Source organism: Ptychodera flava, chromosome 7, assembly GCF_041260155.1.
Source record: "Ptychodera flava strain L36383 chromosome 7, AS_Pfla_20210202, whole genome shotgun sequence".
In the NCBI taxonomy this organism is placed as follows: Eukaryota; Metazoa; Hemichordata; class Enteropneusta; family Ptychoderidae; genus Ptychodera; species Ptychodera flava.
In genome coordinates, this window is record NC_091934.1 from 17,960,415 (window position 1) to 18,032,503 (window position 72,089).

The 72,089-nt window shown below is 37.2% G+C and overlaps 1 protein-coding gene and 1 long non-coding RNA gene across 2 annotated transcripts; one reads left to right on the forward strand and one right to left on the reverse strand.

Annotated features, from left to right (window-relative positions):
• The first annotated feature begins 5,630 nt into the window (after positions 1–5,630).
• Positions 5,631–38,591, forward strand: LOC139136925 (uncharacterized). The gene is made up of 11 exons (XM_070704784.1): positions 5,631–5,853; positions 19,264–19,820; positions 21,180–21,473; positions 25,957–26,245; positions 28,018–28,099; positions 29,212–30,410; positions 32,149–32,277; positions 32,749–32,988; positions 34,484–34,693; positions 35,915–36,076; positions 36,995–38,591. Exons 2-11 carry the CDS (start codon positions 19,311–19,313, stop codon positions 37,195–37,197), a joined length of 3,318 nt encoding a protein of 1,105 aa, XP_070560885.1. The 5' UTR covers positions 5,631–5,853; positions 19,264–19,310; the 3' UTR covers positions 37,198–38,591.
• Positions 38,592–63,975: 25,384 nt separating this feature from the next.
• Positions 63,976–65,465, reverse strand: LOC139136139 (uncharacterized). Its single transcript, XR_011553120.1, has 3 exons — positions 65,177–65,465; positions 64,282–64,381; positions 63,976–64,025 (listed from the first exon to the last, which is right to left on the reverse strand). It is a non-coding gene; the product is annotated as an uncharacterized lncRNA (long non-coding RNA).
• Between the last annotated feature and the right edge of the window lie 6,624 nt (positions 65,466–72,089).

The window sequence follows — 72,089 nt, forward strand, 5'->3', positions numbered from 1 at the left end:
TATTATAGTAGTTAAAATGTGTAATCACGAAATGTCAAAGACTTGACCCTTAGTGTATATCAGAAGAGCTGCACATTTATCAATGCTGACAAATCTACGCCAGCCTGTTAAACAAACACTCTGAGCTGGTTTCAAAATGTCGCCACCAAAACAAATATTATTTATCAAATTTTAACACCACAGAATGGTACGTCCCAATCATATATAATGAGAGTATAGAGCTAAGAATCCTTTCTCTTCTCCACTTCTGTCTGAAGATTGCAGGATGCATAAAACTGAAGTAAAAGATATTATTACTTTTTACTTGAAGTAATTTGTATTATTAACGCTATAGTATGCTTTCCGCACCGTTCACTGTAATTTCAAACGAGGACATCTGTATATTTGTGTACATATATATATATATATATATATATATATATATATATATATATATATATATATATATATATATATATATATATATATATATATATATATATATATATATATATATATATATATATATATATATATATATACATTGTATTTATTTTTACACCTTTTGTTTTACGTTTGTCACCATGTTTTCGAAAGTTGGAATAGGGGTCACCATGTTTTCGAAAGTCGAAATGGGGCGGGGTTCACTCACGTTTTGATGTCACTCTGCAAAAGGTATCCACACCCAGACCGAAGGAACTGATTTGTCCCTAACTGTACATAAATAAAGAAAACTTGGAGAAGATATTATTACAAGCGAATAGCAATCCTACATATAATGAACATAAACTGACGGACGCAATTACATGTTAAAAATGAACAAATCGCCGTAATATTCGAAGTAGAATGGGCCTCAGGGACAGTTTTTCGAAGACTCGATTCTTTTACAGTACTTGCTGATCTTCGTACGATTGACATATGACAGCCTGCCGGAAAAAGAAGTTTGCATCATCTTATCAGGGTGTTAACGTTTGTGAAATAAGAGATTTAAACGTATACTGTCACCTGTTCTAAGTTTGTCACAGTTACCATGGAAAGAGAAAATCTAACCAATCACAGATTTTAAGCGGTGGCCACTTTTAAAACAGCGCCCTCACGTGGGCATTTTGAATACCAAGGAACGCCCCTTTGACCATATATGGGCATATTTAGATTACAGGTGACTGTATACCTCAAACGTCCCAAAGTGAACACACAGTAGGGCATATGTTGGGGCTATTTTGAATTTAATCATTAAGTAATCTACATCTAGTCCCGAATCTAGCATGTCGACTTTTAGCGTGCCAAATTATGGGGAAACAAGAAAACATTTTAGTTTAGTGAACACTAAATGAAATGAAAATAATGGCAATAATACAACTACTATTTGCCTGTAGAACTGTATGAAGCACTCAAGGTGCATTTTCAGCATTCAGTCTAGCTAGGCTAAAAAATCCAGCATTAAATCAACTTTTTTATTTATACAGTACAAAACATTCACTCAACAAAAAATGATTTAAGCAGTAGTCACGTCTGACGGTAACTTTGAACTTCATTGAGTCAGTAGTTGTTGTAGCGCCCTCTGGGAAGAATCTCCTGGCCTGGCTTTGAATTGCTGTTGTTTCAATGCTTCATGTGGACTCAGGGTTACGGCCGGATCCGTAGCCCTACGTATACCTCTCCCCTACCTGTATCGTGTTGGATAGTACGCTACCCAGCTGATATCCAGCTTCGATCCCTCAACCGAAGGATGGATGGAATAAAGTACCTGAGTCGAAGTACAACCGTGACCCCTGGGGAAGCACTACCATGAGAAGGATTTACACTATGTATCGCAGTCCCCCCCTCTCGCATTAGATTTTTGATAGTCGAAAAGTTCATCATGACTCTTTTCCCATTTTTTACAACTTTTGAATCAAGATATACTTCTTTTTAGATTTTTTCCAAAAAGTTTGGCAAACGTGTTAACTTCACTTGTGACCACCCACTTTTAACGACAATTACTTTATGTGAAATCGGTACAATAATTCGTTGAGCATGTCTATATCTATTTTTACAGATGAGCTGGCTTTACAGACTTTCCGAATGCAACCAAATTTGCAAAATTACGAAGCACAGGCTCGTCAAATTAAAGGTCCTCATACGGACCCATACGACCACTGTAAACACTGTATTCAAGGTACGATGGCGATTGATGACAGTGAAATCTTGTCTGTCATATAATCTACATCGTATAATTTAAATGTTGCAGCTATGATGATGTGGTGCATCTAGATATCGTGCACGAAATACATTGTTTGTCAACAAGAAACATATACAGACGCAGTTCTCACGACTACGGTTTCCCTATTAAAGAAAAGTATCGTATGAAGAAAGAATGTATGGGGGTATAAGTCGGTTTATCTGACATACTTATTGCCACTTAAGGTAGATGTACGCGCGTGTTTGTTTCTCGTGCACGTGGATCATGAATGATGTCACTGTGAGGAAGAATTCTCTTGTCATGGGAAACTTACCTGTACATTGGAATTAGTTCCTTCAACACGAACTGTAACCTCTACAGAAAGGGTATGGATAAGCCATCCCTCATCTCCTTCAGTTGCAAGTGTAACGAAATATTACTAACACCGTTTAATTTTTACTCATGTGCATTCTCTCAGGTCTGATACCTCTGGGGTGGGTATACTTCCTCTTCGGAGAGTATCTTAGGGATCAATCACTGTGTCGGAGGGGTCGGAGTAACTGGAGCTGGTAACTTGAAATATCATTGGGTTGAAAGGGGAGTGGATTATGTATAGGATAAAGCCCGAGTACGAGGGCTCTTCTGGTATATAAACCCAACGATAAAATGTCGAGGCCGCAGGCCGAGACATTTTATCGTAGGGTTCGACTTATATACCAGAAGAGTCCGAGTACGAGGGTTTTATCCGACTTAAAAACTATCGCCCCTAACTGATACATTTTCGTTTTCAATGTGTTTACGTCAACCGTCCCCTTTGTCAATGTAACATGTTTAGGATATGAATTAAAACTTTTATTTGTGAAATAGCCTTCCAATGTAATGGAACATCCTATAAATGCCCTATAGGGCACATTATGTAAATGCCCTAGGGCACATTAGTTTATGTTTGTACCACAGCAGATTTTGTGTTGCAGCGGGTTTCCGCTGTGTTACCGAATTCGAATATTAAAACGTACCAGCTATCTACAGATTATGACATGTATACTTTTGATTGACAGTACTTTACTATGGCGCTGTCATTCGTTTCTGGAATTTGTGACCAAGGCTTTACGAGTAGATAAACACCCTGAATTGAGCACTCTGATTGGTCAATCAACAGTAGATAGTTTTTATGCACAATCATGCGTCGGGCCAAACTTTGGTGCACAAATACCCTTTATTTTCAATTAATCCACAGCATCTCTTATATCTGTGTTCGAGGATCTGCTATGAATTTTTTTACACTATGAATTCATTTTCATTCTTGTTTGGAACCGACAGTATGTACATTGTAATCCTGCACAAGGTCACGAGATATATCCATATACTAACACCCGTCTGCGTCTCAACTAGCCATTTATATGATCCCTTCAAGATGGGCAATTTTACAGTAGTCTGATCTGTTTTGCATGGGTTTCCATGACTGGAAAATAAGCAAAAACCAATGAAAATCATATCGATGCCACATTGCCGTCTGCAAAATGATTAAATTGAAGATTATTCCAAGAATGCCAGTATAATCAGAAACTTATATAGTTCACCAAGCATGCAGTGGTGAAGCTGGACCATATCGAGTATCTCCTCATCAATTTGAACCGATTTCTACTGTTTCTAGACTTGCCGCCCGATTTTAAGGCGAATCCTGAAAACACCAGGCCATAAAATGTCGACAGTTCCCTCTTATATTTTTGTAACATATTATGAAACTCAGCCTTCCGGACTACAGTTGTGTGTGGTTCAATACACGGCGGCCGCTGTGGGGTATATGCATAAGTATACATCCTAAGGGAGCCTTGAGTAATCCTACAGGGGGATGGACCGGGGGAATTCCGTGTGAATCTGTACTGTTAATGTGACCCTCTCCAATCCTTGTATCTAAACTGTGACCCTCCCCCTTGACGGTATACTAAAACTTGACACCCCCCGCCCTAAATCACTGCTGATTATTCTCTCCAGGAATAACTGAAACAGTATCAGCGAATTTACATAACAATTAGTTTAATTGTTATGTAAGTCAAGGACAGAATTTACATGCGGGAGGGCTTGCGGCGTTTTGGGAGGGCTCGGGTCGTAATTTATCACGCAAGCATTTTTAAAGGGTCATGCATTTGCGGGAAGGTCACCATATTTAGTGCAACTCTAAGGTAGCAAGATGTGGCTGATATAGTGCTTCACCAAAAATATCAATTTATAATACATGGGAGTCTATCAGGCAAACTATTGACAATTTTCCTCCACACAACAAACTATGTCTGTACATTTATATATGTTTGATAATATATTATATGTAAATGTACTTTGCTTGCAGTGGGAAGTCATGTGTGTACAAGAAAATGGAATTTTTTGATTTCATTGCAAATGTTGATTTACTATACATGGTCGTCTATGAAGAAACTATGAATGATTTTTTGCCAATACAAAAATAGGTAAAGCTGTGTATTCATGTATGCTTGATTATTGATATCATCGGACTAGGGTGGTTACAAGTGGATATGTGTGCAAGAAATTGGATTTTGGAATTTCACCGAATTGTGATTCACTATACAATTAGATGGTAGAACTATGATCAATTTTTGCCAATATAAAACATAAAACTAACAATATCTGATAGACATTTGATATATAATTGATAAACACTTTCCCATCTGTCCCATGTTTTTGTCTCTTGTCTTTCATCAGGTTTAACTGTTCAAGGTGTTTAATGTAGGATACCACTACATCTTCTTTGCTTATGAAGCTTGTCGATAAATTGTATTTAAAAGAACTTATTTCGTCGGCAAAGTATTCAGGAAATACCAAATGGACATTCAAAAGTTTGGCCGTAAGATCATCTTCAATTTCTGTTAAAAGTTACCCTCCCCCAAGATAGGTAAATAAAAAGTGATCCTCCCCTCTTGACAGTTTTCTAAAAAGTGACCCTCCCCTCAATTCCCCCGGCCTGCAATTACTGAAGGCTCCCTAATGCATGCAGCCGCCGTGTATCGAACCACACGTACCGTGGATAAATTGTTGTCTGCATAAAATATAACGAACAATATATTGAGTAGCTGTAGTAGGTCCATAGCTGTGGTGTTTCACGACTTTTAGGGGCGTAGAAGTCGTAAAACTAAAAATCAGTCCGTAAAAGGCAGGAATCCCGTCTGTAAACACTACAGCCAAGGCCCCACAGCTATATAACAGGATTAGCCCTGCGTTCCGCGCTTGTGTCTTCCCGGCGTTATACGGCCTCCCCGGCACCAAACATGACACAACACGCTATCCAGTGCAGGGCTACATACAGGATATATTGAGAACTGTATCGTTACCCCACGACAAGCCTTGTTTTCTCACTTCTGTTACTTCCTTAGGGTCTCTGTTACCAACAAAACAAAACTACGAAGAACTGAAGAAGCGAAATGTCCCAATTTGACCTTCGTCTGACCCGGGAACTTTGTTCCTTTGCGACTCTGCTAGGTGGTCAGCATTACTTTAATCGTAGGGAGTTAGAGGGCTTACTTCCGGGAAAGTTCCGCCTTGCTTGGGAGCGAACAGTCATGATCACGGACTTCACGTAGCAATGATCGCCTCACATTTCAGCAGCTAGCTCTGTTGATTCATCAGATCACGGGTACTGGAAAGTTGTAGACTGATTTGCCAGTGTTGCCATCTCGCTACTCTATGACAGCAGTGCACAGGTAAGCGGTCATTGCATGTCTTCGACAAGGTCTCGCAGAAGCAGCAAAGAAAGTGATTTCAGGCCGTGACGACGCGACGAGACGCGCTTCATAAATTGTCCCAAGTGGTCCATGGCCCCTGGAAGGACCATGCCCAGAAAAATCCAAAAGTGTCATCGTGTTCTTGTCTGCCAGTTGTAAAAATAACACCATAATTCACAATGCCTGCGTCTGATTTAATTTTGACTCACGGAATACAATTGACGACATTACTCCGCCGCATTGAACTTCCTGCTCACGAAGTGCCCGACAAGCTGCACAGGAGTGTAAGACAGGGCTCTTTCGTCTTACTACCTGTATCGCAATTTATTTGTACGCAAGTTGCCGCTTCCATTGCTATGGAAAGCCCCGGGGGAAAGCCGTACGTTGCTGTCCAAAATGTAGACCTGTATGGTGTAATGGTGTACATTTGTTATATATTGTGATGGGCATGTTGCATTGGATGTGTGCTCATAATGGAACTAGGGAAGGCAGGTTGACTTAAAGTGTGTTATATGCATACGAACTTCAGCCAGAATTGACAGGTTACGGACACGCCATAGAGGTAGAAGTACTGTACGTCCATTCACAGACGCAACGACGTTTATATGCATGAAAACAATATAACACAAATATATTTGCATAAGTGTGTACAACGAACGCTTTGGTTTTTGATTCGCGTTCACATCACGTTCCGGCATCACGTCCAAAACGTCAACTTCAAGTGAAACTGACCTGTGCCAGGTAAATACTGAAACTGATAGGGCAAGTTATATATCAGGTCCAGTTGACTTTTGTTCGGGGTCGAGTTGTCTTGGGTTCGGGGTCGAGTTGTCTTGGGTACGGGGTCGAGTTGACCGGGGTCGAGTTGACGCGGGGTCGAGTTGACCTGTTACCCTCATAATTAAAGTGATTGGCATTCGGGTCATCAAAAGGTCAACCCCGCATGTCCGTGGCGGCCCGGGCTAGGTTGACCTTTTGTTGATGACCCGCATATACTCAGCCGACTCCCACTACAGACAGCTTGGTAGGGGGTCGCGCAAACCGCACTAAAGAAGCTCAAGCCGCACGGCCCAGCCCAGCGAGGCTACAATTATTGCAGCTATCCCTATTCCGTGATGTGCAATTGCGATGGCGATTGGCATTTACTATATATTTGATGGTCATGTGCATTGTTCAGAGTATAATACAAGTCTCTTTTAAGCCAACATCATGTTTTGACTAATTTAGCTATTAAGTGTTTAAATTCAATTGAAAATTAAATTTAAGATGAAACTACCGGGGCGCTGCACCCAACACAGCGTATTTTGCTCAAAAGTCACTTTTTTGCACATATTCAGTTTTCATTAATTTGTTGATCCAAGATTAAAATATTGGTTGGGTCCACCTTTTAGCTTTTCAAGCAGTCCTAAGTTGTGTGATCAAGAATTTAATTTATGCAAATGTGTGCTAATTTCCCCATTTCCTGGCTTCTTTTTCTTTCAAATTTTTAAAGAATTTAACTCAACTCTGGTAGGGTCAAGTTTTCTGAAATTTACACATTATGCTCTTTAAATGCTATATAACAAAACAACTGTTTTATTTGGCAATAAAGTTCTTACATTTTGAAGGAGGCATTTTAATTTTACTAATCATGATTTTAATCACTTTTTTGAGTGTAAGTCATCAACCCTTGCCATTTTTGAATGAGGATAGATAATGCAAAATAATATAGTCCTTTTTTTCTACATATACTATTCTTTCAGGTGAAATATTACATTTCAGAAAATAGCATCAAGAATTTTTATCATTAATATTATTAAAAATTTAGGTTTTTTTCACCCCAACATACACCCCTTCATCCTTCAAGTAAACTATTGCTACCACAATAAACTTTAGATTCTCTGCTCTTTGAAAATATAGAGTATGAGGGGGTTTCCTTGTCATCTTAGTTGAGAAATATTGCTTTGAAAAAAACTGTTGGCAACATGCAGCTCCACTTTAAACTTTCCCCATATTGGTACCATGATCACGATGTCTAAATTTAAAATATGCTAATTGCAATGAAAATCAAAAAAACGTTTAAAAGGCATGCAGCTGATTCAAAATGTTTTACAATATATAAAAAATTAGATTGGCATAACTTATGTAAGAAATACATATTGCCATATAACAAATGTGCATGACAATACATGTATTAGAAATGCCCATTGCAATATGAGGATTTGCCATCACAATAGAACGATGCCCATCACCATATTACGAATGTGCATTAATTTAAAATCATCATTTTACTCCACTTCAGACAGCTACGGCTTTCCATGCATGACAATGTACATGTATAATGTAGTAGCAAAGTAGGAGGGTACTCACGGTTACAAAGTCCCCAGGTTGCAGCGTCAACTTAAAACCACCAATCAGACAACCAGGAAGCTGTAGCACTGGAAAGGACACATATTGCGTGTTGGCACTTGTGTGTTCACATACATATGTAGCTTTGCACATGGCTGGTTGTAGTAACTTTTGTCATATTCCTGAAACATCCTTATACCTCTATCTCTCTATCTAGTTTGTTCCTGGTTTAACCCTTTCACCACCATGGTTTATCCCAAATCCATTGTTTTCTATGATAAAGTTGGACCTGTATACAGGGAACTGGGGGTGAAAGGGTTAAAAGCAATGCTCTGAGGAAATAAATAAAACCTCAGTCATGGTTGAAAACAAAAAACAAAGGTCAAAGCCAAAGTGACCATTGTTAGGTTGCCTTATTGCATTCACAAGGCCAGTGTCTGCAGAAAAGAAAGATGTTAAAACAATGAAAAACATCTTTTCAAATCAGCTCTGCCATCAAACAGTTACTGTGCTGTATACCTCAATGTCAAATCTAATGAAAAATAATGATTAATTTGTAGGATCAGCATCAATTTCAAGTGTGTGAATTATTAGCTCACATTGGTTTTACCAATGTGAGTTTATCGTATAGGCTGAAGTCGATGGCGTCTGTCTGTATGTCTGTATGTCTGTATGTATGTATGTATGTATGTATGTATGTATGTATGTATGTATGTATGTATGTATGTATGTATGTATGTATGTACGTACAGTATGTCCGTCAACATCAAAAACACGCAAACCGCTGCACGTTTCAGCTTGGTATTTGGTGTGTGGATGCATCCTGGGCTATAGATGGGATTTTCTTCAAATGAAGTCTGCATTGCCCAAATTATGCAAATGAGCTTACAAAATGTGAAAATGGTTAAGAATTAATAACTCAAGAACCGCTTTTTTGATTGCTTTGAAAATTTGTGTGCAAGTGCCTTAGGTGAACCTTATACAGTGTTATGAATATTGTGAAGATATCCTTATTTTGTATTTTTGCTCAATTTTTTTGTGATTTTTCTCATTTTCAGTAAAAATTCTTCTTCTCTGAAACCGCCAGCCCAATCGCTCTCAAATTTGGGTTGTATCGTTGCAAGGGTGTTACTCTTCTAATTTGTTGAAATTATGACAAAATTGGGAAAATTACTATTTTTGTGCAATTTTGTCATTTTTGGTCAAAAAATCTTAGACAGTATTTCCTTTTTAAAACCCTGGACAGACAGCTATCATATTTCGTACACAGAGGTACAGAGATGACAATAGTTAGATATGTGGAAATTGTCCTGAAATATAAAAAATTGTATTTTTAAGACATATTGTCATTTTGGTCAAGAAAACTTTATCTCAACATTACTTGTTTGATAGCTTTGTAATTTGGTTTAAAGTCCCTTGTTTGATAGCTTTGTAATTTGGTGTAAAGTCCCGAAATATGTTATTAGATAAATTTTCTGCTCAAAGTGTTGGGAAACCCCAAAATTTGTACATTTTAGGTACTTTTCTCAGTTTGTGACCTTAAATGACCTACACCAACCCAGGATATGGTGTGAGACAATTTTGAAGGCTGTGAACATAATTTTGTCATATTTGGTACCAATTGGTAGGAAAATTTGATCCAGAAAACAAAGCTGAGGTGATTTTTTTTCATTTTGGACCAATTTTTGCAACTTTTCTATGTAAGACATACAAGAACTGATGAGAAATTTGGATCCAGGATAATTCCAGATGTTGTAATCACCGCCTAACTTAAGTGCTGTTTACATTAGAATGATAACACTCATGGCATTAATTAAAAATCTCCAAGGTTGTAAATGTACTTCCTGTCATTTGGTCTTATGTAATACCAAGGGGTGGAACATTTGATATTCAGGATGGGGTAGGGTCCAGAAGATCAATGATGCAGCATTACTTTTTTACCAGATCCCTTGTGCATTTTTTGCCCACTCCCACCTTTTCTTTTTATCAAGCCTTCTCTGTTTTTTTGTTGTTGACATTTGCTTATGTATTTAGGATCTGCTTCTCCCAATGCTATAGAAGTTGATATGCATGTTCCTAAAGATGACATCCAGTACCTAAGTTGGAGACCTTATTTGCTTTTGTCATTCTTGTTTTTCCTGGTTTAATATTTCTCGAATGGACCAATTCAAACCGAATGTGAGCACATAGTGTCCTTGACGGTATTTTTGTAAAATATAGACCCAGGTACATGTATCATAAAACTACAATGATGTAGCGTTACTCATGTGGGACCTGTAAAACGCTGCTTTGTGGACTTTTGCAGCCAAAGATCTCTGTACAGCTTTCACCCAGTGTTCCCGGTATAAGATACAATGTAAGGGCAAAGTGAAAAACCCAGGCCTAGTCTGGCCTAGTCGGGCCCTCTAGGTTGATGATCTAAAATTTAAAGTGAATTCAAACACGCTGGAAATTCCCGCAGAGACTGAGTTTCGCAAAGCTACGTTGTGCCTCAGCTGGCCTGTCACGACGTCAGGGATCGCTGCCAAATCAAGCATTTTGCGTACCCTCGATTGATGATTACTTTTTTGCCACCGAACACAGAATATAGTTTGTGCAGGTTCGATTTTGCTTTTTGCTATTATTTGTTTTATTGAAATTCATGCGGCGAAATAGCCCCTTGCAATTTGCATCGATCACACACAGGCCTTCTGTTGACTGGGTAGTTTGTAAAAGTGTAGTTTATGCTACGTCCCGACGTTCTGTTCTGTTCTGTTCTGTATCCTCATCACCACGGTGTGAAACAGATAAGGCTACAGAAGAGAAAGTCGGAACGTAGCAGTCAACAGAAGGCCTGTGCGATCGCATCCTGCCATGCATCTGCGAGCGCGGGGTTGATTAATTCTCTTCCGGGTACAAGCAGACTTTGCATTGCAACGATTTGCGTGTGCTCGACATGCTCTACTGTATGTCCCGCGACCGTTTTCTGGAACGTACGTTGCGTGGGGCCATTCTTGGTGCGCAGGGTCGTTTTCACTTGTTACTGTCTTCATATCGTGTTGTGTGCTGAACATGGAAGTATTTATGCATACAAACTAGTTCTTTGTCAAATAAAATAGATATTTCTGAGAATGAACCGCACATGTTGGGGTTAATGTCTTTCCCTGCCGTTCTCCACCCATTTTTAGACAGTACAACTGTAAACTATGACATGCCTAAAAGCATACATGTATGGGATACGTTCAGAAAGGCGTCTTGATATGTTCACATGTGTAACCGTGTAGCTGGGTGATCTACTTGCGAGGGCGCACATATTGTACGTGAATTTGCTTTAAATTTTAGATCGCCAACCTAGAGGGCCCGACTAGGCCCGACTAGGCCTGAGTTTTTCACTTTGCCCAATGTTAGTGCAGCAAACAGTAGGACTCCCCTCAGACTGCACCAAAATTTTGTGATGAAAAGGGTTAAACCATAGACAGTACAGGGAGAAGACGTCTGTCTTCCCCCCTCTACCGTCTATGGTTAAAACAGGACCTTGGGCACACACTGGGGGGATTGCTGATGACACAGCCATTTTCATGCTCTGGGAGGGAGTTTTTGAATTCTTGTAGGATCGCTTTAACGGTCTGATAAATTTGAATAATCCTTATGGGCACTTTTGTGACATACATGTATGCAAAGAGGGGTCAAATAATCATACAGGGAAAACATTTTGAAATGTGTGCATTCTCTGACAAAAATTGGAACATTTTTTTAGGTTTTTTTCGACTCAACTTTAGTTGCTATATTCACAGACGTCATATGCAAGATTCAATGACAATGAACGCCTGAAACACGGCAAAATTATGGGACTCTTGGACCAAACACACCAGGTTCGATAAGTAGCGTGGCTTTTTTACATTTGCAAAAATTTACGATAATCCCGCTTTTATAGGGGAAATTCCTGTTTAAACGATACAGCTGTACATGTACTGCACACTCAGTCCTGTTACAAGTACCCCATCATAAATGCAAGGGGTACATACATAAATCATTCTAAAAGTCAGACAATTTGGCTGTCAATTAAATGTTTAAAAACTGCCCACAATTTCTAAACTTAGCCATATACAACATTAACTTTAAAGCCCCACTAGCTGTAACTCTTGAAATTTGTAGACCTAGAAAAGGCTTCCTATTTTCTCTGGCGTTCTTTAAATTCTGCCCATTTATGTTTGGGCACACATTTATTATTTATCTTATTCGAAATTGCACATGCACTCCCAGTGGGCAGTTTATTATACTTGTATAAACACCCCTCAATGAGTATATTCCCACAAACTTGTTTTAGTTTGGAAGTAAAATCTCAAAAATAATGCTAAAAGATACAGCAAGTGGGGCTTTAACCCTTTTCCTGCCGAGCGCCCTTGTCCGTTATTCTCCCAAGTCAGTAGAAAACCGCCCCATAATATGTGCCTGCAAAAGATTGGCTCTCCTGCATGTTATCCTGCCAGGCATTTTGGCAGAAATCGCCCATTTTCAGGGTAGTTTTAGCCGTACTTATACGTGTTAGACTTCGATATTTCTACATGCCCGTAGACAGGGGAAGGAGCTCAAGGGTTGCTGCAGAAAAAATTGAGGTCACCGGCTTTGTTTGCCCCTGGGAGTGCGTCATTTTATTGCCGTTTCATGTTTATTTTTTCGGAAATAAACTCCTTCAGTATTACGTACGTCCGCTAGGCACAAACATCACCTCACTCGTCTGTTAGTCAGAGACCCTGAGGGTCGTGCTAGGGGTGCAGCAGCACCGTCAAACCTGTCCTGTTTCCCCAGGGTAGGGTCAATTGAATACGTACCTCCAACGACTTGGCAGTGTAGCACAAAAACTACGTTTTTGCCGTTGTATTAACGACATGGCTGAGCCATTGAAGCACAGCTTTACGTAGTTTTGCCAGCTCAGTTGGGAGTTGGCTTACGAGTGTTACCGTTCATTACTGACTTAATTGAGTGGTCCTCAGTCAGGTATGGGTTTGTACCGACATGGCTTGGGCTGCAGCTAACCAGTGATAACCAGTCACTACCCCCAAGTCTTCAGTTCACTTTTGCGATGCACGGGTGCAACGCAATATGCTTCCATTGTTCTAGCCATCGACGTGTCCACATGCATGGCAGCCATATTGTACTGCTAGCTGGTTTGCATAACAAAAGCAGTCCCTGCTAACTGCAGACGGTATCCCCGTAGCATATTGACCTTATGTCACCTTTTGAATTCTCTGTACGCAAACAGCGTACGTAGTTACTAATGCGTTGGCAAGAGGATACGTTTGCCTGCAAACCAGAGCCAATACTTCGGACGATGGAATAAATAAAAAATCCAAAGCTACGTCCATTGAATGGCACGGCCAAGGCGGTGAAGGACGTTGCCTGGCTTGAACTTGCAGAGCTGAAGCCCAGCTTAGTACGTCGGACACCAGTTTGTAATGGTATTTCCGAGTCGTTCATATCCGTTCCATCGGAGGAACAAATCGAGCCGTCCCGTCAAAAATACGTTCTCATTTTCAGTCACGCACAACTGAATAAGTGACTTTCGTCTCACACCATCGGCATATCTACCAAGTCGTTTGCAAGAGGTAGCCTTCTAGATTAGCATTGCCGAGTTGGTCAAGTTCGGCAGCAATCTCTATAGTGCCAGGCAGCCAAGTACGTCCAACTCCGCCAGAAAACGTCACCATGCTATCCTGCCAAGTCCGCTAAAAAGCGGTTAAAAAAACCAGCCCCCCTCGGGTGTGGGGGACTGGCGGACAGGTTTCTGCACCTTTCCCTGTCTATCGACTCCCTGCGAACCCATTTCGAGGGGAAAAGGCGTTCCTTGTCAGAAAACCTGTCCTTGGATGACCCCTAAACGCACAGGGGATAGCAAAACGTAGTGCCGTCGACTTGGCAGGAAAGGGGGTACCCAAAAAGGGCCCGATTTCCACCGGGTTGGGAGAACAACGGTCACCAGTGCTTAGATTCTGGCTACACCGAATTTCAAGCGGATTTTCACCGACTTGGCAGGAAAGGGTTAATGTAATAAACACCCGGATTTTCATTGTTGAATCTGATAAATTGATTCACTCCCATCAAATCTGCATCGATGAAAACATCATCCTTGGCATAGTGACTGCAGAACCTAGCGTTTCAAGTTTCAATCAATGCAGTATGACAGGTGACCAAATTTTTATCAGAAATGATTTTCTTGGTCACATCTTCACCTAAATTTTATCATAACCAATTTATCTGAACGACAGCTAAAAATTTACAGTAATTTTTTTTCACAACTTGAAAATGTGAGTGTTAATGACCCAAGCCGACCAGTCATGTCACATTTTAACTATCACAGACATATAATGTATAATGTAATAACTTTATTAACAAGCTTCACAAAATGTGTTATTTGTATGTCCACATTAATAAACCTCAGAGTTTAAAATTGTAACTTAGATTGCATTTAAAGTGGCATGGTTGTCACATCACATTGAGTGCTGTAATTTTTCCATCCTAAATTTTAGAGCAACATTTTACCAATTTTTGTGAATTTCTCTGTGACTGGACCAAAGGGACGTAAATTTTCATTGGCTACAGTTTTTATCAAAATTTTGGGAAAACCTAAAAATAATTGTCTGGATCTGAAAAAATGTTTTATTTTATAATGGCAACAGCTATTGACTTTGGCCCCCAGTTGGCTAAAATGGCATGGTTGTCATCTTTTGCACAATGTTTTGTGACATTAACATTTACTTCTTCAGTTCACACAACCTGTTTTAACAGTTTACCAGTTCACCTGTAAACAGGTCTACATTTCCTGTTGATATCAGTGAGTTTGGGGCAAATGATAGCAGTTAAAAGCTGTAATAGAAAATGCTTTATGTACACAATATTTGTAACTGTGTGTGAAAAAATAAATATTTCACTCATTGTCTGTCATTTATAACAGTACCACGATAAACATGTTTGAAAAAGTTTGAAGGAGTAGTGAAGCCATGAAACTTTGTTTCACATGAAGAAAGACTTAAAGCTCCATAAGCTGTATCTTTTGGCTATTTTTTCAGAACTTTTGTTTTGTGGTTTCCCTACACTTTCTGCATGGAATCCTTAAACTGTAATTTAATGCCAAGTATTTAGCATATCAACACAACCTATACGAGTATAATCTACACTGTTATTGTTGAAAATTGTATTCAAGTCCGGACTAGAATTCATTTGTAAACAATAAACAATAATCACTACACACACACATACAAGCTGTGTTGACAAAAAGAAAAAGAACACTCGAAATTTCAGCATGACAAACGGATTAAGGTCAGACAGGGTAGTTGATATACAGAAGCAGAATACTGAAAAACTTACAAACGGAATAGGGCCAGACATGGTACATGTAGTTGATATACAGAAGCAGAATACTGAAAAACTTGCCACAAGTTACAGCATATGCCCCTTTAAAAGATAATTTTGAAAAACACATGATGAGAAAAAAAATGACATCATTACTGTACAGTTGTACAGATATACCATAGATATAGGCTGTACAGTTGGATCCTAATGAAAGCTAGATAACCTTTAAATTTACCTCTGGGAATGATAATATTAAAGGAATTGACATTTTGGCCAGAGGGTTTCCGTTTATTTTTTTGCTCATTCTCTGCCAACCGCCATCTAGCAGTAATCCCTTAACCTGGCAGCAGTCTGTATTACTTGATGCAAAAAAGGAAATGTCCTTGCCATGGTGATGATCATGAAGATCATTAGAAATCATTTGGCTTTCTAAATCGGCTTCCGTTTTTTGCGATGGTAATCAAGTGATCATTAGAAAGAAATGCACGGTGACAGGAGATGGTTTAGGAGGTATTTTGTCAAAGTCTGCCCAAAAGTCTACATAGTATTTCTGTCTGACAGTCCCCTTACCAGGATTCACAGCGTGGGGATATCATGGTTTCTATGTTATCGCTGACACAGTATGAAGCAACACTTAGTACTCAGTGAAATGATTATGGCAAAAGTATAATTTTATCTAATGTTGTCATCAGAATTTGATGTATTTACAATGTAACATCAATACTAAGAATGATGCAGTGTCATTTGCATGTAAAATTCTCTTTGATGTATTTATCAGATCAAGGTTTCATTACTTTTATGAAATTGAATGTACCGAAAATACACATACATGTACCAAACGCAAGATGTAGTACCGACATGTATAGAATGTGAATTTTGAATTTGCAAAATGAGGCAAATAATATTAAGGGTAAATATATATATATATATATATATATATATATATATATATATTATATAATATATATATATATATATATATATATATATATATATATATATATATATATATATATATATATATATATATATATATATATATATATATATATACACATATATATATATATATATATTATATATATATATTATATATATATATATATATATATTATACTGGTATATACAGTATATATATATATATATATATATATATATATATATATATATATATATATATATATATATATATATATATGTATGTGGTGTGTGTGTGTGTGTGTGTGTCAGTCGTGACTGCATGTCAAATGAAAAATTTAGCATAGATTATTTTCTCCTTTAGCACAAATTGTTTGAAATTTGAGTTGTATAGATTAATTTTGTACTCAAAGTAATATATTAACTTTCTAATCATTTCAGTCTACCTACCAGCCTAATGTATCTATCCTATACCTGCACATACATGTAGACATTCAAATAACGAGTCGAGTTACTTCAGGTACAAAGATAGATCCGTTACTTGGGTTTCATGCATCCTGCAATCTGACTGTCTGTATAGCATTGTGCACTGCTATTTCCCACGAGGACATCTGTATACACTCTGATTGATATATTTATATATATATATATATATATATATATATATATATATATATATATATATATATATATATATGTATATACATGTATATCTAATTTTATTCCACACAAATCCATAGTAATCTTCATATATATATATATATATATATATATATATATATATATATATATATATATATATATATATATATATATATATATATATATATATATATATATATATATTTGTGTCCGTCTATCTGTGTGTGTCTATGTATTACTCTCCGTTGCATTGTGTGTTCTCAGTCGGTCTCATTATTTCAATAAGAACAGCAGCTCTTCTTATAGGATTATAGTTTTGTAATGCTATTGCCCAGACTGCCCACAGTCATAATTACAACTGCACTGGGTGAAACGTCATACTGCTGTCCACAGGAAGATTACTACATGTACATAGTATGGATTTGTCAGAATTAAACGGGATAAGTCCACGGATGTGGTACTGCTTAAGGGAATAGATACTCAGCCTCAAGGGAATATCATTCATTCAAAACTTCAAAATCACTGCTGACTGTACCAACATACATGTTTGTATTTCCATGATACATTTCAAGGATAATTTAATGCTGGAGCAGTGAGAAAAAGGATATTTCCATATTTTTTTTATCATTTTGTGTAGTATATATGTATTAATTTGCATCATGTGTATTTCCTTATTCAATATTTTTCTGAAAAAACGCTCTCTGCTGGGTATATCGCGATCATGATCATGATTCACCTAGACTGCTGTAACCAGTGGAGATGAATTTTTACAGTACCCTTTCGTATATTTTGTACAATATGCATGCAAATATGTATGGATAACGGAGCCCCATACTGACACAAATGTAGAAGTTTTGGCAGTTGCTTGAATTTAGCATTTATCTCAAATGTGAATATACATCAAAAGTTGCGGCAATCATTAAATGGAGTTTAAGAAAAACTTATTTACTGAGTGCACTTAAAGTGAAAAGTGTGTTTTAGCATAAATTTTCAATAGAACAAAGTTATACTACTATCAGATGCTGATGCGAAATGAGCAAAGGCAAAATGGAGTTATGAAAACTGATAATAGTAGTTTGTTTATATGTGTGCGTGAACATGTGCATCTTCGGTTTTCAGTCTCATGCAAATTATTGTGTGACGATTTTTACTTTCAGTAACACACAAATAATGTTCATTTCTTTGTAGTTGCACTTATGACAGGATGCCAATTTCCTCTTAAGTATGAATATTTTTTGCCAAAAATTGCCTGGTTTTCATATTCAAGAAAAATTGTGTACACATGTGGTAAAGCATGTGCAGCAAATACAATCACATGAGCCATGGACTAATTCTCTGATCTCAAGGTGTCAATGCTCCATGAGTTGTCTACAGCTTATACAATATGCCAAGATCAGAACAATAGGCCTCACAAGTCATGACTGTATTTGTGAATCACCCATTATTATAATATTCACTTGTTTCTTTTGAGTTCAACTACATGTATGTTGATAAGGGATTAGGCACCATGATGCAGAGAATTTATTTATCACAATATTTGAAAGGCAATTCAGTTTACATTCAGGGAAAATTGAAAACACCAGTTTTCCAAAAATATCTCTGTGTCACAGTCATTGAAAGTGTTCAGAACAATTCATACTCAAAGGGTACTACTTGAGACAACTTAAAAGTATATCCAGCTGTTTGGATAGCAACACGGTCACATGAATTATCATTTCCTAGAATGCTGAAAGGATTGAAGTGGATCTTACAAGTGTTTGAATATGTAGTAATGTACCTACATGTACATGTACAGTGTAGAGTTACATCTTAGAGTCATATGATGGGAGAATGAGAGCTCAGTCCCACTGATATTTTTTTAAAATCATGGCACCTTGAAAATAATCCTTGTTGTACAGTGAATTGAGCTGGGTTTGTGTTCTCATTGTATTTTCGTTATGACCAATACTTTGGTTATAAAAGTCATGTAATCTTTGAAAGAAATTGAAATCTGTTGTCTGTGTGAGAGTTATCTTTCTCTTTCATCAGTCTATTTTTCACCACTATTGTTCTCTAAAAATTTGAAACTACTGCAGCCTTTACCCATAATGGAAAAAAACAATAAAACATCTACAGCCTTCCAGCACTCAATGTATCTATGCTTAAATTAGTCTCTTCTGTTTTTTTCTCCAGAGAACTGATGCCTTTATTTCATTTATATCGATGACAGTTCCTTAAAAATGGATCACAACTCACATTACCACAAAGTGCTCTTCCTTCTCCTGCTACTGTGCTTATTTGCATATGCAAATGAGGACAGTACAGCTGGTGAGACGACAAACTCAGTTTTCCCGAGAGGTCACCTACAGCCGTTTGGCGCTCACAAACCACCAATCAAAGGAGTCATAGATGTCGTAGACACTCCACCGAGTAGTTCAGACTTTTACACAAATTATGTCCGAGAGAGCAAACCATTGCTGATGAAGGGAGCGGCAAATAACTGGCCGGCCACCCTCCTCTGGAAGGACGAAGACTACCTACTGGAAAATTTTGGTGAGGAAGTCTTCCGGGTCGATTTAAGAAAAGTCTGGGACGATAAACATCCACCGAGAATGAACATGTACTTGAAAGATTTCCTGCAAATGTATAAGCAGAAGCCCATCTATCTTGACTCCCCGTTTCCGACGAGTGGAATGCTCCATGATACGTTCATTCCTGCTGTTCACACATGTGAGGAACTTTATTCAAAGGTAAGACACCCTGATCTTTCTCCAGAACAAGTCTCATTCTTGCAGGGTAACAATCCCTCTCCTTAGTCATATTTTGTCACCACATTGTACCTATAGATGGAGTAATACATATGTCTTTGCCCATATGACTGTGTGATACTAAAGCAAATACATGTATATAGCCCTCCCAACTAAAACAAATACATGTACACATGTATATACCCCTCCCAGCTAGTCCACAATGGACAAAAGGACAGTCCGTAATGGACGAAAGTAAACTTTGCAAGACACAATATACGAGGTGAAGCAGAGTTCATTATGGAGTGCAAAGTTTGCTTTAGTCCATCATTGGGGTACATTATTCCTATTATTTGATCGTTTTAGCAATGCCAGTGAATTTGTAGATTTAGAAAACATCTGGGCCATGACTGGATAATTTGATATATTATCAGTAATAATCTGGAGGGTGATATCACAAAATTCTCTGGCATTGACAAAGCTATGATATAATTTTGAATAAAAATACACATACACACAAACACTTGCAGAACACATCGTAGCTTCAGATGAAGTCTATATGTTGTTGATTCTTTGACAGTTTCTGTGCCCTCAGGACATACTTGTACTATAATCCATAAGCCAGGTTTTAAATATTTACATGGTGTATGCGATAGGCATCAATATTCATATCTTCTTAAGTACTGTGCAGAAAGAACATATATGAACTCAGCAGTGTTCTCCCCAGAGCGATTATAGAGTGGTGGCCGCCAATCTTTTATGTTTGGTAAACAATAGAAACTCAAATTAGCTACCACTTTGCCAGAAAATCCTTGCGAGAACTGCGAGATGAATCGACTGCTCCAAAATTCTGAAAACTGGTTGCAATACTCATTGTGTATTTGTTATATCTTTTTCATGTCATTTTTTCAAAGAACTTGTGTTGAAATGGAAAAGATTCTGAGAAATCACTTTTGATTAAAAATCCGTTTGACTATCATTCACCACTGGTACCTTCAAAAGTGACACCAACAACTGATGGATTAGTGTAACAATTGTCTGTCTCGCGTGGAGACTAGAACGAGTGTTTAAAATCCCACCTTCAGTCAAATTTCAATATTTTTATCACATAATTTCTAAACCAATCGTGTTTTTGAAATCGTAGAGAACCCAGAACCTAAAAATGACATCCTTCTTTGACCTATAGAGTAAGAATATGGCAAAATAAGAAACGAGATCAAAATCGTGCAAGTGCATGGAAAAGTTTTTACGAAAAAAGTTGTAAAATCTCACATGTATCATTATATACAAAGTTAAACTCGTCTTGATAGTTTTCACTTGATCTCGCCAAGTTATATTTATTCTCATTTTGCAATCTTACAGATCGATGCAGCCAGTCTACTCTACAGTTCAGGGAACACAAGCTATGTATTCCATCAAGATGGCTACGAAAACATCATCACGGTCCTTTCAGGTCGCAAGACCTTCCTCCTTGCACACCCAAGAGACAGTCACAAAGCCTATGCCAATAATTTCACCACCCTTCCAGGGCTTTCACCGATTGTCCCAGAGAAAGTTGACCTCCTAAAATTTCCCAAGGTGGCAGATCTTGATTACTACGAAGTTGAGATAGAAGCTGGAGATCAGTTGTACGTGCCGATGTTCTGGTGGCATCAGGTAAATGTTTAGGGATATGGTCCATTGATCATGAAAGGGAATTGTCAAATATGAAAAAAAACAGACTTCTTTCTGTATTACTGAAAATTCTGTACTTCAGTAATAGGTCGTAGTTTTCAAAGAAGTTGGTTGAAGTTTCCAGGTAATTTTCATTTTTCCGCTATTACACTCATATCTTGCTTGTTAGTCCCCACGGACACCGTCCGGGGGGACTTATAGGTTTTGTCATGTCCGTGCGTCCGTCCGTCCGTGCGTCCGTCCGTTCACGCAGATATCTCAGAGACGCCTGGAGTGATTTCGTTCAAACTTGGTACAAGGATAGTACCCTACCTCATACAGATGCACGTCGATTTGTTTCACAATGCGATCAAATTTGTCCGTGGTAGAGGACTTTTAGTTTTCACCTCCATAGACTCCCATGTATAAGGCAGACCATAGACTCCCATGTATAGGCAGACCATAGACTCCCATGTATAAGGCAGACCATAGACTCCCATGTATAAGGCAGTCCATAGACTCCCATGTATAAGGCAGACCATAGACTCCCATGTATAAGGCAGTCCATAGACTCCCATGTATAAGGCAGTCCATAGACTCCCATGTATAAGGCAGTCCATAGACTCCCATGTATAAGGCAGTCCATAGACTCCCATGTATAAGGCCAAGAAAAATAAAAATTTAATTTCTCATCGTATTCATATTGCAAAAAGGATGCAGTGACACAGTTTTTAGTCCCACCAGATAAAGTCCAGGGGGCTCATAGATTGGGTCATGTCAGTCCGTGAGTCCATCCGTTCACGCAGATATCTCAGACACTTTGACAAAATGTCATGTGACCTTGGTGACCTTTGACCTCGAATATACATATTTGTCCATAACTCAGTAATCACAAGTGGTAAACCTTTCATATATGGTATGATGGGACACCCCTATGACGCCACATATTGTACCTCATTAATTATGTGCATATCTAATTTTGAGCGAGCCAATAGAGCTAGAGGTCTGATTTTTGGTATATATGGATAACTTAGCAATACAATTTTTTTGACAAAATGTCACGTGACCTTGGTGACCTTTAACCTCAAATATACATATTTGTCCATAACTCAGTAATCACTAATGCTACACCCTTCATATTTGGTATGATGGGACACCTTATGACACCACATATTGTACCTCATTAATTATGTGCATATCTAATTTTGAGCGAGCCAATAGAGCTAGAGGTCTGATTTTTAGCTCACATTTGGTTTTACCAATGTGAGTTTATCGTATAGGCTGAAGTCGATGGCGTCTGTATGTATGTGTGTATGTATGTATGTATGTATGTATGTATGTATGTATGTATGTACAGTATGTCCGTCAACATCAAAAACACGCAAACCGCTGCACGTTTCAGCTTGGTATTTGGTGTGTGGATGCATCCTGGGCTATAGATGGGATTTTGTTCAAATGAAGTCTGCATTGCCAAATTATGCAAATGAGCTTACAAAATGTGAAAATGGTTAAGAATTAATAACTCAAGAACCGCTTTTTGATTGCTTTGAAAATTTGTGTGCAAGTACCTTAGGTTAATCTGATACAGTTTTATGAATATTGTGAAGATATCCTTAATTTTGTATTTTTGCTGAATTTTTTTGTGATTTTTCTCATTTTCAGTAAAAATTCTTCTTCTCTGAAACCGCCAGCCCAATCGCTCTCAAATTTGGGTTGTCTCTTTGCAAGGGTGTTACTCTTCTAATTTGTTGAAATTATGACAAAATTGGGAAAATTACTATTTTTGTGCAATTTTGTCATTTTTGGTCAAAAAATCTTAGACAGTGTTTCCTTTTTAAAACCCCTGGACAGACAGCTTTCATATTTCGTACACAGACGTACAGAGATGACAATACTTAGATATGTGGAAATTGTCCTGAAATATAAAAAATTGTATTTTTAAGACAATATTGTCATTTTTGGTCAAGAAAACTTTATCTCAACATTACTTGTTTGATAGCTTTGTAATTTGGTATAAAGTCCCTTGTTTGATAGCTTTGTAATTTGATATAAAGTCCCGAAAGATGTTATTAGATAAATTTTCTGCTCAAAGTGTTGGGAAACCCCAAAATTTGTATATTTTAGGTACTTTTCTCAGTTTGTGACCTTAAATGACCTATACTAACCCAGGATATGTTGTGAGACAATTTGAAGGCTGTGAACATAATTTTGTCATATTTGATACCAATTTGTAGGAAAATTTGATCCAGAAAACAAAGCTGAGGTGATTTTTTTCATTTTGGACCAATTTTTGCAACTTTTCTATGTAAGACATACAAAACTGATGAGAAATTTGGATCTAGGATAATTCCAGATGTTGTAATCACCACCCACAGTGGAAGGCATTTCACTATCTGTAACTAACTTAAGTGCTGTTTACATTAGAATGATAACACTCATGGCATTAATTAAAAATCTCCAAGGTTGTAAATGTACTTCCTGTCATTTGGTATTATGTAATACCAAGGGGTGGAACATTTAATATGCAGGAGGGGGTAGGGTTTAGAAGATCAATGATGTAGCATTACTTTTTTACCAGATCCCTTGTGCATTTTTTGCCCACTCCCACCTTTTCTTTTTATCAAGCCTTCTCTGTTTTTTGTTGTTGACATTTGCTTATGTATTTAGGATCTGCTTCTCCCATTGCTATAGAAGTTGATATGCATGTTCCTAAAGATGACCTCCAGTACCTAAGTTGGAGACCTTATTTGCTTTTGTCATTCTTGTTTTTCCTGGTTTAAATATTTCTCGAATGGACCAATTCAAACCGAATGTGAGCACATAGTGTCCTTGACGGTATTTTTGGTATGTAGGGATAACTTAGCAATACAATTTTTTTGAAAAAATGTCACGTGACCTCAATGACCTTTGACCTCAAATATACATATTTGTTCATAACTCAGTAACCACAAGTGCTACACCCTTCATATTTGGTATGATGGGACACCTTATGACGCCACATATTGTACCTCATTAATTATGCGCATATGTATTTTGAGCGAGCCAAAAGAGCTAGAGGTCTGATTTTTGGTATATAGGGATAACTTAGCAATATAATTATTTTGAAAAAATGTAATGTGACCTCAATGACCTTTGACCTCAAATATACATATTTGTCCAAAACTCAGTAACCACAAATGCTACACCCTTCATATTTGGTATGATGGGACACCATATGACCCACATATTGTACCTCATTAATTATGCACATATCTAATTTTGAGTGAGCGAATAGAGCTAGAGGTCTGATTTTTGTATATAGGGATAACTTAGCAATACAATTTTTTTGACAAAATGTCACGTGACCTTGGTGACCTTTGACCTCAAATATACATATTTGTCCATAACTCAGTAACCACAAGTGCTACACCCTTCATATATGGTATGATGGGACACCTTATGACGCCACATATTGTTCCTCATTAATTATGTGCATATCTAATTTTGAGCGAGCCAATAGAGCTAGAGGTCTGATTTTTGGTATGTAGGGATAACTTAGCAATACAATTTTTTTGACAAAATGTCACAAGACCTCGGTGACCTTTGACCCCAAATATACATATTTGTCCATAACTCAGGAACCACAAGTGCTACACCCTTCATATTTGGTATGATGGGACACCTTATTACGCCACATATTGTACCTCATTCATTATGTGCATATGTAATTTTGAGCGAGCCAAAAGAGGTAAATGTATGATTTTTAGTATATAGGGATAGACTATAGGATAGAAATTTTTTGACAAAATGTCATGTGACCTCGATAACCTTTTACCTAAAATACACCATTATGTCAATAAATAAGTAAACACAAGTGCTATGTCCTTTATATTTAGTAGGATGGGAGACCTTATGACAACACATGCTTTACCTCGTTAATTATGCCCATATATAATTGTGGGCAAGCCAATAGAGCTAGAGGTCTGAACTTTGGCATATATGGATCAATTAGCAATACAATGTTTTATTTTCAAAATGTCACGTGACCTTGATGACCTTTGACCTTGAATATGCATATATATGCATAACTCAGTAATCACAAGTTCTTCTTATGCTTCAATTTTGATAGGATAATAGACCTTAAGATGTCACATCTTGTACCTCATTTATTATGCACATATGTATTTCTTGGCTGGCCAATACAGCTAGAGGTTTGATCTTTTTTCCCGATTTAGAACCATAACTTAGACATGCCTCTTGTTTCAAATTGGGAACAATGACATAGACCTATGTGTCCTAGATCTGAACATATACACTTTAGTGATACTTCTTAATGACCTCATTTCCCTGCCCCCTCAAGACTAATACTCCTATTACAAGTGGGGACTATGTCTTGTCAATGACTTGTTCAAAATTAAACTTTGAAAAGATTGTAGGTGTACACGTGTCGTACATCAAATGGAACCACATATTCATATTTACAAGTCAGGAATTGTCTACTATGTAGGTACGGTCATATGAGTCACCCAACATTGCTGTCAGCATGTGGTTCTATGTATTTGACAATAATGATGAACTTGACGAAGCCAATGTCAACCCAGACATTCAAGTTGAAGAGAGTGTCCTCATGTACCTTGACTACATTCAGCGCCAACCTGAGCGCATCAAATGCAAGAAGACAGCCAAGAACAAGAAACTTTCCACGGTTCTGCGAGAAAATAATGCCGATGACCCCCAGAATGCAAATGTCATTGTCCAACAGCCACCTGATAAACTACTCAATAGTGGCTATACCAGTAAGTTGACCTCAGTTTACCTTTGACCCTGACTGTGGCTTAACCCTTTGAGTGCCGTATTTTTTTCCCACCAAATTTTAGTGCAACATTTTACCAATTTTCAATTTTGGACCAAATGAACATAACATTTCACTGGCCACAGTTTTTTATCAAAATTTGTCAAAAATCTGACAAAAAACTGACAGGCATTTTTTATAAGGGTGACAAAAATTGACTTTGGCGCTCAAAGGGTTAAAGGTAGCAGGCACACATCACCTGAATTTACAAGAAAATCATAAAATGTAGATGCTGAGATACATGTATTCAATCATTTATGTTCCATATACAGTGTTAGGCTAATTTAACAACAGTACATGACATCCTGCGGTTTAATTACAAGTATGATTTTCAAACAATTATTTTTTATAGGACAGGTAAATTATTTCACCAGACTTAGATTTCAGTTCTGTTATACTGGTAATTTTAGGTTTGGCTATTGTGTTTCCATTTTCATAATGTCGCGTTTGTTCGATGTGTACTGGTAATACAAGATTGATCCAAACTCATAAATTTCTCAATTTCATGCTCAAAGACTGCAATGCTATGAGTCTTCATCTGCATGGCTGTCAAAGTTAGTGATGTTTATTCATTATTCTAGTCTGCTGCTCATTGCCATGTCTTTCTGTTCAGAGTCCTGTTTCCCCGGTGACATTCATACACCTTCAGTCGCCTTTACCATGACTCCTGGGGTTTCCAATCATTTTAGCTGACAGATTTCATAACTTCAATATCAGTTGACAAGGTGTATGAATCATCCTTATAAAAAATTACCTTTTCTGGCCAGTGATTGCCATGGTAATTATCAATCAAACTGGTCCTCAGGAGATTCGATGTTGCATTCTGCTTGCAAGCCAAATTGTCCTATCTACACTGTTGCTCTTGTTCAGTGGATGCCTCATAAATTATTAATACAAAAATTGCCATCTCATAATGTTCAGTAATAGCATATACTTTTTAGTGTGCTATTAACCTTTTGAGTGCCAAGGTTAATTTTTGTCACCCTTACATGTATAAAATATAACGCATACATTTTTTCAGCAGATTCAGACAATTTTTTCCAGATTTTTCCCAAAATTTTGATCTAGAACTGTAGCCAATAACAAGTTGTGGCCATTTGGTCTAAAATTATCAAACAAAAACCAGGAGAAAAATTCATTAAAATTGGTGAAACGTAACACTAAAATTATTGTTGGATCATTTACAGCTCTGAAGGGGTTAAATGATATTTCATTATCCATAGTTTGAAAATTATTGTTTGACTGATTGTTGATTTCCTCTGGTTAAATTTAGCAGCGTCATTTCGGCTGCATTGAAATTCATTTTAGCATTTCAATATGTGCTTTGTGTCATGAGGTTTTTCTTGATAATATGAATAATATCAGCCCTGATTCTGAAATATGAAAATGTCCCTGTGCCCTTTAGTCTGTTGCTGCAATTTTCAAGGGAAATTTGATGAGGCATTATCGTCAAAGTTATTTCATTCTTTCTGTTAGAAATTCTTACCATGTCAGCATAACTGTACAACCAGAGCCATATAATTTTGGGGGTACCATTCCGACAATATAATTTGATAACAAGGATGAACCATTGAATATCGGGGGGGGGGCAGATTTGAAAATTTTGATGAACATACTTACAGTGGCATGTTCTAGGCCTACTCTAAAAATATCAAATAGTTTACTTTCAACTATTAATAGACACAATCTAAAATTCTTTGAAATGTTTATATTCAGTTCCAGTGTTGGGTTTTGGTACTGGACTGCTAGGTGACAGGGTTTATGCTGCAGTTAAGAAAGCACTGGAAGTTGGATACAGGTACTGTATTAATTAAGCAATAATGTACGCCCTTCTGATGGAAATGGATGAAACCAAACTTTGCATGATATAATGTATGAGACAAAGCTGAGAATATTATGGAGTGGAAAGTTTATTTGAGTCTTAGACCCTTGAGAAAAACTTCATGAGGGTCTGCCGATATGTTTGAGTCCATTATGGGCCAGGAGAGTGTGAATTATTCCCATATTTTCTAGTTTTGGCAATGCCAGGGAATTTGTACATGTAGATGTGGGAAACATCTTGGGCCACACTGCTGGATAATCAAATACATTTTCTTATCAGTAATAATCTGGGGGATGACATACTGTCTAAATTGTGGAGTTACCAAAAGTGTCAGGTGTAAATTTCTGTCTTGACAGTGATATTAGTCGATCACAAAGAAATCATCTATGCGAAGGTCGGAGCATTGATTGGAAGGAGGTCAGACGTAGTCAAATCAACACACCAGATCCACACATTTAGGCTTGCAAATGATGAGTGTTGTTTTGATTTCTCATGACTTCCTCCTTGACAATGTTTCAGCCTTTGCAGGGTTGATTTCTTTGTTATTGACTGATATTACCGCCTAGGTGATAACTACGCCTATGGCAGCAGGCACCTCCCAGGTAACATGCTACCCTCCCTCAAGGTCATTTCAGAGGTAATATCTTTCAAATTGTCTGTAGTTACCGAAAACTGATTGCATTTGCGTTTAGTGAAATGGTGAAATGTGAAATTAAAGTTTTGCTCATGTGAATTTTTAGGGTCAAATGTAAAAGTGGTTTGCAAAAATCTCTTCTAAAACTGCTTGTTTGTGATAGCTGTCAAATTTAGAGTGCCAAATTTCTCAAATTTTGTGAGGGAATATTCAAGCAAAGTAAAGCAAAACCTGTAACAAATTAAATGTTAGCATTATGGTAGCATACAAAGTGTAATTCAAGGTCAAGTCTTTCATTTCATATCATAAGGAAATTAATTGTCATCAGAAAGTTTAAGGAAGTTTATATCAATAAATAATGAGTAATTATTAGTGGAGACTGTGACTTGACAATTGACAGTGTCTTGTCCGTTGATGTTGTAATTTCTTTCGTGATTAATTTATTTGTGTGTAGGATGATTGACACTGCTCAAGGCTACCCTGGTGCAGAAGAGGCCATTGCTCAAGCCATAAAAGAGAGTGAAATTCCGCGATCTGATATCATTATTGTGGATAAACTTCATCCAAAGAATCATGGTTACCAGGCGACCATCAAGTCAGTGGAGGAAAGTCTAGAGAAACTACAAACAAACTACATTGATGTCTTTCTGATTCATTCCGTTGACTGTGACGATTATCTCTTAACTTGTGATCCAGAAAACCTGGAAGGCACTTGGCAAGATTCCTGGAAAGCTCTCGAAAAGCTCCAAGGAGATGGCAAAATCCGCAGCATTGGAGTTAGTAACTTTGACCTCAATTTATTGAATGAACTCTTGGATTTTGCAAAGGCCCCCGTTTCTATTGTACAAAACTGGTTTGATCTCTTCCACCGTGACTCAGAAGTTCGTCGGTTCTGCAAAGAACATGGCATTCAGTACATGGCATACAGTGTACTAGGTCAGCAGTGGACGTTTAACAACTACATAAAAACCAATCCAGTGCTGCAGAATCCGATGATCCAAGCGATCGCATATGGTCAACAGCGCACGCCAGCGAACATCATTGTGCGATGGGCAATGTCCAAAGACCTGGTTGTCCTGACAAGGTCAAGCAGTGATGATCACATTCTGACCAATTTCCAGTCATTGGAAGTGTTGCTCCAGCCAAGTGAACTTCAAGAGATTGAAACGAACCCTGAAATCGATCTCGCAAAGATTGATGCTGCGATGGACAAATTTGAAGAAAACAACGCGGATGGATACATGATGGATGATGTCACAGAGTTCATCAGACAGTTCAAATTGGATGATGAAGGATCTGAAAATGATGACGAGGTGGAGGCTGGCTCATGTGCGACTGGTGACACTGAATGCAATGAAGAGGGTCTAGGCATATCTGAAAATGATGGAGAGGTGGAGGCTGGCTCATGTGAGGCTGGTGATGGCAATTGCAATGAAGAGACTCTCTCAAAATACTCAGAGAAAGAAAATGCAGGAGTGGAGGAAGGAGATGAAGGAATAACCGAATGGAGCAAGCCTGAAAAACCAGGCAGCGAGGTCACACTCTTTGAAAAGGTGGACCTGGAAGATGAAACTATTTACTTTGGTGCCGAAGACTCTTACATGTATGCCATGGATGGTAGAACTGGAAAGATTAAGTGGAAATTTCAAACAAGTAAGGGACAAGAATCTCAACTAGTGTCTTTGAAATTTGCACTTTCCTTCATAGCATTACTGTACATGTATGTACTTTATTATACATTGGATTTCCAGCAGATAAATTGAAAGTCTTATAATGCATACATGGTAACTTCATGAATAAAGCACATTGTGCTTTTGTACATTTGAAACAAACAGGTACATGTACCTGTACACTCAGTGTAGGATCATAACAAAGTACTTGTACATGTACTAGTGAGCAGACTCATACATGTACGGTATCTGTTTTCATTTAACAAGTCATAATTATCATGAATTTTGCAAGCATTTGAGTGTTTGCTTCTTCTGTGTAAAGGTACAATATGCAAGTGAATGAATTGTATTATTTGACATTGTCTTAGAAAGTGACTAGTTGAGGTCTCTGCTCGTACGTTAATCCATTTTCACTCCTTGGTACACATGCAATTAATATCTATTAAAAATTAACGAAGTTAATCTTGCAGAAAATTATTATACATCATCTACGCATTTATGTTCATTCCAAAAACGGTCTTGAGAGTATCAGTGCAGCTCAATTGAAATTGATTTGTCTTACCTTCAAGTCAAAAAGGTGTTTTCAGCTACAGACTATAGTCTATAGAAGCTATTGGGAAGGGTATCCGTCCGGCGTCCAGCGTCAGTCTGTATGTATGTATGTATGTATGTCCGTTTGTGAGGCGTCCGTCCACTCAAATATATTGAAAGCCGCAGTACTTACTGATTTGATATCTGTTGTGTAGATGAAAAATATGATTTTGAGAAACTTTTGTTTTATTTTTTGATATCGTTGAAAATATGCAAATTAGTGCCAAAAAAGGCGTTTTTGGTCAAAAATATTCTTCTTCATATCTGCTAGTCAGACAGCTTTGTTATTTGGTATACAGGTCCCTAGAGCTAACCCAACTTAGATTTGTTCAAATTTTGATGAAATATGCAAATCTGTATTTTGAACGAATTTTTTGTCATTTTTGGTCAAAACTTTATTTCATCAACGCTTGTCTGACAGCTTTGATATTTGGTATACAGGTTCCTACAGATGAACTTAATATGATATATTGAATATATGACGAAATCTGCAATTTTGTGTTTTTGGTGCAATTTTTGCCATTTTTGGTCAAAAAATGTGTTCCTCAAAAACTACTTGTCTGATGCCTTTGATATTCAGTATACAGGTTCCTAGGCATTCTCTTAGTGTGATATAGTGAAATTTGATGATAGCTTCAATTTTTGTATTTTTTGGTCAATTTTTGCCATTTTTGGTCAAAATATGTGTTTCTCAAAAGTTGCTCATCTGATAGCTTTGATATTTGGTATACAGGCTCATAGGCTTTATCTCAATGTAATATACCGGTATTGAAATTATGAAATCGTCAATCTATATTTTTGCAGCTAATTTTGCCATTTTTTGTCAGGCCATCCTGAAATGAGCTATCAAAGATATCCACCTTCTTCATCAATACATGTGTCACAAAAAGTTATTCTCTACAGAACACAGCAGAGCTCTGTCAACTGTTGGGTCACTTGTTTTTTCAAAACCGCTGGCCAGACAGCTTTAATATTTGGTTTACAAGTCCCTAGGATGACCTTAGTGAGATAATTTCATACAGTCAGGAAATACCTAATTTTGTATCCATGTCTATAGTAACTTCAGGGACTTTGGCCCTATGTTTAAAATTCATCTCTTTTTAATTTCAATCATGAATGATTTCTGACAGGTTACAGTGACTTGGGTTCCTGTCCAACTTTCAGCCCAGATGGAAAATTGATCTACTTTGGAGGCGAGGACAGTTATTTCTATGCACTCAGTGCAGAAGATGGCAGTAAACAGTGGCATTTTGAAACTGGTAAGTTTCCTTTCAAAATTACAGGTCAGCTGCAGGTTTAATGCACTTCACCTGAAAAGCTGGGCCTAATATCTATCATGGATTCATTATGGGTTTCTAAGCTAGGGGGCTTCTTAAGTGTTGTGAAGTGACTGGACCCCCTAGGCTTATGCTAATTTGCAAAATTGTCTACCAGGCCAGGGCACAGTCTTCTTCAGTCATGCTGTATTTATTTTAAACCGTTTCACGTACCCTCAATTCTTTCTTTCGAAGTCTAACTTTGCTATTAATATTGAGATTAAGCATATTTCATTTGGCTTTTGACAATTCCCTTTACATGTGTATACCTACACTGCATAAACAATTCTCTACATGTACAAATTCATGGAATATGTTCTGTATGGAAGTGTTACACAGCATTTCACTATAAACTACAAATTTGGAAATGATATTGTTGAATTTCTCAACATAACCTCTTCGCTCTTCACAAAGATCAATCCATAGTAAGTTCACCGGCACTTGGCAAGGATGACGTCATCTTCTTTGGTGGGATGGATGGGTTCATGTACGCCCTCCTGCTGAATGGAGAACTCAAGTGGAAAACAAATGTTGGAGTCGAGATCATGGCGTCACCACTGGTGGCCAGTTTTGATGATTCCGAAGTGGTGTTCATCACAGCAATGGGCGGCGGAGGTCAACAGCCCAATGCATTCATGTTTGACGCTAGTAATGGTAAGTGGACAGTGTAATGTTAAAAGACAAGGCCAATCACAGCAAGGGAAAATGTTAGTATGATATTCTTGTTTGTCAAGTCTCATTGAAGCTGTTACATGTTCCAGATCAACATGTAAAGCTGTAGGCACAATTTTAAAATTGCTTTTCTCTTGAAATAGTTTATCGAACATGTAAGTATTAAGTGTAAAGGTGAGATTCACCACCCAAATAGAACTTTAAACCCCCTCCCCCTGAACATACAAATTTTGCTTTTCAGACTTCTGAGAAAATATTAGTGTCCCAATTTTTAAGTATAAAACTTCCATAAATATTTATTTTCATAATATGTAATCAGGATACTGCACGGTGGAAGTCAAATTGATGTCAGCTACAATCAGCAATAATGGAAAGTGTAATATTCCTTCAGATAATTGCTGATGATAAATTCATTACTTTACATCAAATATGACTATTTAGATAACATCACTTGCAGTCATGCCATAACAGGTCCTATTAATGACTCATATTGTATAATAGAGTACTTCATGAATGAATTTTGTCACATAGATTGGATTGATTTCCTCCCAACAATAATCATCGGTCGATGCAACACCTACATCTCTGATTTAATTAAGTCATCAATTTCAACACCAAAGAATGAACATTTTATGTATTTTTATCCCTTAATACTATACCTTCAAGGACATAACAAATTGCCACCTTTTGTTGTTGTTTTGGAAATGAACTTATTGTTTTTTGGGAAGCTTGGAAGGTTTTGTTCTATGTGTGAGTCTATAAAGCATTTAACTGATAAGTCTTAAGGAGGATTTTGTAAGCCTTTGCGCCATGAAATGGGACCCCTTCATTAAAAGAAGATTCACATTAGGTTTATTAATTTACATGTATGCAGATAGCAGTTGGTTTTGTGTTGAAGGTTAGTATTACTAATGGAATGAAAATCCCGGAGGGAATTTTCCATGTCTCTCTGTAATGACCCCTCACAAATATAAATATGGAAGGAATGACGCCCCTTTATTCAGTTGGATAACTGCCTTCCTTTGGCAATTTTGAAACTGTCCTCGTACATATAACTGGACCAAACTAGAATTGACTGGTACATGTGTCACATAGAATGTGGCAATTTTCTTCTACAGTGAGGCCCAACATTAATTCCCTTTTTATATTTTTGTATATTTGATTAGCAAAATATAACGGTAGGCAAGGATAAAATACAAAATTAGGTTAAAGAATGTCATTTTTACTTTCCATGATAAGTGAGGCTCACCAATGAAATCATTTTGAAACACGGCTGGAGATAATTCCCACATGATGTGTATACATGTATTGTACTGTACCTTCTTCTGTACTTATTGAGACTTCCTTTCATTGTGGTTTGTTGAAAAAAACATGATTGGCGTGACAGATGTGTACTGCATTTCAAATTAATGTAACTATTGAATACTGAGACATGCAGTTACAACAATTTACCTTTTCTTTAAATTATGTTTTCTAGGGGAAATTTTGTTCCAGTTTGCTACAGATGGAGACCCGGGATTCTTTGCTTCTCCCAAGATGAGTTTGGATGGTTCACAGGTCTATTTCTGTAGTCTGGATGGTGAGGTGTATGTCAGAAAAGCCAAGGACGGCAGTCTCATCAAACTGGCGGCTTTGAATGTTGAAATCAATTCATCACCTGCGGTGACGGAGAACACCATTATAATTGGTGAGCAGATTTTTAATTTATGCCTCCGTTTCCTGTCAGTGTTGTGGTTGCTAGGCATGAAGTGACCATGAAAATTTATCAGTGTATCAAGTTTCTATGGTTGCTCATCATAGTAAACTCTGAATCCATTGTGCTGTATTTTACTGGCTTCATGCAGTCATACATGTACATATCAATATACAGTCATACGATTTTCATCTAATTATGACATGGACCCAACAACATGAAAGAGGTGTAATTATAAAGGGGTCCTATAATCAAGCAACTCCATGTTTTCCACCAGCGCTTCTAATTCAAGCTAATTTATTCACATCAATTCAGCATAACTCTTGAGTTCCAAACATATGTGATTGTTGTTCTTTAATTTTTTCCTCTTTGAACTAAAATAGAGATAGGTCTTAATCTCTTATACCGGTACAAGGACGTATAGAATTCTTGAAACTCCCCCTAAAGTAGGGGAGACGTCTTACAGCTGAGCTAGGTCTTGTAGTAGGATGAATATGATATATCTAAATTTTGAACTGCTGTTCAGAGGTAGCATGGCATCATGGTAGCAATTATCAGCTAATAAATATTTCATGTCATGGTTGTTTGTGAACCATAAAATGTAGGAGTATTCGTGTTCATTACTTGTCAACTTATGAAATGGTGAATTGTGTGAGAGCAATGGAGGGGCAGTTACTCATTGCAAGAGAAGGATGCTGGTAGTGCACAGAGATAGGATCACATAGAAACCAAAGGGCACTTTTAGAAAGCTGCGCATTTGTATTTGGTCTAATTAATTGTAGGGTTTGTGTGGGTGTATGAAAACATGACATTTTGGCTTGTCAGGCTATTTCGCTGAGTACTAATTTCAAGTAAAGAAATTGACAGACACGTTTACATGTACATTAAATAGGTATCATATAATTATAATGAATTTACATTTCAGAGATAATTAAATTTTTATAATTATACTCACAGTGTGTGTGTATCAGTACTGGTATGTAACTGTATATAAAACACAGGCAAAATCACATAGGCATTGAAGTCTATAGAATAGCTGCTAGAGAAAGGTGAATTTATATAATAGTGAAATTCACAAGCCAATTTTAAAATTAGCAAGTCATCATTGCAATTTTATATTTGAACAAGGCATTTTATTGACACGATCTGAACTGTGCAAGTAGTGAATCATTTTCAGTATTGAATTGTTTTTGTATTGAAATCCATTTTGACCAGGTACATCTGATGGTGATCTAGTCAGCCTTCACAAAGACACCCTGAAAGTTCATTGGGTGACTAGTATCGGAGGTTACGTGATGTCATCACCCTGCGTTGGACCAAACAATGTTGTCTACATTGGGTCTGGTGACGGCAAGATTCTTGCTGCAAATGTTTCAGGTGAGACCAGTTGGTGAAATCTCCTTTTTTTAATGATCACAGAGATAATAGCTAATGTGGCAATAATAACTGCCCAATCATATCAATAAAGAAATAATCAATATATTATTATTTATCTCCCATGAAGAATAACAGAATTTTGCATGCTCTAAAAAAGCCATACGGAATGCCTGTTCTGTAACATACACCATTTTCAGGCACCCCCATCCCATGCAGCTGTATCTGCACATTCACTATTGAACGGTAACACTCTCACATGTATCTGAATCTGTCCAAGTAGTTCAATGTCACTGGGAAAAATTATCAATATTTTCAAATATCACAGACACCCTTCTCTTATAAAATGTATCAAAAACTTCTTGCCTTGGTAAATAGCAATAAGGGAGAAGTTTCTATTTTTCAGATTGTTTCACTTGAGCAACTCTTCCTGTTGTTCTGTTTACTGAAACCTGCCACATTGTCAGTCATCAGATCTCTGCTCTCTCCATCCTTGCAGATATAACAGTAAATGCTCTGATGACACTATTTATGGTACATACAAGATGTTATGTCATCAGCCTATGTGTGCAAGATGTGACAAAGTAGAGCTCTGATGTTTGATAATTTAACGTGTTTCAATAAGCAGAATAACATGCATGTACATCACTTCTTATATGAAAACTAGAAAGATACCCAAATAGTTTAAAAAGATAGTAGTGAAAACAACCAGTGGAAAAGTTCTTTTATAATCTTATTTATTTATTTATTTTCTTGTTTGTTTGTTTGTTTGTTTCTATACTTGTCCATTCTACAGGCACAAAGTTGCTTTGTTGGCAAGATGTTGGTTTTATAGTTTATTGTGAAGCAACAATTTTATTAACAATGAGGAAATTCCCAGGATAATAAAAACCTATATTCTTTCTTTTTAATTACCTTCAGATGGTAAAATTCTGTGGACGGTGCAGACGGAGGAGAAAGAGAATGGCATATGGTCATCACCAAGGTTTAGCAAAGATGGTCAGCGTCTCTTCATCGGTGCATTTGATGGGCACATGTATTGCTTGAAAAGCAAGAATGGTGAAATCCTTTGGAAGACAATGATTGGTCAACCTATTGTCAGTTCTGTTCTAACATCAAATTAACATAAAACAATTAAGGTGTAGTGAATACATACCAAAATGTGCCCTTGACTTTCATAATTCAAGGTCACAGATATTTTAAAATTATTAACATGTAATCTTGCCGCTTTTATTTAGTGAGACATGCCAAACACTAAAAGAAAATGAATGATTGTACATAGTAGCCATTTCTGAGAATTGTATATTTTTCTGTCAAGATAAATGTATTAGAACAGACAAAAGGTGAAATACTTTTATTTTACAATACATGTATAGGACACACACGTCTATCATCTGCATAGTGGACAACCATGAAGCTTCCTTGTAAATCTTTCTCAGTAAAAAGGTTTTTCCACCTGATATACATTTTTAACCATAGATGGGTGATGAGTACATGTTGTCGATGCAGACTTCTCTCACAACCCCTTCTTACTTAGCTTCGCAATATGGCACTCTTCTTTCCTAGACAATGCAAGCTTACCATAGACCCAGCTCACTGAGCTGGCCTACTTCCGCTGTGTGATGCCTCTGAACCTCAGTTGGCCAGGCTAGACTGCTGGGGGTGCAGCAATGAGGGGCTATTAGTTTCTATCAAAAAACAGATTCTTCATAGATTGTATTGTTGTGCATTTTAAGATAGCGAAGAATACATGTAGTTGTTAGAATAATTTTGGTGTAAAGAAAAAAACAGGATTCAAAAGGACTCATCAAGATTGCAGGACTTTCTAAAAAAAAAGAGTAAAGTTACTAACAAGGACACAAGTCAGAAGGTACACATGTAGAAAAGATAAGTAACCTGATGAAGTGTGTATGTTATCATTCAAGACTTGGCAGTCCTAGTTATGAGTCTCTTTTCTATCAAGTAATTTGCCCTAACCCATCTCTTGTACGGAAAGCAACTCATTTCATATGCTGAAGGGTAGAAATCTAAAATCATGCAAGCTTTGTCACCTGTAATCAATGTTGGAGATTTTTATTTTGTTCTTCTAATGTATATTTTGTTAACTTTGTCGAAATACTGAGCTTATATTTTGTTGTATTTGTTACGTTTTAATTTTTCTTGCATCTGCAAATAAAAAACTTCAAATTTGACATCAATTGATGACAAATAATAAAAAATTGTGCCTTCCATTTGAACACAGTACCTGTACAGAGTTGTGTTATGTGTCTTCACCACAGTTGCCTTTGATCTAACATTGCATCAACAACTTGTAGTGTTTTCCAAGTCAAGCGAATTACACAAAACAGAAAAGATAACCCACTTCATATCTTTTGCACAATTTGAATTGTAGACTATTTTTACGGTAGCTACTCTCTTGTTTTGTGACTTTGTTTTATATCCCTGCCAAGCATTGTAGAAATCTTTCTTGGGTTCATTAGTGATTAACATGAAATAAACCTTTAAATGAATCAATAAATGGTATGAATACACTCTTTTTTATAAAGTCAAAACGTGCATAAGCGGTATGCAAGACTCTCTAGCAATGACTGCGCCCTCAAGCGACGGATCTTCCAGTCTAATTCGTCCTCTTCACTCCTTTTAATTAAAATTTGCCATGCTTAATTTCAATGTTTATCTCCCATTTGCTAAACATACACATAGCCTAGAACACTATAGGGATCAGTCTGCTTAAGTCTGTGCATATATCCATTCATTACAAAATCTTTACTACCTCTGAATGTTTATCCCTAGTATTGGGTAAGAAGACACTGGCCTTGAGTTGTAGATGAAACTAATGATTAATGTGTGTTGGTCCGAAAAATATACAAATGACATAAGGAAATGAGAAAATAGTGAGAAATGAAATACTAAAATGTGTCCTGTGCAGTGGCTTTGATATTTGGTAAGTATACTTCTTGAATGGATGGTTCTCTCTGTTGCCTCTCCTCAAAGCGCCTGGATGCAATGCTGTGAGTTCGAACCTGATTGAAAAAAACTAGCTGATTATCATTAGCTTAAAATATTATATTTTTTTGAAAAAAAAATCAGTTTTCAATGTAAATTCAAACATAGTTTTCAATGTAAAATTCAAATATCTCTGAAACTGCTTGACATTTGATATTTTAAGACTCCAAGAGATGACTACTTATAACTTTGTCCAAATGATAATAACATTTACATTTGTAGATTTTTGGTAAAATGTTCTTGTGTTTTGCAGTCAAAGGTTTCTCCTAGAGCATTGGTATGTAACCTTTGAAATAAGTTCATTAGATTGAAATTTGTATTTTGCTCCAACATCCAGCGAATCCAGTATGTATGTATGTGTGTGTGTGTGTACTGTAACACATGTATGTATGTATGTCCACTCAAATATTTTGAGAACCTCAGTACTTACAGACATGATATTTGTTGTGTTGATGCAAAATATAATTATGACATACATTCTGTGTTTCGCTTTTTTGTTAAAAGTATGCAAATTAGCTCAAAAAAGCCGTTTTGGGTAAAAAATCATCTTCATAACTGCTGGTCAGAGAGCTATTGTACCCACATATGCTAAGATAGTTTGTACCTGAGGACTAAATTTCCTTCATGAAACTTCCAACCACTCTCTTTACCAAACCAAAACAAACCGGATATAAAAGTCAGACCTGGGGTACTGGTCATCATGCAAAATTTGGAACTACAGAAATGGATTGCTTAACATTTTCTTATAATTTAAATCCAAATGGCTACATTCCGTGTGTTAACTCTATGGAGAAAAATAAATTTATTGATTTTGACAAAACTAAGAGCGGTGAAATCTTTTATAACTCCAGCCAAAATGTAGCCCCACAAATTGTAGACCTAAACTCCTATTGTAAAAATTTGAGGTCCGAATATGTTTTCCCGGGTCCCATTCTCGTAACACTCTGGAAAGCGTTACAATTACCATTACACTGAGTAAAAGTACAGGGACACATAACGACAGTCTAAGGCATTAAAATCCTCATTTGAACAAAAATAGAATGAAGCCACCACAAAAAACCTAATAGGTGCATTCGATTGCTTTTGACAAATGCTTTCAGAGAACATTATTTTTGAAAAACGAGCAAAATTAACAAAAATATTCTCTAAAATATGAGTATGCTAACATTATCTGTAAATTTTATAGCACTTCATGGGAGCATAATTAGAAAGCTTTATTATAGATTTGATAGCAATCTAACCATTGGTATTTGATAAATTGTTTGACCAAAAACAAGATTGGAGGTATGTAAGGGTGCCGGAAATCGACAAGTGCGGGGCCAAAGTGATGGCCAGCACAATCAAAGTGGGAGCGAATGTGAGGGCTTGAAGTGAGGGCTCTCACAATCGAAGTGCGAGCAAATGTGACGGCTTGAATTGAGGGCTCTCACAATCGAAGTGCGAGCGAATGTAAGGCTTGAAGTGAGGGGCGCCTTGAACCGATCAAATTCGGGCTCAGACATACGAAAAATGAGAAGTCAAAGTCGTTTTCAACGTTGAATAAAAACTTACTATCTCCACAACACAGTCGCGGTGCGGCATAGCTCTGTGAACAGTTGAACGGCTGAGCGCGGAACGAGTACACAATGACCTGCGTACAGATCATGACCCATTACACATCACTTCCGTCTTTTTCGTTAACCTTTTCGTGTTTTTTAGGGACCGTTCAGTTTTTACGGCTGGGGGGGGCCGGCAAAATCTTGTCGCCGGTGTTCAAAAAATGATGACCCCCCCTGCATTTTTCGCGAAAAAATGATGACCCCCCCCCCTTTGTCAGACGAAAAAATTTGATGACCCCCCCCCCCCCCCCCCGCTGAAAAATAACCAAAACCCATATGTCAAATTTACCCGCACGGTTTGGATTTGAACTCCGGTACGCGGCGCACTTTATTCGTGTGTAGCAGAGATGCCAGTGTACAAACTTCTCAGCCACATCCATGCAAACGTCTGTTAATTAGGACGACTGTAAGGCAATTTTTAACTTCATTTCCATAGACAACTTATGTCCATGGACATTGTATAAAGTAAACTTTATTGGAGTGGTTCGCCAAAGGCAGCCCTCCGGTTAAGAGGGTCATGGGCCATTACGTAAAGTCAACTTTATTCTAGTGGGCAACCAAAGGTGGCCCACTGGTAAAAAGAGGGTCAATCATGGCCATTGCATGAAGTAAACTTTACTGAACAGGGCCGCTGAAGGCGTCCGGCCGTTAAGATGGTCATAGGGTATTACAATAAAGTCAATTTATTGTAGTGGGCCGCCGCAGGCGGCCCGCAGGTAAAGAGGGTTGATCATGGCCATTGGATGAAGTAAACCTAATTAGAATGGGCCGCCAAAGGCGTCTGCCCGCTAAGTCGGTCATGGGTAATACATAAAGTATGTTTATTGTATTGGGCCGCCGAAGGCGGCCCGCCGGTAAAGAGGGTCAATCATGGCCATGGCATAAAGTGGACTTTATTGTAGGTATTATGTTTTTGAAAATGTGGTGACCCCCCCTTTCCTACCAGTGAAAAAGTGATGACCCCCCTTCTTGGATTCCAAAATTATGATGACCCCCCCTGGATTTTGCCGCCCCCCCCCCGGCCGTAAAAACTGAACGGTCCCTTAGTCATTGCATTTCAAATATCACAGATATCCTTTTTATTATTAATACATGCAACTCAAGCGAGCGATACTTCTTCTGGTACCATTGTACGACTATAGCGCGACTGATAAATGTGACTTCAGTCAAACCAGTTCAGGACCTAGGCACGTGAACTCTGATACTGTTTAGGAAATCCGACATGGCGTCGTATGCGGAGTTTTTGTCGGAGAATTTTCGAAGAAAGAGGAAACTTTTTGAAGAAATTTTAGAGTGGCTTGTTCACCAGATAAAGTAAGATCATGGGAAAATGTATTTTTGGAGACTTGTCTGGTTCTCTATGATTGATTTTTTGAGGATAAAAAAAATTCAATAGCTACTAAAACTGAGAAATCAGACAACAGCAAATGACAAATTCTTTTTTACGTTTGTACTGACAGTATGCTTTTTATTTTCTCTGAACACAAAGTTTGATAATCATTTCAAAAGATCAATTGCATCAGAATATCAGGGGTCATGAATGCTTGTGACCTTTACATTTTGTTAACAATGATGGATATTTTACCTCAATAAAGAAGCCATTTTGGTCAACGAGCCCTTGAATATTGTTCACTGAATCAATCTCATGGTCAATTATATTGTCACAGAAATCCTAGCTATCTCTGTGTAGTCAGCGATTGACCAGTCATTAGGCTGCGTTCACAAAAAACGGTTAGGGGGGATTCGAAAATTTTAGGGTAGTGGAAGGGGGGGACTTGAAAATTTTGCTCTACCTGTAGGGGGGACTTGAAAATTTTTGGGTCCCTTTTGAGTTTTACATTTTCCAATTCCAATTTTTTGTAGGTAATTCAATGAAAAATGAATACCATTTGTTATGTCATCAAAATGTTGTAATGTTAGTAATAATTTAACAAAATCTAGAACCATTTTGTCACATTTCCGCACTTGTCGATTTCCGGCACCCTTACATAATAACATAATAACAAACTATGAAGTACGGTCATCCTGAGTGACTTGAAAATAAAATATATATAAAAACAATTTTCAGCTATCGTTTCTGAGAAGAAGAGCATAGTTAGTGGAGGGAGATGGACTAGAGGCGGCCGAAAAACGCAACTAAAAGCTGAAATTCGTGGCTAGCACGATGCATTCTGGGTAAGTACCGGTATGAGCCTGTGTCGAAATTCAAAAACACACTGACCCAATCCCCCCGGGCATTTCAAAAACATGGTGACCCCCTATTAATCCAATGCCGAAGAAACTGACCAGTCCCTAAGCGCTTTGAAATTTTATATCTGTTGTTGCACAACATTTGTCCGGTGTGACCAATTTGTTTACAAATGAGGCAAAAATAACAAGATCGTATAGGATGGGCAATTCTTGCTGAGTTGCAGTTCCCATCTGATCAAATCAATGTGATGTTTGTGTATAGTTCCACACTACATGAATACTGTTGGTTAGTCTGTGGAGGTAGTGCTGGCAAGCTTGCACGGAACAGTCTGTAGGGATTACTCTTCTTTACATGCATCTTCTTATCTAATGAAAGATCTCTCTTGTTGAGTTGGTTTACGCTATAAGCTTATATGTAAATCAATGTGGGTGAATTAAACATAAAAATCTGTCTTTTTTTTTTTTTTTCAAACGAATTTCCTTTAATAATGTCTGTCTGTCTGTCTGTCAGTCCATTAGTGTGTCTGTTGGCAGCACACATATCATGTAAACTGCTGATTCCAGTATATCAAAGAAAATCAGCACTATCATGGCCATTGATATGTTCATTAAAGTTATGGTAATTGTTACCACACGTGCAATGACTGAAACAGAGATTCTACTTTGCCTAACTTGCAAGACACTGTAGTGCAGTTAACAGCTGTGTTTACTACCCGGGTTTACTAATAGATATGCCCCATCGACGATCATAAAACCCAATGGATATAGCGAGGTACGTCAACATAATCGTAACAAAACCCTCAACATTCACCGTTTTCGTGTCGGAGAGCTTGCCCGCATTCAATAGTGCACCCACCACAGTCTTTAGCTTGTTCTCCATCAACCTGTGATATGGCTGCATGCCGTTGGTGCCTTTTTGAATCAAAGTGCAGACCAATGGACGGTCATGACTGACCAAATCCAACCTCAATTACAAGATCATCTATTATAGTTATCTTACGATATAGTGAGCCTCCACAGGCGACCTGAGAAACCTGTATTTTGTGAAATTACCACAGTGTCGTCCCTGGTCTCCAATAGAGGGTGCACTATATCCTGTACATAGTTAAAATGCTAGAACAATTAATATGTCTGAATGACCGTCAGTTGTGTAGCGATCAGAAAGAAAAAGGAACAACGGGTTTAAAAGACTAGATGCAATTTTTGATGATTGGTTTCTCCATTGTCTGTAAATCAATTGCAAATTCTTGTTTTACTTCCAGAATAATGTTGAAATACCTATTATAAAGCTTTCTAACACAGTGTGTAAATGCACTCAGTCTGATGTTGTTTACATGTTAATTCTTAATTGTCTGACAGAATTCACATGTCGAGAAAAACAATGCTGTCTTCATATTTACAAGCTTAGTTGGCAGAATGATTACCGTATCTAAACATGCTCTGGGAGTATGAACACAAGTGCACTTGACGTTAAAACAAAAACAGTGAAAATGTCATCAAAAGTTACATCTACCAGCCCTTTAAACAGTGAAATTTGAAATTAATAAATATATCCATAGAAAAAAGGCACACCACACATGAACCTTTGTTTTAACTGTTTTATTGACCACTTCCAACCCCTAAATTAGTAAACATGGACTGCAAGACTTGTGTAGAGCAGTGTAGAATATATAAGTATTGTGCACGGTGAACAGCAGTGTACCGTTACAGTATTTTACTACCAGACAGTGATGTCTAACTGCTGGAAATGATCATTATAAAAATTTTCAGTTCAATGTTTACTGCATAATACAGCCATTGTAATATTTGGACAGTAAGTATACATGGTAGTACTATATATACAAAATGCACACAAGGTTTTAGAATTGCATGAATAAAACATCAATTTTAGGCCAAAAAAATTATAGGTTTGTTTCTTGTCATTGACATGTGGAAAATATGATGCGGTGACGGCATTTTTTTTCAATTTTTTTATTTGTGTTGGAATTTGATACATTTTTCCCTTTTCCATAGGGGAAAATGAAAAAAGGAAAAAAAGAGTTGACGCGCTTACTTTGAAATGATGCGCGCTTACTTTGAAATGATGCGCGCGATGACCAGAAACAAATCATTTTTTGGGTCTTACATGTGTATCTTAATTTAGAAAATACCATTACAATAATTGGCTAATCATACAGTCAAACCTGTGTACAGGCCATTGTCACGTATGGGTCCAATTAAAAATGACAGCTAAGCAAGAAGTGGCCTTCTGGTCAAGGGCTGGACTTTTTATTACTTTTAGGAGGTGATGATCGAGATATACCGGGGTATGGGATTAAACAGGTGTATTAGCAAACCCAAATTTCATGTACAGTGGAAAACTACATGTCTTATTTGTCTTAAATGTTTATTTAATAGAACAAAGAAAATGTATGAAGTCTAAATTTTTCCGATCTTTTCAATATTCTTTGTCATAAGGTTAGCAATTTTTACCTCAAACAACTTAATTTGTCCACAGACTCTAGGGTTTATCATTTATCAAATTTAAAGGTCGGCACTGAGTAAATTTAAGATATGAATGTTCCATAGAGGGTTTGTCAAAAAAAATTCCATGGGACTGATAGAAGGTGAACACTATGTGGAGTAAACGTGTCTTGATGACTGCTGACACAGGTTTGACTGTACTCAGCATAAGTAAATTTACAACATCTTCTTTGCATGCAATGTCTGACTCAGGCAACATGATAAATTAGTTGAACCATAAGAAACATATATAATTGGTGTTCAACAAATGTTGTCATACTGCAATCACCGTGATAAAATACTTGAATTAGTGTTGGCATTACATACATATTTGTTTACATGAAAAAATCTTTTGCAATACATGAAGGTCCTCGTGATATATATATGGTATGTCATGAGGAATACTGTAATTTAACTTCTACTATTAAATGAATATCTATAAAAAAACTATAAGCTCACTCCATAAAAAAAATTAAGATACACCAATCACGATAATCAATTCTTAAGTATCACACATCCAAAGATAAGATGAATTTTTGGATATTCAGAATGTCAGTCTAGCTTACATTTAAGTGTTTCTTCTCGTGTAAAGTGTTTAAAAGTAAATTGCAGTATACATATATGGCAACGACATGCAAAACATTAAATCAGACCAACTATTCACATAGTAAAAATGGAAATGACAGTCGTACATGTATCTTGAATGCAGAAACATCAGTAACAGCCAAACCTGGGATAGCTTTTCTGGGGAAGGCAGGAATGGGCATTAATTTTCGGTAGGCGATGAACGTAATGTCAGTTCAGGATAAGTATATCGATAAATCTGAATACCATAAATCCTCTGGAATATTTCATTTCTGAAAATTATCATGTGAAAATGTGTAAACCCCTTCAAAATAAAACATATTTTGCTTTTTGTTAAACACTCATATTAGAATTAGTCATAACTACATTTACCTGAATCTATAACATATAAAGCATCAACAATTGATAATTAGTCGCATGCCAATTATCTTATGGGACTTGAGGAAAGTTACCACTATAGATAAATGCAGTTCATCTCTCTGCCCAAAATGCCCACACTGAGACAGGTTTGACTGTATATAATAAGAGTAAACCGACAAAATCAGCAAATGTTGTCACAGTATGGTACAATCACTAGGTTTAACAAACCTTAGGTTTGGCATAATGTACATACATCTGTTTATCTTAAATATTTTGGAATCAGTATAAGCTACTGTTGTTTTGGCATTGGCGCAAAGTAATGAGGAACAAATCAATGATGGTAATTTTGTTAAGGCATGAGATCTAATATCTTACGCTTTTAAACCATTTACCGCACCATTATGTTTAACCAATGCCTTCTGAATCTTATTTAAACAGTTTCAAACATTTTAAGTTTTACTTTGGCTTTAAGAGCTTACAAAACAAACTAGATTATTATATCAAAGTTCAATGAAATGGTACTTAAACGCAGATAAACAATACCCAAGACTCATAATTTCAATAAAATGAGGAACGTCCTACATGAGGACTTGTACAGCAAGAGCTAAAAATTAAATCTGATAGTAAAATTCCCGTCACCAAGTTTCATTATTCGTTGATGACGATCTCACCAACACAGTGAAGGATTCAATATTAAAATTCCACCAAAACTTTGCAATCCCACAACTGTGATCATGCAACTTTTCATGTATGTAAACTTCATTTCAAACTTCATGTCTTATGCTTCTTGAATCTCCAGGCATGTTAAATAATAATATCAGATTAAATTCAATGGTTAACAGGATATACAGCAGTATGATCAAAACTCAACTTAAATACCATTAATTGATATTTTTATTAATTCATCTTTATAGAAAGGGTACCGCCATTCATTTCTTTGATAAATTCTCTCACTTCCTTCGGAATTATAGTCAATGTACCCCGAATGCGACTTGTCTATTCATTAGGATATCAAAGGACTGAATTGCATTGTTTTTGGGAATATTAAATTTTGAAATTTCAAGGAGATATCTGAAAAATTATCGGTTACCATATAATACAAAAATCAAGCTAAACTTGGCTAATACAACATTATAGACTGCTGTTTTTCACACTATGTGTTACGTTATAAAACTAGTTGCGATGATGAATGACTACTTGTAACGAAAGGGGGACTGGTCATACATTGAATGCTGTACCATGATGCTAACCCATTGAATAACATTGCAAAATATGTATTTTGCCTGCCCATGTATACGTAGTTACAATCTCTACAATTGTTCGACGTCAGCAACAGCGTAGAAACGCTGTGGTATCATAAATCAAACTACAACATCATACTTTAAGCCACCTCACAAACGTTCAGTATATGTAGAACGAATATGAAACCAAAGATTCAGATAAAATCACCGAGGGCCTAGGTACCTCATCAGGAAGGTAATTTACATATTTCATGACATGCAAAGAGTTTGAGACGGAAACAATTAGGCAGCAATGGGATGGAATTATCATATTAACTAATAATATTCAATAAAGTCATAATAGAACGGTAGAAATACAAGAAACCTGTTGTTACATATGACTTAAATTGATTACTTTCACAAATATACAGTATTTGAAGAAAGGAAAATCACGTTATGACATACAACTTTTCAAGCTGAATAATTTACAATTCTACAAACAGCAACATGTACTAGCCTAATGGTCATGTTGCAAACTTAAAACAAACAAACGTTCTCATGAATAAATCTCACAGGATAAAGTATACTGGAACATGGACCAATCTAAATAATTAAATTTGAAATGCATTATATCGTTCATTATTTGACTGATGTCCCCAAAAGTGATCAAATAAAATTACAAACCATTAATAATGATAAAAATATCTTAACTGCGAGGAATTACTATTAGTGATATTTGATCCTTTACATAGCAAAGGAAGTTCCGGAATATCAGCGACTGTTAAATCTCTTATTGCCTATCCCAAACTAAGAGTTACTAAATATGTAAGCCATATAGTTCCATGTTTTTTCTTTATAATTTTCTCAGCCTTTCTCTGTGTAAAACATCACATAGACCAAAATCAATTCAAATTATCTATTGATAATATTTGATGCAATAAACAATTTGATTGTGCAATAGAAAGTTACAATTACCTTCAAACTAATGACTTGACATTCACTTCCAATTCAAGCAACTATTAACACACCATCTAAGATTTTCATTCTGTGTTTGTATGAGCGAGGATTTCTCTCACAAGAATTCAACTAGTATTACATTATGCAATATGATTCTGAAGGGTAGATAATAGATCATGATGATTTGTCTTTGTTTGTAAAAAATTGACACTTTCAGGCTGAAGAATTTGCATTTCTTGTTTGTCAAGGTGATTGATTCATCCAATTGGTGATATAAGCCTTCATGCTAAAATTTAAAAGGCTCAAGTGGCCATTCGGCAAATATTTATATTGACTCATTTTGTAATTCCTACTCAGAGTGCGTTCCTTCTCTCATATTGAAATTCAAATTTAACCAAAATCAAGTTCAAATTTAACTCCAAGGAGAATACATCGTCTTTGCTAAATTTACGGAGGCCAAATAACTGGAAGATACTGCTTCTATTTCTCCCTTTCCTACTGCATCTCTTAGTCATTTCAACATTGTTTGTTGTGTTCATATGTATCGATAAGTTCCAACAATGGGACTTTCTTCATTCGATCAAAAACATTCTTGAGAAGAGCCAGGTCATTTTCTGATATGCACTTGTTCTTGCGAAGGTAGTTAAATACATCACAAGGGTTTCTGAGTTCCTCTGCATCCCGTCGTGTTATTTGCTTTGGTGTTAACAGGTTAATCATATGACGAGTGTCTTCTTTGGTTAGATTCTCCTCGAGCGTACAGAAGAGATCAGACAGCGGATCTATATCTGTTAAGGGACAGGTTAAAACGAATTAATTAGTACATTTATCACATGTGCAAAAATATAGATTATCGTCGGCAATAACTAACAGAACGTCATTATCTATCAAAAAGTCTTATAGAAACTCAGAGTCATTGCACGTAAAATCAATGTAAAGACCTTAAGCTTATCACAAGATGTATTTTAATTGTATACAGCACGACTGTGCTAACTGGTAAAATTTTGTATTACTTAACTACGTATATTTGAGCCTCGTAATTCTCTTATCGCCGATGTGCAGTAGTTAATCAGTTTGGCACTGTAGCAAAAGAAAGCGTCAATATCATTTCATGCATAATTAATGAATGAAATCAACGAGTAACCTCTGCCTTTTCAGCATCCAAAGACTCTTCTGCATTCCACATTTAGCACTCAAGTGAAGAAAAGTTGTCCATTGTTTCTTCATTATATATAGCTGTACTACTTTCACTTTAAATTTGTTTCCGAGTCATGACACTAATTGTAGTGTCGTTTTCTTAATTAGTAACTATAAGTTCATTAAAGTTCGAGCTATTACTCTAAACGCACTGGTTATTATATTTTGTAGAAAATAACAGCGGTCTTTTGCAATTCCAGAACAATTTCAGTTTCAAAGTTAGAAGTGAGGTGATGGTTTAGTTACTTACATTTCAATCATACAATCAGGTGGAATACTCATTATTATATTGGCAGAAATCGTGAACACATTGCTGGTTTGTTTTGCATGTAAACACTGATAGGCTAAGTAAACTCCAGTTTCTGCCATTCTATTCACACTTTTTATGATTGCATGCTTGACATGACGCAGAATGGCAACCTGAAGGAGTGAAAATTATTTTACAAGACAAGTGAACAGAAAAATGACCTGTTCTAAGATGTTCCATCTTCGTCGTTTAGGGACAGATTATAAGAAAATTTTCTTGGCACTTGCAATTTTAGTATCTTCTTTGCTTTTGAATAGGTAGTATATTGTTATTTGCTGAGGGTATTATACTCAGCATAGACGACAGAGCCATCGCAGTTTTTCATAAAACTTCCTCTAGTTCATCATCAAGGGACATAAACATACATGAAAATCGACCTTCCTGCAACACTCTATTGTTGAGTCATTGTTTTAATTGATGCCAGCAGCCGATTTTATTGGGCTAACACAGCAGGGATGTAATTAAATCGGTCATATTGTTTATATCAAAGCAGGCATCCAGTCTCAATGAGTTTAGGGACAGATTATAAGAAAATGTTCTTGGCACTTGCAATTTTAGTATCTTCTTTGCTTTTGAATAGGTAGTATATTGTTATTTGCTGAGGGTATTATACTCAGCATAGACGACAGAGCCATCGCAGTTTTTCATAATACTTCCTCTAGTTCATCATCAAGGGAAATACCATACACTGAAAATCGACCTTCCTGCAACACTCTGTTGGTTGAGTCATTGTTTTAATTGATGCCAGCAGCCGATTTTATTGGGCTAACACAGCAGGGATGTAATTAAATCGGTGATATTGTTTATACCAAAGCAGGCATCCAGTCTCAATGAGATAGGGTATAAGGCGGGAAGATGATTCTGTAACTAACACCAAGCACAGACAACTTCAAGAAATAGTCAGAATGCCACTGCAGAGTCTCTGTATTTTATATTAAATAAAAACAGACAGAACTCGACAATTTCTCTTGATGCAGAAATATATAATACATGGGTATGATCTAAAAAGATAAATTTGTTTCAAACCATACTAGTGACAAGACGTCGTTAAAGGTTCACTAAATGGCTTTGGCCAATGTTCTGAGAAGCAAAGTGACAAAAGACATTCTAAAACCAACAAAGTTCAGTGCATGCTTACTGAATTTTGTACTTTTCAATATGTCACAAAGTTAAAAAGTCTGAAGAGAACTGGAAGTAGTATTATTGAATTTACCAATGGGTTAATAGTCAAGAGTTTAGTCTATTTTAGCAAAATACAGTGGCTCTCTGTTGAGGGACGGTGAAAATACTAATCATGCAATGCTTATAGTAAATGTATATATAGAACATGTGCTAGGGATGGTGCAGGATTTCAAGGGGCAACTCGATTACGTGTAGAAGTGGTGGCTGTACTGTTGCAGGAACATATGAAGTGATTGCAGTTTTGTTTCAGTAAAAGTGAATTGTTTCCACGATAAATAGTTTGGGTCTACACGCAAACTTTGTTGTTTTTATTCATTGTAAAGCACACAGAAACTCAACCATCGAGTTGCAAACTCTTCTTGTCTGTGCTTGGTGTCAGATATCTCATTGAGACTGGATGCCTGCTTTGGTATAAACAATATCACTGATTTAATTACATCCCTGCTGTGTTAGCCCAATATAATCGGCTGCTGGCATCAATTAAAACAATGACTCAACCCACAGAGTGTTGCAGGAAGGTCGATTTTCAGTGTATTTTATGTTGTTACTAAACAGGGATCTTCAACTTCATGTTTGATATTCTGACCATATTCAAATCGATCTTGTGACCACTTGCCATATTTTTGTGTTGTGCCAGTCATCGGAAATAAAAAAACACAGTAGGGAGTTTTTTGATTCTTTGAACTCAGTGTTTGGATCTTTTGGGGTGCTGTTATGTTTCTTTTCAAGTGGACTTTTCCTATTTTGACTTTAGTGCCTTTAACACAGGTAATCTGCGGTCATACATATGACACAATCAGACGCACAGGTTTTATTCCTTTATGTCTAAGTCCAATGTATTATCAGCAACAATTACTGGTTCACAAACTACAGCTAAGGGCTATTTGTAACGCTGCACATATCCCGCAGTTTGTTCTGAAGATATGCATCTTAGAAATCAAAACATAGCGTGCAGACATTGATATAATATAGCACGTCTGTAATTATTACGTTGGAGAGTGTAGACTAGCAGCAAATATGAAAACTGAACTAGTTTTTCGAACATGAAGTGGCTGAAAAAAGCATGGTCTTACTACGAATAGAAGGAAAGAGCCCAAAATATCCAGTTTTGAGCATGACTAGCAATGGTCAACATGTGCAAGGAATTATGAACTCAGGGAGTGTTGACCAACAATAAGTATTATACTATTTCTGTGTATCATTTCCTATTTACAAGTCAGGGGTACCAAAAAATAGACGAAAAATATACCTATATGAATAAGAAGCAAGTGAATAAAAAAGAATAATAGTTCTTGTTTACCTATTGATTAAAAAATTGAACGAATGTATAATTTTCCATCGAAAATGAAAATAAAATCACCTGTATGTCTGCTCGTCTCAAAGGACTTTCTCGGACTGCCTGGCAATGCATGCTTGCGTGTTCCTGAAAGAAATTGTCAGTCGAAGGATGTACCAATTTGGACATAAAAGTTGAGTTAATGTAAGGTACCAACACACATTATTTACAGCAGATTTCAACGCATTTTGTTCCGACTTTAAAATTCCAACATTCTTTTATCAAAGTACTATACGTAAATCATATATGTCAATATATGCCACTATATGTCAATAATATGTCACTATATGTCAATCTTGTAAGATAATGATAAGAAAAAAGTCAGGCAGTATCTGTTTACAAAGGTAAGCAAAGAAAATGCATTAATTTCATTTAATTCTTATTGTAGCAATAACAGTGAATAAAAACTAAAACCACACCTTAAATAATCTGAATTTTTCCTGTACAGAGAACATGCTTTAACTTTCCCGCCGTTATTTTTGCTTGTAATTGACCAATGTAAATCGTCGAATGTACATTGTATGATACAATCTGCATGATAGACTATAAACACGATAAACGCAGTGTATCAGACACTTACCTGTCCAATACCACTTATTCAAGTCTTCCAAACTTTCCGGATTTAACGGCATTGCACTCATTTTGCAGATGGCTGACGTTTTGGCATCTGAGATGGGAACACACCTATCATCTACATCTTCAGAATGTGGCAGCAATTCCCCACTTTGTGATTTGGACACTGGCACTTGAGGGAGGCCTTGTACACTAAGGTAGGGTGTATGTACTGATGACCTTTTGCAATTGTTCCTCAACTAGCTGCCTTACATCGCTAGCTAGCTTCGGCTGTGGCGGAGATGAATGACTGACACTGGAAGGAATAGTCAGGATCTTCAGCTGGATATCGGCTCCTTCCTTGCAGATGGTTAGATGGAAGTTATAACTCTCGAAATATATGCGAACTTTGTGCTTTCTCATGACTGATTCAGGGTTTGGCCATTGCCGTAGGCATCGAATAACTAAACGGTAGAAGAGGCCTTCAGGCAGGAAGTTGCCCATGAAATGGAAGTATAACTGACACCATGATGAACTATCTGCTGGGAAAATTTTACTTTTTTCCCCCGTTGCATCTTTTTGCAGTAGACTTGGCAGGTAATATTTCTGCCTTTCTCCGGGTTTTACAGGCACCTCACAAATGATGTCGTACATTTCCATCAGTTGCAAGAAAACCACTTTGTCGTTATGTCGCTTATGATGCTTCAGGAGATAGTCAAGCAATTCTTCATATAAGATGCCCTTCTCGTGCAAGTCATCAATGAAGGTGCGTATTTCTGGAGGAAATGCTAGCTTTTCCTTTTGAGAAATATCTTGGGTGATAAGTATCTTGAAGAGATTTACCAACCATGCTACATCCAAAATTACTATATTTTTCAGCTCAGGTGTTGAGTCGAAGTGTAGTATTTCACCAACACTGTGAAAGAATGCGAGGGCTTCATTTGTTTCAGTATCTTCCAGTTCCAATTTCCTTCCCTGTTCCATCACTTCTTCCAGCGATATTTTCTGTCTTTGAAGCTTCCTTAACGCAAGTTCCAAACGTATCCACTTCACCGGCACTTTTCCACGAAAGAAGTATTCCCTCGCCAACTGTTGTAGCTTTCGTCGAAGGGTTTCTACCTCTGGATCTGCGGTGGTGCCATCGCTTTTTCTGGACTTGTTATCGATAGCAATCATACCAACAACATGGTCGTAGACTGCTCGAGTGGCATTTTTTCTCAGGTATTTGTCAATCTCATCAAGTTGCTTCATAGCTTCATCATCAGCGTTCACATGTGCAACATCTTTATGCTTTTGTAAGAAGAGATGCATTATATTCAGTTAACGAATGTGATATTGTTTCACCACAATTTGCCCAGTTGAAATGTACTCTTTTATTGCAAAACATCAAGGGTGACCTTATCAGATACAGAACCCAATGTTAAACCTTGGCATTGGTGATCCTTTCACTAGTGATGCTATGTATTCTGAACCATTTCTTGAAATATTAATCTCACCATGGATATCGAGAACACAGTAGCACAGCTGGAAATGATTTCCACGTTGCATATGGTCACTCAGTAGGGGTGGTATTGTCCAACATTTTCAAACTACGTTATTTTAATATTTTTAACATATGTTAAGATCAGTTTAAATGTGATGATAAACATTCATTTGAAATATTTGAATTGAAAATTGTCTGGTTAAAATTGCTCATCGCAGTGCACTTCTTATGCCGTCATGTGATTTGATGATCAATATCACCTATCTACAGCTTTCAATATTGACATAAAGTACATGACAATTGGTGACACCAATCGTTCTTATGCCGTGCTTCTTTTTCATGCTATGATTAATCATACTTCACAATTTGTGTTGTAATTTGACATATATGTCGGTATTACTAGTGTTCTTATTTGTGGTAATTTCATCCGGTGTTTAACAAGAAGCACACGTCATCAATGACGATAGTTTCAGTATTCTACTCTTCATATTTTTTCAGCAAATATGACACAATTTTGACTCTCATTGGATGTATAATGCAATTTTCCACGTTTCGTTCTATCCTAGTGACTTTACATGGATAATGTCATTGCATTTATGGCTTTTTGTAGTAAAAAGGCTAAAAAGGTAACAGACTATCGACTTTGCAATACCTGTCTTTAGCTCCAAGATAATGATTTAGTTTGTAGTGAGCCTTGTACTTAGCTATTTCAGTATAAGGTAGTATACATTAGTTGCGAAGTCTCTGACTTCATGAATAAAGGAATAGGTATATTTGATTTCAAAGTGGATACTTGTTGATTGTCCCGTGCAGAAATTCGATAGTCGTGGAGCCATACATGAGAAAGCTTGTCCTTCATATCTTTTGAGTCTACCTTAAGGCACACTCGACTGATTTTTCGAATAGAAGAGCAATACACAACCACATTTGTAGAACTTAATCAAATCTTGAATGTAGCCCCAAGCTTGGGCATTGAGGGTTTTGTAAGTCAGTAGCGGACTTTTGTAGTTATAGCTGTATTGCTCCGCTAGACAGTGAAGATGCTGGGGAAGTGGATGTACGAGGTCTGAATGTTTTTAGTGAAACGATTCTATCGTTATACTTTGAGCACGCCGAAGGAGATAAATACTCTAACTGAGAAGTCTGTACATTAATCAATTGCAGTAGTCCAGTTAAGAAGACAACACTGCTTGTACCGTCTTCAGATAAGTTTCTTTATTAAGGTATATCCTGATACATCCAGATTGGCGTTGGCAGTCAGAAAAATGTAACAACTTAGCCGGCTATTGAACCACTCTTTTTATGGAGTGGAGATTTAGCCGAGTGGTTCTGTCTGTGGCCTCTCAGCTAGGCGACTGATGCCGTATGTTGTGGGTTCGAATCCGATTGAAAACTATCCGTATTTTCTACCCTGGGTTGGTAACACTGCTGATGGACAGAATTGTCCCCGAGGTTATCGTTCGCCCAGTTAAAGCGATGAAATTCGTTTCTTCGCTTCGATAAAGTGTGTATGTGCGATGTATGATAGTGAGCATGCGTGCGTGAGTGCTTCACGAACTCTACAACGTGTTGAGCGGTCTCAGTCAGAAAAATGTAACAACTTAGCCGGCTATTGAACCACTCTTTTTTGGAGTGGAGATTTAGCCGAGTGGTTCTGTCTGTGGCCTCTCAGCTAGGCGACTGATGCCGTATGTTGTGGGTTCGTATCCGATTGAAAACTATTCGTATAAATTAACATTCAGGTAGAGTTGATGTGCTGATGAAAATGTGTTCATTAGCGAAGATAAATCCGATGTTACGGGCTAATTCAACTGTTATAATGGTGTTGAACCACTGTTTTTGGCGTCGTTGAGTTGTTAAGTGTAATCTATTGATTGCGGTGTGCGATGTGGGTTTCAATTGAACTGACTGCAGATGATGAGTCTTGACGAGGAAAAGACAGGTAGTGCTCACTGTCTTCTGCATATTGATGGAAATGTAGATTCTGTCGTCGAATAAGTTTACCTAGAGGAGAGATGTCGATCATGAATAGGAGTGGACCGAGCACTGAACCTGAACAAGCAGAATTTCTGTTAACACCATCTATGGTCACTGACTGTCATCTATTAGCGAGGTAGGATTTAAATCATTGAAGTGCGATAGATATAATTCCAAGCTGTGGAGGTTCGTATTAAATAGTTACAGGAATCAAGAGACGGGCAGCTATTGTTATAAACTTTAAGTACAGCAGTCTGAATACTGTGAAACTTTCTGTAGCCAGATCACAGTGATTCATGGAGCGAGTTGGATGTGATGTAGTTCTTGATTTGAGCAGAGGGCACATTTTTCCTGGTTTTAGAAACAAATGGCAAATTCGATAATGGAAATAGACTTTTTAGATCACTATTGTCAACCGAAGCATTCTGAAATATTAAAACGTAGGTACTTCTCCAAACGAAAATGAAAGATCTACAGTTGAAGCTTTATGGGGAGTAAAACATAATTGGGGAGTAAAGCATCGGGCTATGCAAATAGGGTTTGGTAAACTTGTTTTGGAGGGTGACTGCATGATGAGAGATTTCAGTATTTCAGCACTGATCAGCTTAAAGGACGACAAAGAAGATTACTAATGATATCTATGTTTAAGAACACTGAATCAACACTGGTCAAGGCTTCTGCGGATATCGATGATCTGGGAGGCAATGCCTTTGATTTCAATAACGTAGAAACCTCAGGCTAGTTGAGTTATTGTTGATGTGGTTGGTGCAGTATTGACTCTTGGCTAGACGAATTAACAAGTTAGCTTGACGACACTGGTATTTAGAGTATAGATTTCAAATTTTGAGTTGCGCCATCAACGCTCGGCTGATCTATTTCCTTTTTTTGCCTGGTTTACTGTTGAAGAGTACAACTTTGTGTTTGGACGAACAGTGTGCTGCGTTTCCTCATGGGCGCATGCTTATATCCAGGAGTGTAGAAAGTCTGAAATCGTAGATAGATATAGCAGTTTATGTCCATGAGTTGATGTCAAAACTCTTAAATGGGACTGACATCTTGCATGAATTCACTCTCAGAGATAGACGCGTCGTTTTTTGTGTAATACCTGCTCCAGAGTCTCTATATATAGAGGTCTAGCTTGAAAATTGAGGGATTCGATGATATTCCATGTTAAATTTGTCAATCTGCCGATGTGAATGGACGGCACAGTGTCGAACAGGTGAAGCACAAGTCTTGTGTATATCACTATGCAGTGCAAATTTTCTTCACACCTTGACAAAGGAAGGACTTGAATGGCGTGGGGAGATCTTCAATCCCGTTCCAAGTTCACGTTTTTGGAAACGCTTTCTTCTGAAAGATGTTGTCTCTGAGGTAGAATATACTTATTTTGACCAGATACATAAGGTCCATACATATCCAAGGAACACGTGTTTAGACTCCAAGCACTTGAGTGACGTATTTCATGAGAAAAGCAGATTTGATAGAGAGCCTGTGTATGTGCACGCGGAGGCTGCCAATTAAGGGCATTACCAGCTGGGAAGAAAAAGCTTATACATTATCTCATGCGGAATAGATAATATCACATGCATACAAGATAGTTTATCATGAATGCACATTATTTCTCGTGCGCACACGCGACACCATCATGTGCGCACAATATAGTGTCACGTGCGCAGGAGATGGTTAATGAATCTTTGCTTCTTTGCTTGCCAAGGTCATTTATTGGCCACATGGGTTCTCTAACGTTTTTTTACATTTGAAGACAAATTATGATGCAAATATTTAACTTCATTCTATGTCTCTTTTATCATTAGTCTGATCGGTTGTGCTATGTCTTGAAACTGATTATAGTAAAGATGGTAATTTATGAGGAAAATGTAGATTTGTAACCGCATCGCATCAAATCAGCAACTGGTTGTTCCGTCGAAGGTTTAATAATTTCAATTGGTTACACTTTACTAGTTTTAAAGGTAAACTTCTTTCTTCTCTTTTATTTTGTAATTTGGTCAATAGGTACTGGCGCTTATCACGAAAGTGTACTTTTTTACAACATGACATAGTACTCGTAACAAAGTCATCACTTTTTCATAAATGTACGATGTCCGAATAGATTGATTGATTAAAAGTATACGTTCCGACTCAGTTGACATGATATGTTATGGCTCCGAAGACAGCCATCACTTTTATTAATCGAAGCAGGTAAAATTTACAAATATGGCGTCCTTTTTATTTTCTTGCTCTTATTTTATGAAATTTTAGCAGACGTTTGCCCAATATCGCATCTGTCATTAACAAATACATATATTTTTCGATCCGCAGTTAATTCCCTGGGCGATCTTCAAACAAGAGAAAAATACTGTAAATATATTAGTATACTGTCATGAACAATTACCACTAGATATCTTCCAGTATCTCAAATTGCATTATGCTCTTCGCATTTTATTTTTACATAATCTTTACTGTACCATTTCAGATCATTTGACTGTCATTCGATAGTCAGGACTGAGGCAAGATGAAATTTATTGTTTTTCTGTTTGTGATTCTTCCTCAAAGACATTTTGTCATTTATAGTAATAAATATACTATTTTTGCAACTTTGCCATATTATACAACTTAACCCCAATGCTAAAGCTTTTCTAGCTTTCCTTTCGGCTCTATTGTTCTCTTATATTTCGACAAGATAGACTCATCCTTATGCCAAATGCAAGAGTAATGATCTTCCCTTAAAATTGGAGTGAAAATGACACCGGACGAGGAATAATATAAAGCTATTTTTGTCCATGTGCATCGGAATGTGGAGGTATATTGTGCGAGATGCGTAGCGTCGAGCACAATATCGAAGCGTACATTCTGTATTGTATCGTATTGTTAATTTTTACTCCTCCGAACAGCAGGCAGGGCACATTTAGCAACTTCTTGACTCATACTTTTGACAAGTCTAGGTTATTTGCTCCTTGTTTATTTTCAACACTGGTTAATGATTCGTTTGTGAGTAGGGTCTTTTAGACAACGGCCGATATTCTAATTTAGTCAGGGAATCAGTTTCATTTCTTGACTGGACGACATTGCAATACTTTTCCGAAAGTAATGACGACTATTAAATAAGAGCTGCTAATTTTTGCATTATTGTACTTGGGCCTCAGCCCAAGTACATTTGTTTTCATTCCGTGGGAAAAAACTCTGTAAGGTATAACCATTTCTGGCTGAGACCAGGGAGGGCAAACTGTCTTGGCTTCATCTTTCTGGCATAATAAATGGCGTAATTGTTAACTGAATGGAAGTGCTGCTCTCAGCCAGTCTTGAATAAGTGAGATGTGAATATTAATGCTTCTCTATCTGAGTTTTTGCCACAAAACCTTCTGAATATAATCAAAATGTGCATCGAAAGCAACAATTAATGCACCCTCCGTTTCCTAGGCGATGGCACGACCCTTGCTACACCCACTGGACGAGCCAAAGTGGGAGGGGTAATTTCAGTTTGGTCGAACAAGAGGGCTCGAGACCAGAATTTAACATTTAAACTTGAAACATGTTTAATCGCTGACAAGATGTGGACTAGTGTTAATCCAAGTAAAAGTGTGAAAAGGAAAGGTTTTATATCCCGGACACAATGAAAACATTACGACTGGAAACTGTACCCCCAGTTGAGAATAGTAATGCCCACAGCGATGGAGAACACTTATCCTTGAGCTGAGAAAACCAGACCATCATTTCGAAATAGAGCTGCAGATTCGAGAAGCTCGTTCAAAATAGCTAGGTACACCCCATAAAGGGGTGGTTTCGAGTTTTGAGGGCAAATTTCGCCTCCTCATATAGAAATCGTACGTTTGTTTTTCCAGGAGAACACACCATTTGACACAAAATTTGCATGTAAAGGGGTCGCCAGTAAGCACGTGGTCAAATCTGGCATAAGAAACAATATGAAATATTGGGTATTGCCAGTCCAAAATAAACTGATTTGAACTTTTGTGTTTTGTAATTTATACCACTGCAGTAACATTACCTTTTTTTGACAACATCACACAATGTAATACGTTTTGAAACTGAATACTCCGACGTATTCTGTGTCTCCTTTGCTAAAAAATACGGTATGCCGATTACCATGTAAGGAGATGATGACGTCAAGACAGATTTGTAGTGCGTTTGGTCATGGATGGTGCACGAAGTTTTGTCAAGGTAGCTTGTGTATTTATTTCCTAAATGGGAGAGATTAGGGTCGATCTAAACGAAGGCCGAAGAATGTTATGATACTCTAAGCGAGCTGAACTCTAACTCTAACGGATGAATTAAGGAATGGAGGATGTCTAGAATGATCTCGTCTCATTAAGATTATTTGGCGGTCAGTATTGAATTTCAACTGCGTCACAAGTTTGCGAAATGAGTATTCCGTCGAACGGTCAACGAACGATATTTTAGAAATCTGGAGACATGGCACATCGCATTTTGATTTTAGTATTTTATATTTTACAAAAGATTTAAGAAGCGATGATTTTGTTGAAAATTTTAAAAAAAATATAGGAAGATTTGATCGCGAACACATTTTCACTTGGGGTCAACTAGCCCTGCGTACGATGCTGTGTGTTCCGCTACAGCTAATCGCCCCACTCACCACAGCCCTGAAAAGACACGCGTACGTAGGGTCGGTGACTTCAAATCCATTTTGGGACTTGACGTAAAAAGCCAAATTACTGCCGAAATTCAGCGTTCTTGGGCTCAAGTCGTATCCCAGGCTACCTCAGCTACTCGATCGCTTCCAGAAATGACAGTCCTTTTATTCACTTCTCGTAAATAACCGTCGATGTCGGCAACTCTCTCGCTAGCCCTGCGTACGATGCTGTGTGTTAGCTGTAGCACATAGCATCGTACGCAGGGCTAGGGGTCAACATGGGGTCGCAGCCATGTTGCCTCAAAACTTATTTCTGTCTGCACTCAAAACTCAAAAATGTCGGATATGAACCTGAAAAATCGATGTAATTTTGTCAAACTTCGGCAAAATTTCAGCCTATAGACAAAATTTCATCTAGGTAAGGTAAATTTACTGAAATTTGATCGTGAAATAATCCTGAGCTTGAACGTGACAGCTCGCCTTCTCCGGGAAGTCAAGTATCCAGCTGCCCATACACAGTTAACTATGGCCAGGTTTATGAGATTGTTTTCAAGCGACGGCGGCAGACCGTACGGGGCTCTGGATATGAACCTACCGCCGGTGTAGCTGTAATAACTGTTGCGTTGTTTTTAGTGCCCACGGACGAAGTCCTGGGGGAGTTATACTTATAGGTTTGGTCATGTCAGTCCGTCCGTCCGTCCGTTCACGCAGATATCTCAGACATGCTTTCAAACTTTGCACAAGAATGGTACCCAACCCCATACAGATGCACGTCGATTTGTTTCACAATGCGATCGAATTTGGCCGTGTTAGAGGACTTTTTAGTTTACACCTCCATAGACTCCCATGTATAAGGCAGTTCTTCATAGACACCCATGTATAAGGCCAAGAAAATAAAAATTTAGTTTCTCATCGTATTCATATTGCCTAAAGGATGCAGTGACACAGTTTTTTGTCCCCACGGATAAAGTCCAGGGGGCTTATCTATTGGGTCATATCCGTCCGTGAGTCCATCAGTGAGTCCATCCGTTCACGCAGATATCTCAGACATTTTGACAAAATATCATGTGACCTTGGTGACCTTTGACCTCATTATTGTCCATAACTCAGTAACCACAAGTGCTAAACCTTTCATATTTGGTATGATGGGACACCTTATGACGCTACATATTGTACCCCATTAATTATACACATATCTAATTTTGAGCGAGCCAATAGCTAGAGGTCTGATTTTTGGTATATAGGAATAACTTAGCAATACAATTATTATGACAAAATGTGACGTGACCTCAATGACCTTTGACCTCAAATATACATATTTGTCCACAACTCAGTAACCACAAGTGCTACATCCTTCATATTTGGTATGATAGGACACCTTATGACACCATATATTGTACCTCATTAATTATGCACATATCTTATTTTGAGCGAGCCAATAGAGCTAGAAGTCTGATTTTTGGTATATAGGAATAACTTAGCAATACAATTATTATGACAAAATGTGACGTGACCTCAATGACCTTTGACCTCAAATATATATATTTGTCCACAACTCAGTAACCACAAGTGCTACATCCTTCATATTTGGTATGATAAAACACCTTATGACGCCACATATTGTACCTCATTAATTATGCGCATATCTAATTTTGAGCGAGCCAATAGAGCTAGAGGTCTGATTTTTGGTATATAGGAATAACTTAGCAATACAATTATTTTGACAAAATGTCACGTGACCTCAATGACCTTTGACCTCAAATATATTTGTCCACAACTCAGTAACCACAAGTGCTACACCCTTCATATTTGGTATGATGGGACACCTTATGACACCACATATTGTACCTCATTAATTATGCGCATATCTAATTCTGAGCAAGCCAATAGAGCTGGATGTCCGATTTTCGGTATATAGGGATAACTATAGGGTAGAAATCTAAATATGCCCATCTAAATATTAGACATCTACCATCGAGAACAAAAGAAATTTGCTGTAATTTGAATATTTAAGGAGTTTAAGCAATTTCCACTATAAATAAAGAACCCCTGCTTCGAACTCCACAAAAGTTGCTAGACTATTTTGCCGTTGTCATGCCATTGCTTCGTTTAATAACCAGTTAATCCCTAATTGACAAGAGGAAATTCAAGACCATATTTGAATAGTAGTATATATTGTCCTCAAAATTACTCTATCACGGCCCAAGTACTCATTGCCTTCAGCAATACTGCCTTGTTTTCATTATTCTATTTTCAAACCAAAGTTGGTTCGTGTAAATGTGCTGACTGAAGGACGTGTAAAGAAGTGTCACTGCTCTCTGATGTGAACCATGCCTACACGTTTAGCAGGTGAATAATGAACGGCAGCCGTGCTCGTAAAATGGTAACCCCCGCGGAAAAGTACAAAAAGTGCAGTATTTCCTGCACATATACATCTTGAACATAAAAGAAACAAGCATGAGTACATTAACTTAAATGCTCAACACACTATGGCCGACATTTTGTTTTCCTAATCTTTATTTTCTATGTCATGTGATTAGTTTTTGAAAATGGCGGGAAATCGAAAATGATGTTAAAACTTATGGATTAACATGCCACTTTCGACACTAATGACAGTGTTTTACACGTGTTTAGTCTTTAATGGGTCTCTTTCAAGGAAAACTCTTGCAAAAATGAAAATATTTTGAGATCGGCTTATTACACATTCGCAACTATTAGGGCTTTAAGTGGCCAATTACGGTCGATTAAACGTTGCATTTACAACTTTACCTGTATGAACAGATCTTTCTTGGTTCCTAAAACGATGACAGGTGGGGCAGCTGCTGTCTTATCACTTCCGTCCAGTTGTTGGCTAGCATGTGTGTGTATCGAGTTCATCCAAAAACTCAGAAACTCTACGAAGGTTGGTAAATCGGACGATGTGATTATAATACCACTCTTACCAGCAGTTCACTGTACACTAACTAAGAGGTAAAACGCTGCAACGTTTCCTTAAATCTCACTCATAGTATTTATTCGTCATTGAATAATACAAAATACAATTATACTACCGTTGTTCGACAAACAAAGCCATAACAGACGACATGGTCAAATTGTATCAATATTGACTGGTTGTTGGAAAATCTACAGGTATATCGCAGTGTTACTTACGCTCTTGTGTCCAGTTTTCACCGTCGTCAGACAAAACATCATTCAGAGACTGAGTGAGATCGATGACAAGGATGTAAATAACCCGACTTGCAAGGAACACCTGAGAGAGAGAGAGAGAGAGAGAGAGAGAGAGAGAGAGAGAGAGAGAGAGAGAGAGAGAGAGAGAGAGAGAGAGAGAGAGAGCTTTTTAAGGCTCCCGCGCATGGTGTTCGATCTTTGGTGCGAACACGCATTTCCACGTTAATAACCGTGCAAAAGGTTGAACAATTGTGAACGTGACTGATCAACAGTTTTAAGGCTCCATTCGCAGTAACTTACAGGGTATTTTCCAATATTTCTTATTTTCCCCTAAAACATTTACATTGTACTTGTTATAAACCTTTCCGAAATGCCTTATGTTCAACTTGTCGTTGTATCCTTTATTTGTCTACTATCCAATGTCATTGTTGACAACTGAAATTGAGCGTTGATATCACCAATATTGTATAAAATAACCATGAGTTATGTTTGCAAGGCTAATATTTTGTATTTGAAAACATTTTATGGACACGAAAAAGAATGTTTACTTGTTTTCTGGAAAATGAACGTTGGGAATATTATCAAAAAGCACTGGTATTGTCCCTTTTATGGTCATATATAATTCTCCAGCTCTGCTTCTGACGAGATACCTTTTCACAGTTTAAGTAATACGTCCAGCATTCCGGTGTTAGTAATGACAAGGTTAATATTTCATACAGTGTAACTAATAAGAGCAGTATTAGCTTATAAGAAAGATAGCAGTATCATCTCATTTTTCATTAATTATTTCGACATTAGCTGTACAGAAATAGAGGATGCTGATGTCCCTATTCAATTTCTCTTTCAATGTAAGTGTTGGAACAGCAGTGAGACCAACCTGATGGGTTATATAATACACATTTTGGCCTGCGAAATCCCATAAATTGAAGTAAACGTCAGAATCATCCTTTTCCCCATCACTTTGTTTGTTAAGTGTAACTCGATCCAACTGCCCTTTCAATCTGTCATGAACTTGGGATATTCGTTCTCCTTTCAGTTTCACTTCATCCAGTACATCTGCGACTTTGGTAGATTCAGCTTCACGAACAGAGCGACTCGTATCTACTCCGCGTGTGAGGGTATCCGCCAGAAGCTTCTGCGTCTCTTCGATGGATTTACAGCCTTTGTATTCGGCATGACAGTCTTTGTAAAACCATAGAATTATAGATTGTATCTATAAAATTTTATTTAAAGCTGCTATCATAAATATCTGGATTTTTTATTTGTTTCCCTGTATTTTTCCCCTTTGAAACTTTTGAAAATTTTAACTAATTTTGATGAAGTTGAGAAACAATAGCGCCTTTAATATCCGTTTGTCAACTGACTGATTTAGTGTATATATTTCATAGCGACGTCACCTATTTGTTGAAGAAACACAGATTTCATGATATCGTCCGAGATTCCGTGCAAAAGACCCGTACATCTGAATTATGGGAGTGATATGGGACAGAAATTGTTCCCGTTGTTGCTTTGGGTGACGTACTCTCACAAGTTTGAATGACTGCATTTCAGATATATTAATCTTTTCGAAAATAAAGCTGAGACATCCTCGCACAGATAATTCATTTACAGGAAAATGTGGATCCACTGCACATGGTAGTCTATGAGAAAACTAAGAATATTTTTTCCAATAACACTAGCAATCCGTACATTTATAGATGTTTGTAAATTGACTATATATATTGATTTATCAACTATAGCCTCTATAACTTGCTATATCTGTACATTTATAAGTAAGCCAAACTACAAATGAAGGTAAACATTATATTGCCTTTTTTATTTTGAATAGCCAATTGTACTTCAAGTAGTTTATAGAAGTGTTTATTGTAAAAGTGAGCTTTTTTCCATCAAATAATTCAAAGGTTAAACATTATTGATTTTAAAGTTCAAAAGTCAAACGAGAAGTTATGTGCATATTAAGATATTATTGATATGGACTATCACATGCATGGTGAGGGCCACTATTTTTGCACGTGGAAATAAGGATGGCCGCTTGTTTTCTCGCAGACACTTTTTAAGGGTAACTTTTTTTCGCACAGCGTCAATTTGAAAAACTCCAGCCCCCCTGTAGCTTGTGTCTAGTCTCTAATGACCCTTTCTTTTTGGCGAGCTCGACGAATGAAATCATCGGGTACATCATCAATGAGTTTGAACGCCATGGTCGATGGTGTGTGTATAAAAGGAGAAAGATGGTGGCTTTGCTAATTATGCAGAATGCGTCGGAAAAATCAAGATGATGATTACAGTTGGGATGCCATGATTACCTTAGCGATCAATATGATTGCTTTTTTATGCAATCTATCATACTTTATACTACGTTTCGTGATGCTATAGACAGAAAAAGATGAGCAGCGACTGTTTAGTGATTTACTTTTTATCGAATGATTGTGCAGTAGTCGCTCAACCAAATGTTGAAAATGCCTATTCTTCCACGTCGCAGTGACATTGGATAGTAATACGTTGTATATTCTCATCTAATGACGTCATCATTTGGGAGTGTTCTCCAGAATCGAGTGCCATTGTTTTGTATTGCACGAAATGGTTTTCTACTTTTTCGTCTTCAAAATTTCTAATTGTGAGCTTTTCAGAAAAAGGCAAGTACTTTTTGTTACTCGTTAAACATTATAGTCTATGGTCACTATTATATGCACTACCAAATAGATGGCTGCTGTCCGATAATAACGACGTAGTATTTGGCAATTACGATACTTGCGATACTTAAATCATACGGTTCTATTCAAAGTTGAATTAATGGGTAGTTTTCTTTACTTCGTAAGATTTCTTTTTGGAAACATCGGCAACTTAATCCTCCGCGAAGCAGTTCTTTCTTATACATACTTTAGTATGTACAGCATAAGCAATGCAGGTGTAGGGTACCTTCTGTTTAGCCTATGGCCAGCCATTTCAGGTAGTGTTAGGCAATGCTAACTCTATGCCCGTAAATTATCCACTTTTTCTATCAGGACTTATTACAAAATGTCATTTCTCAGTGAAACTAATCATAACATTTGTTGTGTAACTTCAGATAGTGCTCCATATATTTCGAAAAGCGGCGTAGATATGTTATTTTGTTCCGAGTTGGCCGTGTGAGGCACGAAGGTGCTGTAGTTCCCATTGGCTGACCCTCTGTATATTTTCGACAGTCCCCCATGCTGTTGAAGATACACAATAATAGTGTAACTTATGTCCCACTTGGTCGTGATTTACCACGTTATCACTGGTTGATGATGAACTCGACCTGCATTTCGAATATTTTTCGTACAAGGTGTGTTTAGCACTATCGGCCTATCAGCACTACATTATTATTAAATACAAACAAAACTTACCCTTGATTATCCATTCTGTGATATCAATGCTATAGATTTCAGCGCCATCAGTGGTCAAATACCTTGCTTCATGGGGCTCATTGAATAGGCTTCGCTTTGTTGATGTCTTCCCCGCTCCATAGGCACCGACTAGCATAATTCGTCCTCTGAAGATCTTCTTGTGGGTTTCTGGACTTTGTGATGATTGGTATAGACTTTTGAAAAAATCCTAGTAATAGAAAATGAAGAATGGTGACAAATTACGGCATATTGCCGATGTTTTGTGAATGTTGAAATAGTTTTCTGTCAGAGTACATTGACGTTTACGATGTTACGCAGGTCAAATATGGATAATGAGGCACTTTATTTCGTATTTACATATTGGATGTATTGCACGGCGGGAGAGCTCTGACCTGCATACAGTGAAAGCAGCACCTGTGCTGATTGGCGTGGCACCAACCAGCGTTAACTTTATTGGCAAGTATGACATCATATATATCTGGTCCTTTTTACAGCGAGGCCACAGCGATGAAAGGCCAAGGGAGACGTGTGCCTCCCCGTTCCTGTTGTCACTGCTGTCACTGTTGAACTTCTACATGTTCTTCATATGTATTGTGCCATAGACCACATTGTTTCAAGTTAGTGTGGCAAGAGTCAACTTAAGTAGTGCAGAGTTTACGGACTAAGTTGAACTTCAACTGCTATTCAAAGTGATTTCCAAGTCAAAAATTTACAGCCATTGTAACCGTTTCTGTCTTGGACAACTCAACGCACTCGCTTCGTACATGACAAAGGACTTTCCAATAGTTCAATATACTGTCATGTGGAAATCGTTGTGAGTAACCCGACATCTTTCAGTATCTCATGGTGAATCATGCAATTTTTGGTACTTGTTTTACATGTCATATTAAGTGTATTACTTATATATAATATTAACTGTATTACTTTTACTTGTTCAAATTTGTTCCTTTTAGATAAGGTATCCGACAAGATTATGGATTTTATTTTTCTCTGTGTGTTTCTCACTAAATACCAACACTCCAGCTTTCTTTACTTTTTATTTGGCTTGAATTTTCCTTATATTTCGGCGACGCTAACACAAGGACTTATTTATTCTAATCTCCTTCCGTATCATTTAATGACAGATGTGCTATGGCTCAACTTGTAATGCAAAAGGTATATAATTTTTTACAAAAACTTTCATTGATGTTGTGTTGTGGCTGAGCTTACTGTTCTTACCATGGAAATCGTGAGATATCATGAAAGTACATTCTTATTCTTGAGTGCGATTATCAGAGAAAACAACAAGGATCGACCTTCAGCATGATGAAAAGCAAGGATTTCTTACGGCATAGTATCTTGTACAACAGAGACACCAAGGATTATTTCGAGGTCTCTGCCTGACAGTTTAAAGTCTATACTCTGATATGTTACTATAAAAACTTGCAACATTATTGGACTGGATAAAATACTTCACTTAATTCTGTAATTCATACAAACATACTTCCACTCACTATAATCACTGTTTAAGGTCTAAATGAAATGTGTTTGTCATTATGTGGGGGGATCAATATCCTGGTGTCTCTACCTTCCTTATCATTCGGTAGGGTTGAGGATACGATCAGTGGAGAACTTCCAAGAAAATGCTATCTCCTTTCTTAATGAAGAATAATTTTCCAAATTATTTTACAATCAGACTTTAGTAGCATTGCGAGCTTTAAAGTACGATTTCAGAATTTTTAAAAGCAAGTCTATGAATGTGTCCACAAAAGGAAGACATACAAAACTTCACTGACGACTCTCCAGTGGTAAAATCATAATGAATAATCGGGTATCTAAAGTACTGTGGCCAGTGTTCTTCTCTTTCTAATACGTCGACAAATAAAAATGTCCAAAGCGATCGTAGCCTACTTTGACGGTTAAATCAAACCAAGAACAGCCTCCCTAGAGACCATAATTTATGGGTAGATAAATAATCAAAAAGTAACCAGATGTCGATATGTAACCATTCCTTTTGAGGTTTGTAATTTAGCTGATGGTGCAATACTTTAAGGTAGTATGCACCTCGACTTTTGCTCTAACTTTCCTCAAGAATCTTTCAATCATTCTCTTTCAAAATCAAGAATAAAAATAGGGGGTCACCGTGCAAATTTTGGTACTGGAGAAACAAATTACCCAAGATTTACCGATATAAGAAATTCAAAATGGCCGCCATCCCTGTGTTAACTCTATGGAGAAAAATAAACATTTTCGAATTTCGAAAAACTAAGCCATAGCAAAGTTTTCTTTCACCGACAGCTTTAAAATGAACCCCACATGGGGTATATCAGAAGAGAATTGTAAACGTTTGAGAGTCAGAATGTCTGTCCCCGAGGTGCGTTCTACCTTAATCAATAGATTCAAGGGACATTCGGGATAAATATGCTTACCCGACTATTAGAGAGAGAGAGAGAGAGAGAGAGAGAGAGAGAGAGAGAGAGAGAGAGAGAGAGAGAGAGAGAGAGAGAGAGAGAGAGAGAGAGAGACAGACAGACAGACAGACAGACAGACAGACAGACAGACAGACAGACAGACAGACAGACAGATATATTGGGAGAGAGAAACAGAGAGACAGAGAGACCAGGAGCAGAGGAAGAGATAGTCAGGCAAACGGAGCAAAAGGACAGACAGACAGAGAAGATACACACAGACAGACAAAAGAGATGATAGATATAGATACGGAGGGAACAGATAGAGTGATAGGCAAAGAGAGAAACAGACAGACACACATAGATACAGAGACAGAGAAACACAGAGAAAGACATAGAGACAGACAGATAAAGATAGAGACATAGAGAAATACAGAAACAAGAGTAGAGACACAAAGGCGGAGACAAAGAGAAAGAGATGTTTTATACAGTATATTACTGAAATCAATGCTTCTGTGTTTGAATTCTATGGCTTTAAGTCACAAACCTTATAGGGACAATGTATTTGGTATTCAATATAAATCACGCTAAATATATACTTATCGTTAGAGACGTTTATTATTGTAACACTGGGGGTTTTTTTAATGTAAGATTTCTACCAAAGTTGAATTTGAATGTTCATAGAGAGAGAGTAAATCGTCTTGTTGAAAGTAATTATGTTACAACAATTGAGTTGGTATACTATGGTATCACGAGAGACACGATTAAAGCCATTTACTTTATGTTAAGTTATATCTATTGGTTAACGTTTTTATCATTTGGGAAGGTGTTCGAAGAATGAAAATAAATTTTTTATACAGTATTCAACTTTATAAATCAATCACTGATTACAAATATAAAAGTAAGCACAAATACCAAATAGAAAGTGCAAGTTACACTTACTGGCTATTGTTTCAGTAGCATGGAAGAGAGTGAGTGAGTGACAGAGAGAGAGAGAGAGAGAGAGAGAGAGAGAGAGAGAGAGAGAGAGAGAGAGAGAGAGAGAGAGAGAGAGAGAGAGAGAGAGAGAGAGAGAGAGAGAGAGAGGAGAGAGGCAGAGAGACACATAGAGACAGAGACCAGAGAACAGACAGAGAGACAGCCAGCCGGCAAGACAGACAGACAGATGAACACACAGACAGACAAAAAGAGATGATAGATATAGATACGGAGGGGAACAGATAGAGAGATAAGCAAAAGAGAAACAGACAGACAGACAGTTACAGAGACAGAGTGACAGAGACAGATAAACATAGAGAGACGTACAAATAGACAGAAATACAGAAACGAGAGAGAGACACAAAGGAGAAGACAAAGGTAAAGAGGTTTTATACAGTACATGATTCTTTGCTTGAATTCTATGGCTTTCAGTCAAAAACCTTATAGCGACCATTTATGTGGTTATCAAATATGAATCAGGCTAAATTTATAGTTATCGTTATATACGTTTATTATAGTACACTTGTTTTTGTGAAAATGTAATTTTCTACTTATGTTTAGTTGGAATGTTCATAAGAAGAGTAAATTGTCTTGATGAAAGTAATTATGTTTAAACAATGGAGTTGGTATACTATGGCATGAACGAGAGAGATGATTTAGGTCATTTACTTTATGTTAAGTTATAATCTGTATGTTGACGTCTTTTATCATTTGGTAAGCTATCAGAAGAAGATAAAATTAGTTTGTTGTACTATTTTCAAGTTTAAAAAATCAGTCATTCTAACAAATATACAAGCAAGCACCACTCGCATGAGCCAAATATAAATTGCAAGTTACACTTACTGGCTATTGTTTAGGTAGCATGGAAGAGAGAGAAGAATAGAGAGAGAGAGAGAGAGAGAGAGAGAGAGAGAGAGAGAGAGAGAGAGAGAGAGAGAGAGAGAGAGAGAGAGAGAGAGAGAGGGAGAGAGAGAGAGAGAGAGACAGAGACATAAAAAGGGACAGAGAGACAGAAAGAGATAGTGACGGACAGACAGACAGACGGACGGACACACAGACA

Coding starts and splice junctions, on each gene's coding strand:
- LOC139136925 (XM_070704784.1), top strand. CDS start 19,311: ATGGATCACAACTCACATTACCACAAAGTGCTCTTCCTTCTCCTGCTA. Junction 28,100..29,211: donor GCACTGGAAGTTGGATACAG/GTACTGTATTAA, acceptor ATTTGTGTGTAG/GATGATTGACACTGCTCAAG. Junction 34,694..35,914: donor GGAGAACACCATTATAATTG/GTGAGCAGATTT, acceptor CATTTTGACCAG/GTACATCTGATGGTGATCTA.